The sequence below is a fragment of the Chanodichthys erythropterus genome, chromosome 11 (genome assembly GCF_024489055.1).
Source record: "Chanodichthys erythropterus isolate Z2021 chromosome 11, ASM2448905v1, whole genome shotgun sequence".
NCBI lineage: Eukaryota > Metazoa > Chordata > Actinopteri > Cypriniformes > Xenocyprididae > Chanodichthys > Chanodichthys erythropterus.
The window spans coordinates 2,652,683-2,724,771 of record NC_090231.1 but is presented as its reverse complement, the minus strand read 5'-3'; the positions used below and the strand labels follow the sequence as shown (position 1 = coordinate 2,724,771).

Sequence of the window (72,089 nt, the reverse complement as noted above, 5' to 3'; positions counted from 1 at the left end):
AAATATGGCAGCGATAAAATACAGTGACATCACATGAAACCCATGGATAGAGGGTATGCATCGACGTCACTTTCCTGCCGAAAGCGCACTCCCTCAGCTGGACTGAGTGGCAAAAGAACCTGCTGCGTGACTGGATTTAACAGGGGAAACTGCGAAAACACGAGTAAAACTAACGAATTACACTAAAGGTTGGAATTGAATGTGTTCCTTACAACTTGTCAAATAAAACTAATCCATGGATACTGACATGCAGCCAGGAGTCGTGTTTCCTGACATTTATATGTACCTGATTTCGATGTCATGTCGATGATGTCTTCACAATGGATGATCCAGTCGACTCGATCTCTGCTGATTCAGGGCTGATCCAGATCCGGTTGACTACGATAAACCTCGGGATAAACAGAAAGACTAATATTAGCGCAGATGCCATTCTTCTTCTGATGTAACGAGTACATCTGGTGTTATAGGAAGTGTTCCCGGTTCCGGCTGACCTAATTTATGCAGCCTAATAATCCTTAAAATATAAATATATAATGTGTTGTGTGTATGCCAGGTTAAAGAGATGCGTTTTTAGTCTAGATTTAAACTGACAGAGTGTGTCTGCATCCCGAACAATGTTAGGAAGGTTGTTGCACGGTTTAGGTGCCAAATAGGAGAAGGATCTACCGCCTGCAGTTGATTTTGATATTCTAGGTATTATCAGCTGGCCTGAATTCTGAGATCACAATAAACGTGAAGGACTATAATGCTTTAAGAGCTCGCTCAGGTACTGGGGAGCTAAACCATTTAGTGCTTTGTAAGTAATTAGCAAGATTTTAAAATCTATACTAACTAAAATCTGCCTGTGAATATCTTATATAACTACAATATCGGTAGGTTTAAATATGCGTAATCAATTATATCAATGTTATATCGCACCTTCAGTCTTTTGCCACTCAGTGGGCGTGACCGATACCCTCTATAGGCAGCTGAAGGTTTTTTTTTCAGGGTTGGAGCTATACTCTGCAGGTCAGCGGCTCTCTGGGACCGAACTTGCCTACCCCTGGCCTAACCTCACAAATGCACTTCCAGAATTAAGAATGGGATGTCATGGAAGTTCATGTTCACATGAAGGCAGGTGTCCCAAAACTTTTGGCAATATAGTGTGTGTATATGTCAGCCCAAAAAAAAAAAAAAAAGCTCACATTTTCGTTAAATGCAGGCCTGAGGCTTTGGAGGAAAAAAATCAATAATATTTATTGTCAGAGGAATCTGCATATTATCCCTAATGTGGTGATGTGATCCACCACTTTTCGTTAATTAGAGCAAAATGGTACAGTCCACCTGTATAAAAAGGGATGAGTCTGACATCTAGGGCATGTCATTTTGGGTCTCGGTGCTGACGTCATTTCTGGTGCGCCGTGTTTATGTCCTGAAGTGTGGCTGAGGAGTATGGTAGACGCGTTGAGTGACTTTATTTCTGCAAACTTTGTGGCGTGCACGCCATTGAGTGTGCGGGGTGGTGCGAGTCACTATCTGCAGTGACACGGGGGCCAGGAGGTGTTGCAGCAGGCTTTGTGGGCGCCGTTGCACGTCGTAATTCTTCTTGTTGAGCAACACGATTTATGTCATCTCTTTGCTGCAATGAATGCCTGAACTGGAACGTTTTTCGGACCGATGAATGGTTTCTTTCTCTCTGTGTTGATTTATTCGACCGTTCTTCTGCTGTATACTAGACGATGCCATCGCTGCTGCTTTGCAGGTAACCCTGATTTATGTCATCACCTTGACGACCGGACTAATAGTGCGTTGCCGGTTACCAGCGGCGCATCCAGATTCGAGAGACTTGAACTTCAGTGATCTGCGGATTTTAAGGGGGTAATTACGGTCGAAACGCTCTGTGTTTGTCACTACATTGTGTATTTTCGTATATGTTGTTGTTTTTGTTTTGTTTTATTGTATTTCTGTTTGGAAACAAGTGTTTTGTGTTTGTTTATTTGATGTATATTTAACTTTATGGGACGATCTTGTGCTCTTAATAATCAATGAACATCAGTGTTACGAAGGTTCTTTGTGTAATGGGAAGGAAGAGGACAGGAATCGGCTTTAGGGCTGCTGACAGTCTTTATTCTCACCAGAGAAAAAATATCCAACACATAAACAAAAAGACGGTGCAACGCACACTCAATAATTCCACATCCAAGGACGGGCTTCACTCCACGACACGAGCACAGCTCACTTAGTCCGACTGTCAGCAGTCCCTCTCTCTCTCACACGCTCCTGCTTCTCCTGGCGTTTTATCCTGTCTCCACGCCAGTTACTGGAACGAGAAACAGGTGTTCGTGATTTACATTCAACCCGTTCAATCACCGCACATCCCCAGACACTCCCTCCTGCCGCAGACCCCGCTAAACCACGCCCCCCTCGCCACATACCCCCACCGCCCGACTCAGGCCGGGGAGCCGTCCGGCCTGCAGCCCCCCCCCCCCATTTCTGGAGAGGAAGTCGGCCACAGCCATCTGAACACCCGGCCTGTGGATCACTTTGAATTTAAAAGGCTGTAAAGCAAGATACCAACGAGTGATCCGCGCGTTGGTGTCCTTCATGCGGTGGAGCCACTGCAGAGGGGCATGGTCCGAACAGAGGGTGAATTCCCGCCCCAGGAGGTAATAGCGGAGGGTGAGGACGGCCCACCTGATGGCTAAACACTCTTTCTCCACGGTGCTGTACTTAGCCTCTCTCTTAGAGAGCTTGCGGCTAATGTACAGCACCGGCCGCTCCTCACCCTCTATCTCCTGGGACAGGACCGCACCCAGCCCTCTGTCCGACGCGTCTGTCTGCAACAAAAAGGGGAGAGAGAAATCAGGGGAATGAAGTAACGGCCCGCCACATAAAGCAGCCTTCACCTGGGTGAAGGCCTGCTGGCACAGCTCCGTCCACTGGACCGTATCTGGTGCATCCTTTTTAGTCAGATCAGTCAACGGGCTGGTGAGGTCCGAATAATTAGGAACAAACCTTCTGTAATATCCCGCCAGCCCGAGGAACTGTCTTACCTCCTTTTTGGTCTTGGGACGCGGACAGGTTGCAACCGCTGCTGTCTTATCAATTTGGGGACGCACCTGTCCATATCCCAAGTGGAAGCCCAGATACCTTACTTCCACGCGCCCAATTGCGCACTTCTTCGGGTTGGCCGTGAGCCCAGCCCCTCTCAGCGATCTCAGGACAGCCCTCAAATGCTGCATATGCCGCTGCCAATCATTACTAAAAATAATAATGTCATCCAGATAGGCAGCCGCATACGCAGCATGGGGCCGTAAGATCTTGTCCATGAGTCGCTGAAAGGTAGCCGGTGCCCCGAACAGCCCGAACGGAAGGGTCACGAATTGGTGTAATCCAAACGGCGTCGTGAAAGCGGTCTTTTCTTTGGATAATGGAGACAAGGGGATCTGCCAATACCCTTTTGTTAAGTCCAGTGTCGAATAAAAGCGAGCTGTACCGAGCCGGTCAAGCAATTCGTCCACACGCGGCATTGGATACGCGTCGAATTTCGACACTGCATTCACCTTGCGATAATCCACACAGAACCGTACTGAGCCGTCTGTTTTGGGGACCAAAACTATCGGGCTCGCCCAGTTACTGCTGGATTCCTCTATTACCCCCATTTCAAGCATTGCCTCTAATTCTGCCTGAACCACTTTTTTTTTGTGTTCAGGTAACCTATACGGCCGGCTGCGAATCACCACGCCCGGCTCTGTCTCGATGTGGTGCTGAATGAGGTCAGTACGGCCCGGTAGGGGAGAGAACACGTCGGCAAATTCAGCCTGTAATTTGGAAACATCAGTGAGCTGTGAGGGCGAAAGGTGATCTCCCCCGGGGCCAGAGCGAGGGATTGTTTTTTTACATTCGCCTCTGGCCCGAGATCATCCTCCCCGCTAATCACCGTCGCCAGCATCACTGATTCCGCCTCACTCCACTTTTTCAGGAGGTTGAGGTGATAAATTTGACGTGCCCCTCTCCTATCGGACCGTATTACTTCATAATCGAGATCACCAACTCGCCGTGTGACCTCAAATGGTCCTTGCCACTTCGCCAGTAATTTTGAGCTTGATGTGGGGAGTAATACGAGCACTTTCTCTCCCGGTGCAAATTTACGCAGATTAGTTCCCCTGTTATACAACCGGCACTGTCTGTCCTGGGCTTGCAACAAATTCTCCATAGATAGCCGCCCCAAAGTGTGGAGTTTTGTTCTCAAGTCCAGCACATACTGAATTTCATTTTTTGATTGAGACGGTCCGTCCTTCCCAAGATTCTCTTAGGACATCCAACACCCCGCGGGGGTGGCGCCCAAAGAGAAGCTCGAAGGGGAAAACCCCGTGGAGGCTTGCGGGACCTCTCGCACAGCGAACAACAGGGGTTCCAACCATTTATCCCAATTTTTGGCGTCTTCTTGAACGAACTTACGAATCATGGATTTAAGCGTGCGATTAAAACGTTCGACCAGCCCGTCCGTTTGTGGGTGAAAGACGCTGGTTCGAATCGAGTTAATGCCCAACAATTCGTACAGTTCGCGTAGCGTACGTGACATAAACGCCGTGCCTTGATCAGTGAGGATTTCTTTCGGAATCCCCACTCGGGAGATTAAACTGAAGAGGGCGTCCGCAACACTCTTAGCGGAAATGTTGCGGAGAGCCACTGCTTCTGGATATCGTGTTGCATAATCCACAATGACCAATGCAAAACGATGCCCTCTCGCTGATCGCTCTAATGGCCCGATGAGGTCCATGCCAATTCGTTCGAAGGGGACCTGCATTAATGGAAGGGGGCGCAAAGGCGCTTTTGGAGTGGCCGGAGGATTTACCAGCTGACATTCACGACAAGACGCGCACCACCTGCGCACGTTCTCGTGAATGCCCGGCCAAAAGAATCGGGTCATGAGGCGATTTAGTGTCGCTGTTTGTCCTAAGTGTCCAGCCATTGGGTTAGAGTGAGCCGCATGGAAAAGCATTTCCCTGCGGCTCTTTGGTACTAACAACTGGGTTGTATCTTCCTTTGATTGAGTGTCTTGGGTCACTCGATACAACCTATCTTTAATAATCGCAAAATAGGGATAAGTTAGTGGTCGTCCAGGCTGGAGAGGCTGACCGTCAATCGTACTGACCCTCTCAAACGCATTTTTCAGCGTCTCATCGTGAGACTGCTCCAGGGGAAAATCATCACGGTCCGAGAGAATCAGTCTCCCGATCCCGCTCGGTTCCCCTGAGGCAGTCACCACTGGTCCCCGGTCAGTCTCCCCCGCCTGCACTCGCACTTCCCTTCCCCGCGTACACTTACTCCAAGAGGCACCCGAGCATAAATGCCCCAATAATTTATTAAATGCGGGCCAATTCGTCCCCAAAATTAACGGGTGCCGGAGGTGCGGATTAACTGCCACCTCCACACTATGCTTTTGACCCCTAAATAGAATCCCGACTGACACCAACGGATAACTCGCGATATCCCCGTGCACACACCGTACCTTAACCACGCGGCCTGTATCCAATGCCCCGGATGAAATCAGGCTTTGATGCACGGAGGTTTGGTTACAACCCGAGTCCACCAAAGCCTGATATGTACCCCTTGATACTCACTGGTATCTGGTACTGACCAGCCTGACCGGGGGCGACCTGCAGGTCGTCCGGGACCCGGATCAATGTCCCCACCTCCATCACTGGACACCGGTCTATGAAGTGATCCGGGGTCCCCGCAACGCCAACAGGCCGGCCCAGACCTGCCCGCCGCTCCAGTGGCGGAGAACGGGCCGAATGATTGGCGTGGAGAGAGGGGAGAAGCAGGCACGGGGTCCAGCCCGGCGGTGGCCAGTCCCGCCCCCTGGGCGGGGCTCTTGGCGCCACGAACTGCCGAGAATCCGTTCCACCCCGCCCTCGGGGGCGGAACACGAGGCGGGCCGGGCGGACGGGACCTAGGTAGAGGGACAGGTTTAGAGAGAGAGAGGGGAAGAAGAGAGGGAGAGAGAGAGACAGATGGCAGGGATTCGCCGACCCCTGGGCACGCCACCAAGTGGTCCTCCGCCAATTGGATGGCCGAATCCAGCGACGTGGGCCGGTGGCACTGGACCCACTCGGCGGTCTTCTTTGGGAGCCGAGTGGTGAACTGTTCCAGCACCACGCGATCGATCATTTGCTCCGCGTCGCCTCCGTCGGCCATCAGCCATTTGCGGCACGAGTCCCGGAGCTGTTGGGCCAACACGAAGGGTCGGCCCGCCTCCCCCAGCTCCAGAGACCGGAAGCGCTGACGGTGCTGCTCGGGGAGCGGCCGACCCGCTGCAGGATGGCCCTCTTGAGGTCGTTGAAGACCAGGAGGTTCTGGACGGGCAGCTGCTGTGCTGCCACCTGCGACTCGCCCCGAGAGCAGCGGGACGAGCCGCATGGGCCACTGGTCCCGGGGCCAACCTGAGACCTCAGCAGCCTTTTCGAACAGGTCCAGGAAGGCCTCCGGGTCATCTTGCGGGCCCATCTTCTGCAGTGGCAGCTGGAAGGGGCCAGCAGCTGCCGCGCTGGTCGCCGTGGGAACCTCCCGGTCTATCCAGCTCCGGAACCTCTCACGGTCCTCGTGCTGGCCCTGGATGATCGCCTCGAAGCGGCGTTCCTGGTCACTCCGAAGATCCATCAGGGCCCGATGTTGTTCTTGATGCAGGACCGCGAGGGATGCAATGATGTCCGCAAACGGCTTTCCAGCGGCGGGGGATGCCTGCATGGCGGCGGCTTCCGTCTTCCTTCCCGGGTTTCGGCACCAGTGTAACGAAGGTTCTTTGTGTAATGGGAAGGAAGAGGACAGGAATCGGCTTTAGGGCTGCTGACAGTCTTTATTCTCACCAGAGAAAAAATATCCAACACATAAACAAAAAGACGGTGCAACGCACACTCAATAATTCCACATCCAAGGACGGGCTTCACTCCACGACACGAGCACAGCTCACTTAGTCCGACTGTCAGCAGTCCCTCTCTCTCTCACACGCTCCTGCTTCTCCTGGCGTTTTATCCTGTCTCCACGCCAGTTACTGGAACGAGAAACAGGTGTTCGTGATTTACATTCAACCCGTTCAATCACCGCACATCCCCAGACACTCCCTCCTGCCGCAGACCCCGCTAAACCACGCCCCCCTCGCCACAATCAGCTAGGATGATCACTATTGATTTGTGACCTTGATCCCTCTGACAGTATGAGAAGTGTTTTTGGCCAAATCATAATGTGAAAAGTGTTTGTGTATATGTGTGTGCTTGTGTCTCATCCTGCTTTCTTTTCCCTTCAGAACTGGGGTACCAGGATTAGCCGGTGTCCTTTGTGTGTGGTGGTGGTTCGGCTGTTGGCCTGCAGTGTTCACAACGGGTGTTGTCGGTGCTGTGTTGTGAGAGCACGAGTGGTTGCTGTGTTTATCCGATAGGCAAGACGAATTCCCCAGTTCTGGAGTGGTAACCTCATGTTTGTATGGATGTGCAAGAAGTTTTGAGTGATTGTGCTCTTTTTAACTTTTATACATTAAAGAGACTGGTCTTGTATTTTCTTGATGTTTATTAAATAAAATTGGTGAAATATACATTGTTGTCTGATACCTGTCCAGCCACACTCTGTGAGTGTGTGGTACTTTGTGTACCTATGGGTCCCCGGCCCATTTCCGGGGTGGCGTAGTCGAGTTGTTGCCATATTTGGCTTAATTGTGTAAAGCCTTTAATAGCAGTATGCCACACTAAGAAAGAGAGTTGTGTCATCAGCAAGCTGACTGATTATCACCTCTCCTTCAGCAGTAGCTATTCCTTTCAGACTGGTGGTTTTTATGTGAGTACAGAGGAGCCGAGCTGCAAGAAGGTAACCCAAAAATGGGTCAGCCCTGCCTGATTCCCCTTGCAATTTCAAAACGGTGCACCATGTTTTAAAACAGAACTACTGCCATTCGGGTATAAAGTTTTTATGGCACTGCAGAAGAAATCTATTTACTGTAGTAATATTATAAGCTACTGCCGGTCTTGTATGTTAAATATATTGTTTCTATATATTTGAAACATTTGAATGCCAGTAAATTAGTGAATATTGTTGCCCATCAGCATATTATTTCACTTTTATAAGTGTTGGCAAGTACTGAAAATACAATTGTTTCCTTGTGCACACAGGTCTTCCATTTCAGACTGGATATTTTTGATGCTGTCATGATTATTCTGGTTTATTTTTCCTGATATTTTGTTTTGTTTTTCAAACATTTTTCTCTTATTGCTGCATGTTTTTATAGAACAATAGAGATGTAATGTTGTACTATACTGGAGAGAAACTGATGTTCACCCTCTCTGAAGTCAATTGAAATGTCAGAAAATAATAAAATGAAGAAATACATACATAAATAGGACAAAATTCTTTTTTCACTCTTTGTTATATTGCAGCCATTTGCTAAGATCATTTAAGTTGATTTTTTTTCCCTCAATGTACACACAGCACCCCATATTGACAGAAAAACACAGAATTGTTTTTGCAGATTTATTAAAAAAGAAAAAAAAATGAAATATCACATGGTCCTAAGTATTCAGACCCTTTGCTCAGTATTTAGTAGAAGCACCGTTTTGATCTAATACAGCCATGAGTCTTTTTTTTTTTTTTGTGAAAGATGCAACAAGTTTTTCACACCTGGATTTGGGGATCCTCTGCCGTTCCTCCTTGCAGATCCTCTCCAGTTCTGTCAGGTTGGATGGTAAACGTTGGTGGACAGCCATTTTTAGGTCTCTCCAGAGATGCTCAATTGGGTTTAAGTCAGGGCTCTGGCTGGGCCATTCAAGAACAGTCACAGAGTTGTTGTGAAGCCACTCCTTCGTTATTTTAGCTGTGTGCTTAGGGTCATTGTCTTGTTGGAAGGTAAACCTTTGGGCCAGTCTGAGGTCCTGAGCACTCTGGAGAAGGTTTTCGTCCAGGATATCCCTGTACTTGGCCGCATTCATCTTTCCCTTGATTGTAACCAGTCGTCCTGTCCCTGCAGCTGAAAAACACCCCCACAGCATGATGCTGCCACCACCATGCTTCACTGTTGGGACTGTATTGGACAGGTGATGAGCAGTGCCTGGTTTTCTCCACACATACCGCTTAGAATTAAGGCCAAAAAGTTCTATCTTGGTCTTATCAGACCAGAGAATCTCATTTCTCACCATCTTGAGTCCTTCAGGCGGGCTTACATGTGTCTTGCATCTCCCGACTGCATCTCTGGAGCTCAGCCACAGTGATCTTTGGGTTCTTCTTTACCTCTCTCACCAAGGCTCTTCTCCCCCGATAGCTCAGTTTGGCCGGATGGCCAGCTCTAGGAAGGGTTCTGGTCGTCCCAAATGTCTTCCATTTAAGGATTATGGAGGCCACTGTGCTCTTAGGAACCTTAAGTGCAGCAGAATTTTTTTTGTAACCTTGGCCAGATCTGTGCCTTGCCACAATTCTGTCTCTGAGCTCTTCAGGCAGTTCCTTTGACCTCATGATTCTCATTTGCTCTGACATGCACTGTGAGCTGTAAGGTCTTATATAGACAGGTGTGTGGCTTTCCTAATCAAGTCCAATCAGTATAATCAAACACAGCTGGACTCAAATGAAGGTGTAGAACCATCTCAAGGATGATCAGAAGAAATGGACAGTACCTGAGTTAAATATATGAGTGTCACAGCAAAGGGTCTGAATACTTAGGACCATGTGATATTTCAGTTTTTCTTTTTTAATAAATCTGCAAAAATGTCAACAATTCTGTGTTTTTCTGTCAATATGGGGTGCTGTGTGTACATTAATGAGGAAAAAAAATAACTGAAATGATTTTAGCAAATGGCTGCAATATAACAAAGAGTGAAAAATTTAAGGGGGTCTGAATACTTTCTGTACCCACTGTATATTCATCATCATTAATAACACAGAAACACGTAAATTTCAAACACATAATTCACATAAGATCCCCTTATACACAAGACAATGGTTTCACCGGCTTTCAGCTGTTTATGGCGGTTACGTCATAAACAGGTACCCTTCGTCTTCTCTGTTTTGGCTGATGGAGCGTTTACCTGCCGAAAGACTGGCTAGACAAACAAACAAACAAACAAACAACCTGAACGAAGACATGAGGACGAAACACAAGACATGTACAGTGTGTAGGGCTGAAGGGAAATGTGATGTGGAGGAATGTCTGTGAGCCATCGGTCCAGTGTGTGCACCCACTTTGTCGATGGCTGATACAACAGGTACAGAGGGGGAATGGATAGTGAATGGGGTGTATATGTATGTGCATGCATGCCAGTGCCTCTCCCTCAGCAGTGACAATCAGGCAGATTTGTCACACTATATAATCTAACGAATGTGTGCAGAGAGTACCAATCTGCTGCAGCACAGACATCTTTCAATGGCACTCCCTTGTCTAGCGCCATACCTCTAGTAGAGTGGGCTCTAATGCCAAGTGGCTAGACCATTCTGTACACCTCATAGGCAAATTAAATTGCATCAACAATCCAATAGGATAAATGCTGCATGGAGACAGGGGAACCTCTGACAAATTAACTTCACCACCTTGGGATGGATTCTCCATTTCCCAAGCCCCAGCCTCGACAGGATATCTGCTCTCACGTTTGAATGCCCTGGAATGTAGACTCACATGTAGACTCAGATAGAGCAGTTTGTCTTGAGCAGGATCTGCTGCACCAACCTGATCAGGGGCGTGAACACAGTTCGTCCTGGTAATTTTTGTAAGAGACTACTGATATGTTGTCTGTCCACACCAACACATGGTAGCCTCTCAGGCCTGGGACAAAGTACCTGAGAGTCAGAAATACAGCCTTAATCTCCAGGCAATTTATGTGCCAAAGTAAATGTCGGCCTTCCCAAACCCCTTGTGCTGGGTGACCATCCAGAATGGCACCCCAACCTCTGAGGGAGGCATTTGTAGAAAATGAAAATGTGCCCACAGTGTGGGATCCAAGGTGAGAAACCAGGGTCTTTTCTACACATAAAAGGAACAAAGCATTACCCAAATTACCCTTAACTTCTTAAAGGGGTTATACAATGAGTGGAATCCCCTGCTTTTTAACCAGAACTGAAACAGTCTCATGTACATAAGCCCCAACATCGGCAGCGGCTTCCATAAGCATTTGGTATTGATGGACAGAAATCTCTTGAACTAGCTTGACTTCTTTCATTACGGTCAGAATGGACTCTACTCAAACAGGAGATAGTTATGCCAGCATTGAGATTGAATCCCACACCACCCCCAAAAATTTTTCCCTCTCTGCTTCTGCACTAGAACAGTCTTTTTGTTGTTTAGTCTCAGCCTCAGTTTTTTCAGATGAGCGAGAACGTCATCTCAATTCTGAAATGCTAAATTAACTGGGCAAATATGAGCCAGTCATCAATGTAATTGAGTATGCAGATACCCTCATGTATCAATGGAGACAGCACAGCAGCCATACACTTTGTGAACACTGGGGGTGACACTGCTACAGTAGGCCCAAGGGAAGCATCCAATATTGTAAGTTTCGCCCCCAAAAGAAAACCTGGGGCCAGTTGCATAAACCACTTAGACTAGTCTTAAAAGTTAAGACACTATTTTTTTTTTCTTGAAGAGTGGTCCTAATTTTTTAAAGTCTGTTACATAAAAGGGTAGATTGGTGTAATTGGAACTGGAAAAATAACATTGATTACCCCTGAAGTTTATGCAACTGGCACCTGAGATACTTCCTCTGCTGTGGTAGAATTTGTATATGAATGTATGCGTTCATTATATCTATTGTGACAAACCAAACCTCGGATTGAATTTTAGACACAATATTCTTGAGCACCAGCATCTGAAAAAACTAGATCATCAGATTATGGTTCAGAACATAAAGATCTAAAATTAGACTCAACCCTGTCTTTACAGCTGTAAAAGCCTGACTCTCTTACAGAAAGGGGAACAATGTTCAATGGGCCCTTTCACTAAAAGAGAAAGTAACTCCTAAATTTTTTTTTTGTCATTCTTAGAACCCACTGAGAAACATTTGGAAGAAATTCCTATGTTGCTAAATGTCATGAGAGAGGAATCAGTTTCTTTGAAAGAGGGTTTATTTGTTCATGGTCCTGAAACAACATGCTGTCAGGAAACCCACAAACTTTGTTTAGGGGAATTTGTTGAGAAGGGAGTCCCCAATCTGCTGGAGGGGGCAGACACCCTTGTGTGATAATATCTGAAGGGAAGGCAGGTAAGTTTTCTGACCAGGTTGTGTATATCACATCAGTTTGCACTTGCTTACATGTCTGCTTACAGTTTTCATATTGTAGGTAAATGAGACTAAACAAGTCAATTCAAGGACAACATTATTCACCTTTTAATAATGATATCACACAGTATACAAAAATATAAAAATAATACTGTACATACTGTATAATAATGTAATACAGCTCGGATGACAGTCTTGACATATTTAGCATATATAGTAATTAAAATAGCTTAAAACGAATTACTTACGGTTAAGTCGTTTGTGTATATTATAACATTTCAAATATTTTAATCTATATTTATATTTTTAAATATTTCAGATTCTAAGAAAGTTTGGAATAAGGGTAAAAGAAAAATATGTACACAAAAACTAGCACAAATAAACGAAAAAGGAATGAAAAAAGGATTCCAAAGCATTTTGTGTGTGACCTTCATATTACAAAAAGAACATAGTTGAAATCTGTAAGTTGTAATTAAAGTCAACCCCTGGTATATACAAGTGCTGTTGAAACACCTGTGTACAGAAGTCATTGTTTTCTCATTGTAAGCTGCAGTCTTTTACCAGTTGTTTGTTTCACTTGTACTAAATCTGTTCATTGATGCTCACCAAGGAACAGTTTTGCCAGACCAGCTTTCAGATAACTCAGAGCGTCTTTATTTGCTTCTTCAGCTACAGCTTTTCTCCTCATTTCCTCCAGCTCTCGGGCCCAGTTTACTTTCCCAGCCTCCCTCACTCTGGGGATGAAGAAGTCCAGATGCTGAAGAGTGAAGGCTGAGTCTGGCTTTAATGCGATCTGAGACAGATGCTTGATGTTCTGGTAAGCATCAGACAGAAGAATTGACTTTTGTTCCTCAATCTCCTTCAGATCTTTGTCAATATGTTCCATTAAAACCAAAAATGTCTTGGTTTGTTCTTGAGCTTTTTCATATTCCTTTTTTATAGAGTCAAACTCCATTGTCGTGCTTGAGGTGCTGATGACATATTTCTTGTCTTCTTTGACGTGTTTGCTGTGGTGACACTTCCCTGTGCACACGGTGCAGTATCCATTTTTCATGACTTCACATTTGCTGGGATTAGAAACCCACCAGCAGTCAAACTCATGGCAGTTTTCCTCACAGATGGTGCAGGTCGTCGCCTTCCTGTGCTTCCATGACTTGCTCTCAATGGGCACCTTTGTTTTCACAGTCTTTTTTACTTTAAAGATAAAATTTGTACTCTCCTCAATCTTTTCCCTGTTTACTTTCATTGCCTCCTGGATCTGAAGTTTTTCAGACTTTTTCAGCTCTTTCTCTTGAACTCGCAGCTGTAAGTTGCAGATGGACGCTTCAAATTGAATGCGCTCTGTCAGGACATCTGAAGTCAACTCCAAACTTCTTCTGTTCTTTAGAGTCAGAGATTGAAGGAAATGCTTCATGCCACCCATGCTGTCTTCCCAGGCGTCTCTTTGAGCACGAATATGACGTTCTTTAGTGTGACGGGCGTCAGCCTGCCGGTTGTTGAACAAGAAATAAACAGGTTGGTTATTGTGGTCTCGTCTGCAGGGGATTCTAGCTTTATTAATTGCGCCGATGACATTATTGGGTTCCATACCATCTGAGTGAGTGATTAAAAAAATAATATTTTTCACAATGTCTTTTCCGAACAAAGACAGAATTGAACTGATAATGTAATGCTGTCTGTCTGAGAGACGATTTTTAGATGCTTGAATCACAAAACACACAGCATCGATTTCACAAACTCCATCATTGTTCTGAAACAGCATGGATAAATTCTCAGCAACTTCCAGATCTTTTTCCAGTCCTCTAGTGTCTCCGTATCCTGGAGTATCGATGATGGTGAGAGATATGGGACTTTTAATAGGAAAGACCTCATACATGGTGATTTCAGATGTTTGTGATTCTGATTGGTCTCTGGCTTCTTCTTCTGTGATTTCATACCATATTTCATCCTCAAACTTCACTCCCAGTAAGTAGTTGACCATGGTGTTGATGAGAGTCGTCTTGCCAGCGCCGGTCTCTCCCACCAACAGCACAATTTTGTTTGCTTTTCTGGTGTCTTTTTTCCCAAAAGTCCATTTTCTGACTTTTCCATTATCATCAAGCACTTTTCTCTCTGTGTGTAGAAGGAATCTTTTTGGAGGTCCTCTGTGAATCAAAGCTAGTCTGCGTGGTGGAAGACTTGGCCTTCTGTAAAATGCAGATGGGGGCAAATATTTACAGAATATTTGTGTAGGAAGAATTTAATACTAAATACCCATCAACCATTTTGTGATTATGGAAAAAAATAAACATTTCATTCATATTTTTTTATTCTAATATTCTAATAGAAACAATGTTTTAAACTGAGAATTCCATCATAGTTAGCTTATAAAAGATTAACCTTTCCATCCATCCAGCCAGACCAGACTTAATACAACAATCACATTTTTGTTTAAAACCCAATTCTCATAATAATTAAGAACATGCTCTTACGGCACATTGGAACCTTCATTCATGCTGTTGCTGCGCTGAGAGTGTTTTTGGGATGATTCCATTGTTGCTGAGGTTAAAGGGATAGTCCACCCAAAAATAAAAATTCTGTCTTCATTTACTCTCCCTCGTTCCGTTCCAAACCTGTATGACTTTATTTCCTCTGTGGAACACAAAAGAAGATATTTTAAAGAACATTGGAAACCAAACAACATTGAAAGTCCATTGACTTTCATTGTGTGGATAACAAACAAAATTATTTCTCAATTTTTCTTTTGTGCATAATTCTGAGGTTCTTGACCAAATAATAAAATTAGCTTCCTTTCTTAAGGAATTCCATGAAATGCCTAAATCTTTGAAAGATTACGTTACTAGCAAAATTCAGTTTGTGTTACATGCTTATCAAGGAAGTAAATAAGTCACATAATACAAACTTTTATGCTGTTGCTGATCTTATTGAATCTCCTTAAATGTAAAGAATATTTAATTTAGTAGCATGATTTTGTTTTCACAAATACAACAATAGATATTATGTTTTAAAAATGCATTCTTAAAATTATTTCTGAGAGAATTTATTAATGATACTTACACCATTCAAGACTGTATTGTTGTGGAGTTTTCACAGCAAATCTCATCGTGAGTCAGTCTCAAGGGAAACTTTTTAATAATCAGTATGAGAATGGGACGTCTCCTGCTCATCTTTCCTGTAATACCAGTTTGTCACATGATTACAAGGAACTTGAGTTGTTTGGTTTTATTTATCTAACACATTTTGTGAAATCTGTAAAAGCACAAAGTTCATTTAAAATGTAAATGAAAAAAAAAGTAAACTGAATTGTGGACTAATTCAATTCATGTGAAACCTAGTGTACATGAATGTTTTGCAAGCAAGATACAATAATTTAAACAGGGAATGCCCTCTGAATACTTATCAAATCATGCTGCCATGATGAGTTTCTGCTGCAATTCGCTTGCAGGGCAGTCAATGTAGTGAAGGGTTTAAAACCGCGTGACTAAATTTGAAATAACATCGTAACATAATATCGCTATTTTCTCTCTGGCTTTATATGGCAGTTATTATTCTGAATTATTTTGATTTCATCTGCCACAGTGTGGTTTTGACGTCATTTTTGCTGCTAGTGTCATTACCCATAAAGCAGACTATTTCTTGCTAATGGAATTCTGAGTATGTTTTCCTTGTTCCTTCTTCATGATTCAGACTGCACTGCTTGTTTTAACCCAATTTGCTCTATGATTTTTATTGGGACTGGAAAGAAAATTTTGATTCCCTTTCATGGGAACATCGACGCTGCGTAGTCGCTTTGGGAACGCCTCTGCGTGATTACGTCTTGAAGCACTTGTGTAATCGAACCAATAGTGTAACGGGACGTCAGAGCGGGTGACGTCACGGACCAGGAAACTATAAAGCACCCCTGAGAACAAAGAACGCCAGCTTCTGCGTCTTCAGCAAGCGCTCTGTGTATTGTGTGTCTTATTTGGTGTTGTCTGTCCGTTATACAGTTCGAAAATATCTCTTAGTCCGAGGGCAAGAGTATTTTCAGTCCACCAAGCACTTATATATATATATATATATATATATTGAAAGACACGTTTATAAAAAGTATGGCAGCAGGACAAACAGGCAAGCAGCAGTTCATTCAGTGTGCTTCTCCCTGCCCTCGCTTCATCACGGGCGGGGATACACACGAGTTATGTGTAGCCTGTTTGGGAGTGGAGCATGCCCAGGCAGCTCTTGAGGGAGCTGTCTGTGTGCATTGCGGAAAGTTAACGCTTCGTACACTCCGTTCACGCCGGGCGTTCTTCGAGAAAGATAAAGAGGGCGCCGCGGCGAGTGTTCCCCAGGGATCGGGTCCCGCTGCTGCTGAGGCACAGCGGCGGCTGCATTCCTGGGGTTCACAGATGGATCTGGTGGAGGGGTTAGAGACGGGCCCAGCCCTATCTCGGCCCTCACCCGCCAGACCCAGTGTCTCTCCTTTGGTTGCGGAAGCACGCGCTGCGGTTTCTTCCCCCAGAGGAGAGGCACCAGCGCTTCACCTGTCTAGCTCTGAGGAGTTGGATGTGGTGAGCGTTGAAGCTGGAGAGGAGGACTCGCCATCCTCATCTCCAGCATATGAGGAGCTGCTGGAGGTTGTGACTAGGGCAGTGGCAAAACTTAATATCGAATGGCCAGCAGAAAAAAGCGAAGCGCGTCACAAAAGCAAACTGGATGAGCGCTTTCTCCCTGCCCGGTCACAGCCTCAGCGTCGGGGATTACCATTCTTTCCCGACCTCCACACCGAGGTGACGAGGTCGTGGAAAAAGCCAGCACAATATTGTGTATATAACCCTCAAACATCTATATATTCCAATATATTGGGGCTTAAACAACATGGCTATGGGACGATGCCTCGGGTCGAAGAGACGCTCGCGAGCTATCTCTCGCCCGAGTCTGCGTCGTCCCTAAAATCCCTGACGCTGCCCACCAGACCACTAAGAACAACATCAGCTCTGGTGGGCAAAGCATATGCCTCAGCAGGTCAGGCCGCAGCGTGTTTACACACAATGTCTGTCCTTCAAGCATATCAGGCTGACCTGCTGGGGGAGATCGATGAGAGCGGTGAGGCTAGCTTTGATATGATTCAGGAACTTCGTAAAGCCACTGATCTATCTCTCCGTGCCACCAAGGAGACGGCAAAAACAATCGGTCGCTCTATGGCAGCCCTGGTGGCAACGGAGAGGCATTTATGGCTAAACTTATCAGACATCAGAGAAAGAGATAAGAGCGTCTTATTGGATGCGCCGCTGTCTCCCCTGGGCCTCTTCGGCGACTCTGTCACTTCGGTCGTCGAGAGGTTCCAGGAGGCAAAAAAGCAGTCAGCGGCCTTCCAGAAGTTCCTCCCTCGCCGCTCTCTCCCGTCCGAGGCTGCTGACCGGGAGCAGCCTCGGGCGTCTAGCGGCTCCTCATCTGTGCAGAGAGCGCAACAAAAACAGAGTGTTGCTTCCCGTGCTCCCCCGCAAAGAGCTTGGGGACCGGGACGGGCAACACAGTCGAAGCCTTCCCGGGGTAGAACAGATCTGAGGACTGTTATTATCGCCAGGAAGGCTTCGAAGAAGTCCTGACGCCAGTGGCCCAGGACTTCCGAGGGTAGCCCCCTCCGGAGAGGGTCCTGTATTAAAATCTATAAAATTAACTCCTCTCCGGCACCCTCAAGGGGCCGTTCTGCCAACCCTGCCACCCCGTGTGCTTCAGGGCGCAGCGGTCCCCACCGACCCTCTGAGGGGGGTCGGCCAGCGCTTGTTTCGGCTGCTCCCTGCCGGTACGCCGCTTCAGGGCACCGAGCCAAGTGCTCAAAAAACACCAGAGGCCAGTCTCGAGAGGCTGGTTCCCTTAGTGAAATTTCTGGAGGAATGGAAACGTCTTCCCAACATTTCTCAATGGGTACTGCGTATGATAGAAAAGGGTTACAAAATACAATTCGGGTTTCGCCCGCCCCGGTTCAATGGGGTCCTCCCTACAGTGGTGGGCCCCCAGCAGTCTCTGGTTATGGAACAAGAAGTTACGACACTTTTGCAAAAAGGAGCTATAGAAAGGGTTCCTCCTCCCAGCAAACAGTCAGGGTTTTACAGCCGTTACTTCATCGTTCCGAAGAAGGATGGAGGGTTGCGTCCCATAATAGATTTACGTATGTTAAATCGCTCAGTACAAAAACTCAAGTTCAAGATGCTAACACCCAAACAGATCACCACTCAGATCAGGTCCGAGGACTGGTTTGTGACAATAGATCTGAAAGACGCTTACTTTCATGTGTCAATCCATCCTTCACATTGGAAGTACCTCAGGTTTGCTTTCGGGGGCGAAGCTTACCAATACAAGGTTCTTCCCTTTGGCCTATCCCTTTCACCCCGCACCTTCACGAAGTGCGTGGATGCAGCCCTGGCTCCTCTGAGACTCCAGGGCATCCGCATACTGAATTATATCGACGATTGGTTGATTTTAGCTCAATCAGAGCAACAGGCAGTTCTACATCGAGATGTAGTTCTGTCACACATGAGAAGGTTAGGGTTGAGACTCAATGCCAAGAAGAGTGTGCTTCTACCAGCTCAGACTACCAACTATCTAGGGGTAGTTTGGGATTCTACTACGATGCAGGCACGTCTGTCTCCTGCTCGGGTGAATTCCATTCTCTTAACCGTGAAAGGGGTGAAATTAGGCCAGTCACTCACTGTAAAACAGTTTCAGAGACTGTTGGGTCTGATGGCAGCGGCGTCCAACGTGATACCTTTTGGCCTGCTGCACATGAGACCCTTACAGTGGTGGCTCAGGACCAGGGGGTTTTCTCCGAGGGGAAATCCTCTCCGCATGATCAAAGTCACGCGGCGATGCCTTCGTGCTTTATCCATGTGGAAGAAGCCCTGGTTCCTGTCCCAGGGTCCTGTGTTGGGAGCTCCTTGTCGTCGCGTAATGCTAACGACGGATGCATCTCTCACAGGCTGGGGGGCGATCATGAGTGGTCGCTCAGCTCAGGGTCTTTGGGAGGACCATCATCGTTCTTGGTACATAAATCGGCTGGAAATGATGGCGGTATTTCGAGCACTCAAATACTTCCTCCCAGACCTGAGGGGCCACCATGTGTTGGTCCGTACAGACAACATGTCGGTGGTCTCATATATCAACCATCAGGGGGGTCTGAGGTCTCGTCAGTTGTACAAATTAGTCCTTTGGATCCTCCTGTGGTCCCAGGGGAAGCTCCTCTCCCTGAGAGCGGCTTACATCCCGGGGCATCAAAATGTGGGGGCAGACATCCTGTCGAGGCAGGGGCCGAGGCCCGGGGAATGGAGACTTCACCCCGAGGCGGTGGAGTTGATATGGAAAGAATTCGGTCGCGCAGAAGTCGACTTATTTGCCTCGAAAGAGACGTCTCACTGCCCGCTGTGGTACTCACTAACTCATCCATCCCCCCTGGGGTTGGATGCCATGGTACAGACGTGGCCGAGGCTGCGTCTGTACGCCTTTCCCCCGATTGCTCTGCTCCCCGGAGTTCCGGAGAGGGTTCGGCGGTACGGGGCCCGTCTCATATTGGTAGCCCCGTTCTGGCCAACCCGAGTATGGTTCACGGACCTAGTGTCCCTTCTAGACGGCTCCCCCATGGAGATTCCAATCAGGCAGGACCTTCTGTCTCAAGCGGGCGGCACAATAATTCATCCCCGCCCAGAGTTATGGAAACTGTGGGCTTGGCCTCTGAGGGGGCCGAGCTCATAGAATCTGGTCTTCCAACTGAGGTTGTGGAGACCATACTCCACTCCAGAGCTCCGTCCACGAGAAAACTATATGCATACAAGTGGAAGCTGTTCGCTACTTGGTGTAGCCAGTCTCAAGTGGACCCGTTCCACTCTTCTATCAGTCACATACTGCAATTTCTCCAAGAAAAATTCTCGGATGGCCTAACTCCTTCTACATTAAGGGTCTATATAGCAGCAATCTCCGCTTATCACTCTCCTTTGGAGGGTGTTTCTGTGGGAAGAAACCCACTAGTCATACGTTTTCTCCGTGGCACCCAGAGGCTGAGGCCGGCTGTACGTACAAAAACTCCATCCTGGGACTTAGCTATTGTACTCGAAGGGCTGTCTGCGGCTCCCTTTGAACCTTTGGTGGAAGTACATGAGAGGTTCCTCACGCTAAAAACCGTATTTCTGCTGGCTATTACATCTCTTAAAAGAATTGGAGACCTTCAGGCACTTTCAGTTGCTCCTTCATGCTTAGACTTTGCGCCTGGAATGGTCAAAGCTTTCTTGCATCCTAGACCTGGGTATATACCCAAGGTCCCTACTCATGTCCCAGGGCCTATTGTACTGCAGGCCTTTTATCCTCCACCTTTCATGAATGAGGATCAGGAAAAACTAAATCTGCTCTGCCCAGTGAGGGCTTTAGACACCTATGTCCACAGAGCTGCCCTGTGGCGAAAAACAGAACAGCTGTTTATATGTTACGGGTCCCCTAACAAGGGAGGTCCTGCGTCTAAGCAGAGAATGAGCAAGTGGGTGGTCGAGGCCATCTCTCTTGCTTATAAGCCATCCGGACAGCCCTCGCCTTTGGCCGTCCGGGCACACTCTACCAGGGGTATGGCTGCCTCAAAGGCTCTGATTTCGGGGGTTCCCCTCAATGATATCTGCGATGCTGCTGGGTGGTCATCTCATCATACCTTCGTTAGATTCTACAACCTTGACTTGGGCTCCACTCCAGGGTCCTCAGTACTGTCATCCTAAAAGGTGATTCAGACAGGCATTTGGTCTTATGGCCTAGTTGGGATAGCGTTCCCAAAGCGACTACGCAGCGTCGATGTTCCCATGAAAGGGAACGTCTCGGGTTACGTTTGTAACCCTGGTTCCCTGAATAAGGGAACGAGACGCTGCGTAGCTTAGCCATACTCCCTGCACGCCTGTGAGCGCTTGCTTCATCCGTATCAGAAGCTAGCGTTCTTTGTTCTCAGGGGTGCTTTATAGTTTCCTGGTCCGTGACGTCACCCGCTCTGACGTCCCGTTACACTATTGGTTTGATTACACAAGTGCTTCAAGACGTAATCACGCAGAGGCGTTCCCAAAGCGACTACGCAGCGTCTCGTTCCTTATTCAGGGAACCAGGGTTACAAACGTAACCCGAGACGTTTTCTCAATTTTAATCATCTTCATTTTAACAATTTTGATGTTGATTCTTAAACCTCATGATCAAGCTTTTTAGTTTAAGTGGCAAGTGACATTACTATAGTTCTAGCACAAAATAAATATGAATTAACATCAGAAAGAGCAATTTGCTGAAATGTAAATTAATATGACTGAAAGGCATGTAATAATCCAATCAATGCTTTAACCATAGAACGGTGTCTATAATACAGCTTGAAAATGATGTGAACACTGTCCAAACAGGCAGGGAATGTTGCACTCTTACAGGCAAGCAGGAAGAGCAGCCACTGTAACTAGCTCAAGATTACAGTAAGCTGGAGAGCAGTTATGGCAGTGCAAAGTGAGAACAGAGGATAGCAGCGATGGCCAGGCAGGTACTCTATGCACAACTGACCATACACTCAGATATCTCAGACACTGTACTAGTCTTGCTGCTAGGCAGGGAGAGTAAGTGGAGAGAAGCTCTGTTTGCAGGACAGGACTGGAACTAGATACACAGCAAACAAGACAAGACACTACAAGGCAGATGGCAGTAATGCCCACCAATGTCTGGTTGGTCCAAACAAGATTTAAAAAGGCATGCATCTTTCAATGTCTGTTGTGTTGTAAGCTGTATGTATGGCACGTGGAATTAACTTTGGACGCAATCGACCCGAGTTCGATTCCGCCTCTTGCAGTCACATATCAGATCGGAAAGACATGTATTTTCCATAAAAAAATGAAGAAAATATTTGAAAAGTAGAAATAAAGTGCTTAACTAGTGTTTAATAATAAAGTGTTATAATTCAGCGCTTGCTGAAACAGTCACTCACTTCATCTCATGGCGAGGACACAGCGTTCTGCATTCTTTCGAAACTCCCATTATAATCAATGAAGCTGCCTACAGGGCATAATGAATCTCTTATTTACATCATGTCTACACTTTGTTGGTTATAGTGAAATGATTCACGGGGGTGTGGATGAATGCAGTCAGTGAGCAAGTGCTAAATGATGAAAGATTATGTGTATTTTCATTATCTTTAGTTAGATGCATTTACATTGTGACTGTGCCTCAGATGCAATCAACTCTGTGTTTGTAAAGGTGTGAACCAAATGGCCCATACAGACGTATGGCCCACAGAAATTGATGGGTGTGAATGACAAAGAAACAGCATTGCTCAGAGCAGATCACAGGGTAGATCGATCTCATGTGGGAGGTCCTAACAGTGTTCTATTGTTTGTAACCCTTTTGTCTTCATGTATAAAGTTTTGTCCCACAGACAGAACTTTGGGTTAAGATGTTTTGAAGGCTGACACGCTAACATCGCTGCTGAAGAACTGTGCTACACTACTACCTTCAATAAATTCTTCTCCCCACAAGAACTCTGGTCAAGCTTACTTATTTTATGTATTAGAGAAATCTAATACATTGGCGAGCCACCCAAACGACTGCACGGCCAAATACAGCAAAATCTAACAATTTGGCGAGCCAGCCAGGAGAGACTGACAAGAAGAGAACTCACCAACTGCAACAAGAAGTGAACACAAAAGTCTTGGAGATTCTACAGTTTTTATGTTGAAGATCAACAGACTGCATCTGTGGACACAATTTATTTGAATCAACTGGATTCTGTCTCAAATGTCCTCATTTGGTGTAGTCACATACAGTGTAGCACTGTTGAGAATTTTAGGCTTGGGCCTTTCTTGTGAGTCTGTAGGAACCTTTTAAATGTTTAGTTCATTCTTCTGAGACTGTAGGAGCTATAGAAATAACGTTTATAGCTTGGCCCTTTTCTCTTAAGTCTGTAAGAATAATTTAAGAAAAAGGTTTAGTCCATTCTCATGAGACTGTAGGAGCCATAGATATGTAGTACAAGGCTTGGGCCTTTCTTATGAGTCTGTAGGAACCTTTTAAATGATTTAGTCCATTCTCCTGAGACTGTAGAAGCTATAGATATAAGGTTTATAGCTTGGCCCTGTTCTCTTGAGTATGTAGGAATCAAAAAGAATAGAACAAGTCTTTTCAGTCAGAAGTTTTCAGAAATGAAACAAGGAAATTAGCCTGAAAATGAATGTTTTGTCTTAACAGTAATATTTAAAACTTGTTAGGAGTACAAGTAGAGTCCATAATGCACAATTTTGTATTTTGGAAACATGTTTGATTTGTCTGTGTATCTGAAATGGTCAGTCTAAAAGATTTCTGAGAATTTAAATCTGAATAAGCACCTTAACGGCTCTAACACCTTTTGTTCGGTTTCACACCTCTGAGGGTACATCTCATGTACTTGCCATGGCTGAGTCTGCACGAAACAAGGGTAATGGCCCTGCATTGAGACCAACAACAGAAAGACATGGAACAGAACCTCCAAATGTTACTATTGATCAGATGATGGAAAATCTGAATGAATATTTGGACAAAAGGCTGGGACTAAGGAAGTGCCAGGGTGACATCTGCCAGAAGTACAACATTAGGCACTCAGAGAATGGACAATGGGCCTTGCCGGACATTAAAAGGGCTTATGGAAAGATGCAGCGCTCAAGAGCAAACACAAACAGAGATGGCTTGTCTGTAATTTTGGTCAAACAAATTCAACAGCATCTACAGAAGTGTGAGACTGACAAATTACTACTTGATAACAAAGCAGAGAAAGCAAAGGTTCGAGCACTGGTTGAACAATTGCAGAATGAAAAGAAAGACAAAGAAAGACTACTAAATGAGAAGACCAAGTTGTTAAATTTGCTTTCCAAACGATTGGAATCAAAAGACTGTTCTGGAAAAAAGAGTCATTCCATAAGATCTAGCAGCAAAGCAGAACAAGAGTTTCTCTATCCATTCAGTGATCTCCAGAAGAATGAGGATCATCAAGACCTTTATCTGCTTAGAGAAAGTGACAACAGTTCCACAGTGAACTCTGACAGCGATGTAAACACACATGATGATATCAGAAAGGACAACTTGAAGGTTAGGATTGCTCCTGTAATTGTCAAAAACAGAAGGACTGAAGTTGAAATTGACAATGAGGAGGAGTATGAGGAAAATGGTGAACGACGAAGTTGAACTGTCACAAAAGTGGTAAAGAAATATGTTCCACACAGAACATACCAGCCAGCTACTCCAGAGCAAGTTGACAAATGGTCAAAAGATTTGCCAGATGTGTACAAACAACCACGGAAAGCTTGGCAATTTCTTCAGCGTTTGCAGAAAATCTACAATTTGCACCCACTAGACGGAGTGATGATTGTTAATGTGAACTTAAGGGACAATGACCAAAAGAGATTAACAGAAATTGTTGAAAGAAGGACTGGTGAGTCTCAAGCGAACATTGAGGCTGGATGGGAAGCTGTACAAACATTCTTGTTTGAACTGAAACCTGCAGAAGTTAATTGGGCTAAAATTACCTCATGCATGCACAAGACAGGAGAAAGTGTTGCTGAGTATGAAGAACGCTTCATACAAATTTGGTTGGAATATGCCGGTGTGAACAACAATGATGATCTCAGTAAAGATACCGGAATGCCTCTTAACACCGCATTTGTAAATGGACTGAAACCTGAGATTTCTAAAGCCCTTAAAATCAGGTATGATGACTGGGACAGCATTGGAACAGCATTCATGCAGATTGTTGAATGGTCAGCAAAGATTGAAAGAACACAGGAAGTCAATCTCAGAGCTTTGCAAACCAAAACCTTGTCATTCAACAACAGGACAACGGGGTATGAAGAACATGAATATGTGAGATACCCAAAAGCAAAAAGTCAAGGAAGATGCAGGTACTGCAACGAAGAAGGACACTGGGTTCGTGATTGCAAGTTAATTTTAACACATCAAAGTGATGATGAGGACAACTTGTTGAAGAGGTTTCAGCAGCTGACAGACAAGCAAAAGCAGACTCTGCTGAAGGCTTTTGAGCCGCAGGAAAACTGAAGAACCTCTCTCTGCAGCACCAACTAGTGACATCTCATCCAACAACTGATGTACTCCATGTGTATGCAAATAAGACAAATGAAGACCCCATCCCAAAGGTAAAAGCATACACAGATGTTTCAACAACTGAAGCCAAAGATGATGTCCTAGTAGACGGTACTGCTAAACAAGCCGTAAAGGAGAGAGGTGCACATAGAGCGGCATTAAGACAACTTGAGCAAGACAGACAACCAGACAGTAAAGAGATGCAGAATGAAGTGCACAAAGAAAAAACATCATTGATGACAAATGGAGTTGAACTGCATGAAGACGACCAATGCAGTGAGGATGACCACAGGAAAACAGGACTAAGCGTCTTTGAACATGTCACAGGCCGGCCCATGCCCAATGAAAATCTAACATCTGACAGCCTTGTCCAAACTGATGAAAGACTCAGCCTGGCAGTACACAATGCCAAGGATAAAGTTTTGACAGCTCCAAAGGGGGGCCATGGTAGAGTAACAATTAAAAAAACTCAGAGGTCAATGAAAGAATCCAGGTGGAAAAGCCCACGTCAGGATCTCTTGGTAGCTGATGGAGCAGTTAAGGTGCAAAGAAAAGAAAAGTGGATCGACGTGAGCCAGTGGGATTTGAAACATCTACCTAGAGATGAGGGATAGATGGCAGTAGTGTTTATCAGAGTCCAGAAATGGCGGGACTAGGGTTTTTAGGCTCTAGCTTGTCGCCTGAGGACGAAGACATAAACATACATCCACTGATAAACACAGTAGTGTCCTGCCAATATTAAATAGGGACAGTTTTAGAAGCAGTTAAGTGTTATTTGATTAAAATATTTTCCTTGGCAAGATACGTTTCCCTTTTCTGTTTTGTGTGATTGCAGGTGTTTCAGCACTCCAGATGATGACCAAAGACGTCCAACGCCTAGACCGCACTGCACTGGCCACCTAGCTGAACGTGCCTGAACATCCACAGAAAACAACACTATCCGCCACTTCCTCAAGACCACAATTTCAAAATAAGAAAGGACTCAAGCATTCAGGAGGATGCAGTCTTCATCATAAACACTTATTCTGTCATTACATTAAGTAATGAAACCTGTATGCAGCATGCTGTATACATGATTTATGGAAGTTTGTTTTATGATCAAAAATGATCAGAGGAGGGATTGAAAGATTATGTGTATTTTCATTATCTTTAGTTAGATGCATTTACATTGTGACTGTGCCTCAGATGCAATCAACTCTGTGTTTGTAAAGGTGTGAACCAAATGGCCCATACAGACGTATGGCCCACAGAAATTGATGGGTGTGAATGACAAAGAAACAGCATTGCTCAGAGCAGATCACAGGGTAGATCGATCTCCTGTGGGAGGTCCTAACAGTGTTCTATTGTTTGTAACCCTTTTGTCTTTATGTATAAAGTTTTGTCCCACAGACAGAACTTTGGGTTAAGATGTTTTGAAGGCTGACACGCTAACATCGCTGCTGAAGAACTGTGCTACACTACTACCTTCAATAAATTATTCTCCCCACAAGAACTCTGGTCAAGCTTACTTATTTTATGTATTAGAGAAATTTAATACATTGGCGAGCCACCCAAACGACTGCACGGCCAAATACAGCAAAATCTAACAATGAGAACTGCCATTTTGAGCGGGTTTCTGATCTGACTCCTCTGACTAGTCTCATTGCTCAATGCTGTAAAAACATGATGTAAATAAGAGACTTTACTCTCTTCAAGTATACAAACATGGGACTATTTGAATACAGCCCCTATCAGCTGGTAGCGAGTTGATGCAGGTACAGCTGATATACTGGTATCATCGCATTTTTTAGATTTATTATCGATTTGGCGCCGATGTGCATTACACTGCAGCTGGTGTCGTGAATACTGTACTGAAGCAGTTTTAGCCACCTCATTGTATAAGCAACCTCAAGAGTAGTAGTAGCACAATTTCAATGTCTAGCATTTGAATGATCAAGGATACAGGTTTGTTATACTTATTTGTCACTTGATGGAGTTTGGGTTCCTTGCCGCTGTCGCCTTTGACAACAATGTTTTGGTCTGCCTGCATTGACACCATTGTATGCAAATTGAACTGAGCTGGATGATGACATCACTGTTTCCTCCAGAGCTGCTGTATAAATAAACTAAATTAATAACTAATGATTTTTACAATGGAATGAATCAATACTGAACTTACTTAAGCTGGACAATGACACCATTTTTCTGCAGCTTCTGTACCTGTTATCACTGTAAAGCTGCTTTGAAACAATCTGCATTGTTAAAAGTACTGTATAAATAAAGGTGACTTGACTTGATTAAACAACTCTACAAACAGCATTACCAGCTTTACTTGTTACTAACCAGATTGACTTTATTTCTTTCATATGTCTACAGAAGCTCTTATTGAGAAGATTTAGATGTTTAGATGTTGATGATTTATTGTTTAACCCTCAGGGGTCTGAGGATTTTTGGGGCCCTGGAGAAGTTTTGACATGCCCTGACATTTGTGCTTTTTTCAGATGTTCATAAACATATTAATGGAAAAAGTGTCATTACACTGTATTCAGCACAAAATAGGCTACAAATAATATGTGAGGAACATGTATGTACATGTTTGTATTTTTGAAGGAATAACGTTTATGCATGGTTATTGAAAAAACAAAAAACTTAAGTCACTGAAATAAAGCCAAAAAAATATATATTAAATCTGTGTTCACAAGACTTCTGGGTATTGGAGGTTGTAGACTAGAGTTTTTGCTTCAAAATGAGGTAAAAATTATGCTGCCTACTCCTTCATATAAAACAATAGAGAGATTTAAATTTTTGTAAGACACTTTTTTGTCAAGAAACACAGTATGCGTGGAGGTGTGAATCATCATGAATAATGGGTGATTTACACCTGAGAAGACAAAAGAATCGCATAAAGAGCTCTAATGACCTGCATAAATAATGAGCTCTTTCAGACAGGTAGGCTGTGAAAAAACCCTCTGTTGATCATGTCTCAAAGCTCATCATGGTGTAAAGCAAACATACAGAAAAAACAGCAATACTGTGAAATATGATTACAATTTAAAATAATGGTATTCTATTATATTCTTTAAAATATAATGTATTTCTGTGATGCAAAGTGTCTGAACAGTTATGTTACCTCTATGGCATTTCATATAGACTTTTAGCTTAAAAGCATGCACATTTGGAGAAATATTGATGGATTCTTATATGTTTATGTCAATTTTCTATACAGAGGAGTAATATTTATTCAATATTTATTGTCATCACTATGAGCACTGGATACTGTTTTCAATTCATACTTGCAGCCGGAGGGCGCTCTGTGCACCTTTAGTCCACAAATTCATCTAAAGAAGAACAGGAACCAGGGACTAACGGCATATCTTCTAGAGGTCGCTAACCATGGCTTTAACATCCAGATAAACACTTTTCAAGACAATAAATACAGGATTGCGACGATGTATATATGTATTGCCTCTGAATTTGCGTCTGAATAGCACTCGCTCCGTGGGCGTGGCCGCATTAGCGGATAATGAGCTGAATAACGGACTTCTGACATGGCTCTCTTTATTTTACAAAAAGCACAACATTTTGTTTTTACTCTGAGTGTACACAAATAAAAGAAGATATTCCACAGATTAAAATGGTGCATAGCTCTTAATTGTATGTGCAACATTGACGGAGTATTTTGAGTCTCTTTCACACTGGTTAGAAAAAAACCGCGGTGGTCACGATGATGGAGATTAGCTGTGCGTTTGACCTTTGGCTTCTTAACATTAGTGTTTATTTGACTGCTGGCTGGAAAATGACAAATATTACTGTAGTAAAGTTTGTTGATAGGGGAAGAAGGAGGCGGGAACTGGCGAACATTAAACATAACTTAATATTAATATTCAAAATAAACATACAACAAAAGTAAAACGCTGGCAGTCCCTCACAGACGTCTGCCATCCACACAAACATTATAAAACCATAAAATAAATCCAGGCCTGGTCCTCTGTCATTCTTCACTGTTGTCGCTCCTCCTTTTATGCTTCCGGAGCTCCTTCTTGAGAGATACGAGACCGGTGCAACACGCAGCTGACACTCGTTATCACCGTTCCCTCACAGCTCTTGTCCACCCCTGCTCGTCACAATTACCCAGAATGCATTGTTTTCTATGGTATATTACTGTTTTAATGGAAAACTGTATTTTATTGTCACATTTTGACTTTTTTTACAGTTTGAGTCCCTAATATGGTTAAGTTCACATGCAGTACGGCTATTTACAGGGTACAGTTATTTACGATTATTTTACTTGAGACACGAGTGCAATGGTTTAAGACTCCAGCTGGCACGTTTACATTGATGCTGCTGTCGGTTAATGAAGTTTTGATGGATGAACTCACGGTTCAGTTGGTCTTTTGTCGTGTCAAAAGCGATACGACTTTTCAGTTTGATGGACATCTCCATCTTTATTATTATGATGGTCACTGTTGTTGGTTACCAGTAAGAGAATACTGGCTTAACTCACATTGCACATTCATACAGACAGTGTTTGAGATGCTACTGTAAGTTGCTGTGTGAAAGGGACATTTCTAGACTCACACATGTGAGTAAATGCGGTTGTCAATTCCAAAAACTGACAGTGTGAATGTGGCCTATGTAAAAAGTAATTCATAAAGGCATGACAAAAAATTGTCCAAGACATCTTTAATGTGACGTTCGTATTACAAAAACAATATAGTTGAAGACTGTTAGTTGTAATAAAAGTCAACCCATGGTATATAAAAATGCTGTAAAAATTACTTTGTACAGAAATCATCTGCTTATTGATTGTCACCAAGGAAAAGTTTTGCCAGACCGGCTCTCAGATAACTCAGAGCATCTTTATTGGCTTCTTCAGCTACAGCTTTTCTCCTCATTTCCTCCAGCTCTCTGACCCAGTCTTCTTTCCCAGTCTCCCTCACTCTGGGGATGAAGAAGTCCAGATGCTGAAGAGTGAAGGCCGAGTCTGGCTTTAATGCGATCTGAGACAGATTCTTGATGTTCTTGTAAGCTTCATGCAGAAGAATTGACTTTTGGTCCTCAATCTCCTTCAGATCTTTGTCAAGATGTTTCATTATAACCAAATATGTCTTGGTTTGTTCTTGAGCTTTTTCATATTCCTTTTTTATGGAGTCAAATTCCATCATGAAGCTTGAGGTGCTCATGACATATTTTTTGTTTTCTTTGACGTGTTTGCTGTGGTGGCACTTCCCTGTGCACACGGTGCAGTAGCCTTTTTTCATGACTTCACATTTGCTGGGATCAGAAACCCACCAGCAGTCAAACTCATGGCAGTTTTCCTCACAGACGGTGCAGGTCGTCGCCTTCCTGTGCTTCCATGAAGCACTTTGAATAGGAACCTTCATTTTGACAGTTTTTTTTACGTGAATGTTGAAGTTTTTACACTCCTCAATCTTATCCTTGTTTTGCATTATTGCCTGCTGGATCTGAATTTTTTCAGCCTTTTTCAGCTCTTTCTCTTGAACTCGCAGCTGTAAGTTGCAAATGGACGCTTCAAATTGAATGCGCTCTATCAGGACATTTGAAGTCAACTCTAAACTTCTTCTGTTCTTCTCATCCAGAGACTGAAGGAAGTCCTTCATGCCATCCATGCTGTCTTCCCAGGCGTCTCTTTGAGCACGAATAAGACGTTCTTTAGTGTGACGGGCTTCAGCCTGCCTATTGTTGAATAAGAAATAAACAGGTTGGTTATTGTGGTCTCGTCTGCAGGGGATTTTAGCTTTATTAATGGCACCAATGACGTTTTTGGATGGCAGACCATCAGAGTGTGTGATTAAAAACACAATGTTGTTCACAATGTCTTTTCCAAACAAAGACAGAATTGAACTGATAATGTAATGCTGTCTGTCTGAGAGACGATTCTTAGATGCTTGAATCACAAAACACACAGCGTCAATCTCACAAACTCCATCATTGTTCTGAAACAGCATTGATAAATTCTCAGCAACTTCCAGATCTTTTTCCAGTCCTCTAGTGTCTCCATATCCTGGAGTATCGATGATGGTGAGAGATAAAGGATTCTTTACAGGACAGACCTCATACATGGTGATTTCAGATGTTTGTGATTCTGATTGGTCTCTGGCTTCTTCTTCTGTGATTTCATACCATAGTTCTTCTTCAAACTTCACTCCCAGTAAGTAGTTGACCATGGTGTTGATGAGAGTCGTCTTGCCAGCGCCGGTCTCTCCCACCAGCAGCACAATTTTCTTTCGTTTACTGGTGTCTTTTATCCCATAAGTCCATTTTCTGACTTTTGCATGATCATCAAGCACTTTTCTCTCTGTATGTAGACGATATCGTTTTGGAGGTCCTCCATGAATAAGAGTTGGTCTGCGTGGTGGAAGTCTCGGTTTCCTGTGAGATAAGAAGGTGAATGTTTCTTAACATATTTGCATACAGCAATGATCTATGACTAGAAATGTCTATTAAAAAGCAGACATTCAAGATTAAAGTCAAGTCAATATTTTTGTATAATGCATTTTACGATTCACAGTTTCATGATTTTAATGCCTAATTGTCCATATTTAACATTTTAGAACATTGACAATAGTATAGATATCATTGTGATATTGGTGATATAAACAATCAAGCAGTTGGTTTTGCTCTGTTTTGTGATTTGAGAGTAGGCTACCAAATGAATGCAGATATGAAATTATGAAACATGTAAAAGAATACTTCTCAAATCATGCTGCCATGTCAAGTTTGTATTGTAAGTCGCTTGCAGGGCAGTCAGTGTAGCAAAGGGTTTGAAAAAATGTGTGGCTGAACTTGAAATAACATACTAACATACTATTATTATTTTTCTCCATGGCTTTATAGGGCAAAATTGAGAGTAGCATGCTAATATTATTCTGAAATCAGCCTGTTCTCGTGGTTTCATCAGCCAAGGTGTGGGTTTGACTCTTGACATTATTTGCAGTTCTAGCATTATTAGCATTTAGTATTTCCAGTTGGTCCTACAGTGGAATTCTGAGTATGTTTTCCTTGTTTCTACTTCATCATTTCAGATTGCACTGCTTATGAGTTTTGATTTATACATTTTTATTATTATTATTATTATTATTATTATTATTATGGCTTGGTCAAAAATATTGATTTCCCGAATTTTCATCTTTAACCATCTTGAACTCAATTCTCAAATCTCAAGATCGACCTTTGTATGCCTATTGAACTTCACTAAACATTATTTAACTTCTCCCATCCAATAATCACAAAATATTGTGATTTTCAATAAGAAACTAAATTAGCTTTCAAATTCTGTCAATGTCATCACAAAATACAAATAATAAATGTTGTTTTGGTGCTCTTTAATGTGTCGGGACAGATCGCTGTAGTAGCGGCACGTGAACCGATCATCTTCATTTTTACTACTCAGGAAATCAAAATGAATAATATAATCTTATTTCAAACCAAAAATAAGTATATAAATATATAATCTTGTTTTCAGTTTGGATTAAGATTATTTTGCTTACCCCATTGGCAGGTTATTTTGCTTGTTTTAAGGAAAAACTCACTCAATTTTGACTTATTTTTCCTGAAAATAAGAAAATATTTTTTACTTGTCAAGAAAATGCTTCTTGATCTAAGAATTTTTAGATATTTGGACTGGAAACAAAACAAAAATTCTAAGTAAGAAAAGCATTTTTTGCAGTAGGTTGCATAATAAAACCTGCCTAATCACGACCAAAACTACCCCAACACAGGGGCAACTTACTGAAACTTATCAGCACTCTGGTAAATTTCAAATCAATGCTTTAACCGTGTAACGATTAAAACAACTAAAAAGTTGGAAGTGAACAACATATCACTTAATGTTATAAAATGGAGCTTTTCTTATACATCTTTGCCCAATATTGTATATTCAGTATATATTTACTTAACCTGTTAGTGATGTCTTAATTATTTAATGTTGATTGAATATGTCATAAAGACGTTTTATGAAAACGTCTTGGGTTACGTCTGTAACCCTTGTTCTCTGAATAGGGAACGAGATGCTGTGTTGAGTGCTTTGGGAACGCCTCTGCGTCGTGAAATCGCACTTGTGAAATTGGACCAATAGGGTGACAGGACGTCAGAGCGGGTGACGTCATGGACCAGGAAACTATAAAGCACTCCTGAGAACAAAGAACACCAGCTTCTGGTTGGCTGAAGCAAGACGCTCACAGGTTTGCGGGGAGTATGGCTAGGCGACGCAGCGTCTTGTTCCCTATTCAGGGAACAAGGGTTACAGACGTAACCCGAGACGTTCCCTTTCATGGGAACATTGACGCTGCATTGAGTGCTTTGGGAACACTATCCCAACTACGCCATAATTCCAAGTGCCTGTCTGTTATCATCAAGACGAGAGCACTGAGGACCCCGGAGTGGTGCCCAAGTCAAGGTTGTAAAACCCAATAAAAGGTATGCTGAGAGGGCCACCCAGCCGCATCACATATCTCTTTGAGGGGGACCCCCGAGATCAAAGCTTTTGAGGCAGCCATACCCCTAGTAGAGTGAGCCTGGACAGCCAAGGGTGAAGGCTGTCCGGAGGACTCATAAGCAAGAGAGATGGCCTCGACCACCCACTTGCTCATTCTCCTGATCTGGATTAGTAAAAGGAGGAGGACAAAAGGCCTGCAGTACAATCGGTCCTGGGACGTTGGTGGGAACCTTGGGTATATAACCAGGTCTAAGATGCAGGAAAGCCCTGACCATACCAGGCGCAAATTCCAAACATGAGGGAGCAACGGAAAGTGCTTGAAGTTCTTCAATTCTTTTGAGAGATGAAATTGCCTCCTCTAATGGTTCAAAGGGAGCCTTAGCTAACCCTTCCAACACAATAGCCTAGTCCCAGGCCGGAGTTCTTGTACGCACAGAAAGCCTCAGCCTCTGGGAACCACAGAGAAAGCGTATAAATAGGGGGTCTCTTCCCACAGAAGAGTCCCCCACAGGAGCATGATATGCGGAAATAGCTGCTATATAAACCTTCAAGGTAGAAGGAGATAAACCATCCAAGATTTATTCTTGGAGAAACTGCAGCACAAGACTGATAGAGTGGAACAGGTTCAGCTGACATTATCTACAGCAAGTAGAAAACATCTTCCATTTACATGTGTATAGCTTTCTCGTGGAGGGAGCTCTGGAGTAGAGTATGGTCTCGACAACCTCAGTTGGGAGACCGGATTCTATGAGCGTAGCCCCCTCAGAGGCCAAGCCCGCAGTTTCCACAACTCGAGGCGGAGGTGAATTATCATGCCACCCGCTTGAGACAGAAGGTCCTGTCTGATGGGGATCTCTATGGGGGAGCCATCTAGAAGAGACACTAGGTCTGCAAATCAAACTCGGGTCGGCCAGAACGGGGCTATCGGTATGAGATGTACTCTGTCCCGGCGAACCCTCTCCAGAACTCCTGGGAGAATAGCGATCAGGGAAAATGTGTACAGATGTAACCTCGGCCACGTCTGCACCATGGCATCCAACCCCAGAGGGGCTGGATGAGTCAGAGAGCACCACAGTGGGCAAAGAGATGGTTTTTTTTTTCGAAGCAAATAGGTCAACTTCTGCAGAACTGAAGTTTTTCCAAATGAGCTTCACCACCTCTGGGTGGAATCTCGACAGGATGTCTGCCCCCACATTTTGATGCCCCGGGATATAAGCTGCAGTATATATATATATATATGTCCTCAAACACCAAATAAGCACTTGCTAAAGACACAGAAGCTGGTGTTCTTTGTTCTTCTACGCTGCTGCCTGCTGTCTGACCTACGCTCTGAGCTTCGTGGAGTTTATCCTAAATCCTTCTCTTTATTCCTATTCACATAATATAACTTTCTTGTTTTTCACTAGATTACTTAACCTATTGCATAGTATTACTGAACGGAACGATTTATTACTAGTAATCTACCAGCGTAATCACCTAGTGTCAGCCATAGCCCGCTAGCCTGCTAGCTACCGTCTATTTTTTCCTCTAAACTAACCTTCCGTGTCGATCTAATGGCGGATTTATCCGATGTATGTTATTCTGATCTGTCCTCGCCAGATCGGGAAGCTGTGGAGACTTTGCTGCCCGGCATTCGTAGATCCACCGTGAGGTACAGCGTCCCGCACATCACCCTTGCCCCAGGCACCGGCAAGCGACCGAGACATCCAGCTAGCGAGTCCCGTGTGCGATGCAGTTTTTTGGACGGCGTTAGCGAGCATGTTCATCAAACAACTGTGGGGAGTCAGACTACTCTACAAAAACACGGTCAGTCATGTCCGACGATTATCATGTGCATTAAATGCAACATGTACAGCTTAGCTCTTTCTGTCAGCAGTGAGACTTACACATGTGATAAATGCAGGGATATTGTCAGGCTGACAGAGAGAATCTCAGAATTAGAGACACGCATCCAAACTTTAATTGAGGATAGTGAGAATGAAAGGGCCTTAGATACTGCTTTGGATGCGACTAGCCTAGTAAACACTGCACATTCGGTTCCGGTTGTAGAAGCCACGCAGCAGGCTAACTGGGTGACTGTGAGGCGACATAGTGGCAAGAACAAACACCACTCTTCTGTTCCGATTAGAACATCAAACAGGTTCTCCCCACTCAGTGACGCACCCACTGAGAATCCTGTTGAAAGTGCCCTAGTTATTGCCGATTCTATTACACAGAACGTGAAAATAGAGACACCAGCCAACATAGTCACATGTTTGCCGGGGGCCAGAGCACCTGACATCAAAGCAAATTTAAAAGTGCTGGCTAATGCTAAACGTAAATATTCTAAAATCATTATCCACGTCGGCACAAATGATGTTCAACTTCGGCAGTCGGAGATCACTAAAATTAACATTAAAGAGGTGTGTGAACTCAAAACAAATTCAATGTCAGCAGAAGTAATTTGTTCTGGCCCTCTTCCTGTTCGTCGGAGGGATGAGATAGTTAGCAGGTTATCATCACTCAATGGCTGGCTGTCTAAGTGATGTCCGCAGAATAATATAGGTTTCATAGACAATTGGAAAAGCTTTTGGGGCAGACCTGATCTGTTGAAAAGAGATGGTATTCATACCTCCCGGGATGGTGCTGCTCTTCTATCTAGAAATTTGGCAAATAGTCTTGACACATGACAAACCAGGGCCCAGACCAGGGCGCAGACAAACTGGCTAAACCGACCGTCTGCTAGCCGCCTCACGTCACAGAACTCAGATAATTCACAGCACATAGAAACTCTTTCACCTAGATATTATCACATAGAGACTGTGTCTGTACCTCGAACTAGTAAATGCAAAAGACTTCCGAAACCTTTTAAGGGTAAAAATTTAATTGATGTTCAAAAACTGAAAATCACAGATAAATCAGATAAACAAATGATAAAGCTTGGGTTACTGAATATTAGATCTATTTCTTCAAAAGCACGTATTGTAAATTAAATTATCACAGACAATAAACTAGACTTGCTGTGTTTGACAGAAACCTGGCTAAAATCAGACGATTACATTATTTTAAATGAGTCTAGTCCTCAAGGTTATGACTATCGACACAATCCTCGACAGAAAGGCAAAGGGGGAGGTGTTGCTGTAATTTTTAGTAATATAATCAGAATCATTCAAAAGATCTCTGGAGTAGAGTATGGTCTCGACAACCTCAGTTGAGAGACCGGATTCTATGAGCGTAGCCCCCTCAGAGGCCAAAGCCCGCAGTTTCCACAACTCGAGGCGGGGGTGAATTATCATGCCACCCGCTTGAGACAGAAGGTCCTGTCTGATGGGGATCTCTATGGGGGAGCCATCTAGAAGAGACACTAGGTCTGCAAATCAAACTCGGGTCGGCCAGAACGGGGCTATCGGTATGAGATGGACCCTGTCATGGCGAACCCTCTCCAGAACTCCTGGGAGAATAGCGATCAGGGAAAATGTGTACAGATGTAACCTCGGCCACGTCTGCACCATGGCATCCAACCCCAGAGGGGCTGGATGAGTCAGAGAGCACCACAGTGGGCAAAGAGATGTTTTTTTTTTCGAAGCAAATAGGTCAACTTCTGCAGAACTGAAGTTTTTCCAAATGAGCTTCACCACCTCTGGGTGGAATCTCGACAGGATGTAATCTCCCCGAGCAGTTTCATCGCCTTAGTATACCTGACAGCTTAGAAGAACTCGATGCTGCAACAGAAACTATTGGCTCTCTCTTTTCCAGCACATTAGATGCGGTCGCTCCTTTACGTCTAAAGAAGATTAAGGAAACTAATCCAACGCCGTGGTATGATGAGCACACTCGGGCTCTAAAACGAGCTGTGAGAAAAGCTGAACGTAGTTGGAAGAAAAGAAAACTAGAAGTTTTTCGCCTTTCGTGGAAAGAAAAAATGATTGAGTACAGAACGGCTATAAGAAATGCTAGATCTACTTATTTTTCAAATCTCTTAATAGAAAACAAACATAATCCTAGGTATTTATTTGACACAGTGGCTAAATTAACTAGAAACAGAGATTCAACTGCTGACGTTTCCAAAGAGCACAGCAGTAATGACTTTATGAACTTCTTTACTTGCAAGATTGACAATATTAGAGAGAAAATTATAAACATGCAACCGTCTACAGTTTTGCTTCAGACAGTGCACTGTAGTGTCCCTGAGGTAAAACTAGAATCATTCGCCGCTATAGGAGAGGAAGAATTATCTAAACTTATCAAATCATCAAAATCAACAACATGTATGTTAGACCCAATGCCGACTAAACTACTGAAAGAAATGCTTCCAGAGGTCGTAGGTCCACTTCTTGATATAATTAATTCATCTTTAACACTATGATACGTGCCAAAAACTTTTAAGCAGGCTATTATTAAACCTCTTATTAAAAAACCTCAATTAGATCCGAGAGATTTAGTAAATTACAGGCCAATTTCGAATCTACCTTTTCTGTCAAAGATACTAGAAAAGGCAGTTTCAACACAACTGTGCTCCTTTTTAGAAAGAAATGGAATCTGTGAGGATTTCCAGTCAGGATTTAGACCGTACCATAGTACTGAGACTGCTCTCGTTAGAGTTACAAACGATCTACTCTTATCATCCGATCGTGGCTGTATTTCTCTATTAGTGTTATTAGATCTCAGTGCTGCTTTTGACACTATCGATCACAACATTCTTTTAAAAAGACTTGAAAACTATATTGGCATTAGTGGAATTGCTTTGGCATGGTTCAAATCTTACTTATCTGACCGTTATCAGTCTGTAGTAGTTAATGAAGAGATGTCGTATCGATCACAAGTTCAATATGGAGTACCACAAGACCGTTGCTTTTCACTCTGTACATGCTGCCCTTAGGAGAGATAATTAGGAAGCATGGTGTTAGTTTTCACTGCTACGCTGATGATACTCAGCTCTATATTTCCTGACGAAACCTACAAATTCACAAAACTAACAGAATGCATAGCTGACATTAAAAACTGGATGACAAGAAATTTCTTATTATTAAATTCAGAAAAAACTGATATCCTAATCTTTGGACCAAAAACTTCCTCACGAAAAAACCTTGAATACTCTCTAACACTTGACGGGTGCTCCATTAAATCTTCGTCCTCAGTTAGGAACCTGGGTGTGCTCTTTGATACCAATCTTTCATTTGAAAGTCATGTTTCTAGTATCTGTAAAACCGCCTTCTTCCATCTAAAAAATATATCTAAATTACGACATATGCTCTCAATGACAAATGCGGAACAGTTGGTTCATGCATTCATGACCTCAAGACTAGATTACTGTAACGCTCTACTGGGTGGTTGTTCTGCTCGGCTTTTAAACAGACTACAGTTGGTCCAAAATGCGGCAGCTAGAGTTCTTACTAGAACCAGAAAGCATGAGTTTCATCTCACCTGGAATCCATGGTGCTTGCTGCTAAATGTGTCCACCTGACAGAAGACCTTCACTGACACTCTCCAGTCTGACAATTCAATCCTTTCTTGAAGAATATGACACAGTTTAGCTATTAACCATAAATATAAATGAATCTTCCTACACACCAGCCTCTGCATATGAGCCAATGGCGTAATTGTGTGCAATGACGGAAATACTGGTTTATTAAACAAGTCTAGCTTGCTGAAGTCCCTCCCCAGCCAAATGTGTCTCTTAGTATCTGATTATGAATGAAATGCGAGGAACAACATGCTTATGTGTGCATATGCAGAAATGATTTTTCACACTCGAGTCATTTATTCATACAGTCAATGGATGTAAATGATTGACTGTGCATGTTTTGTATCATGCATACAGAAATGTTCCCACATACGTATTTGATAAAGTAGCTTTCATATAAGTAATTAGGAATGTGAAAAAATACAGGTACTTAAAAAATATTTTTATTCTCGGTTTTCAATAGTTTTCGATATCGAAAGACTGTTTCATATTATTATTTTAGGCTTGTAAACAAAAGTGATAATGGGCTTGGGCTTAGTAACATTAGAAAGCTACTTTAATTTTTATATTAGTGCATCAAACTAATGTGTTTGTGGGTCAAAGTGACTGAAAAGGAAGCCACATTTATTGTCTTCCTCATTCTATGATCAGAATCCAGATGAGATCAGAGATTTGAGCAGATGTAAAGGTGTTAATCTTGTAGATTATCATGTGTTTAGATTAATGCACAGCTAAAAATATAAATGATTGCTGAATATGTAGTTCTGCCTTAATCTTTGTTATCAGATTTGTTTTTCATGTTTTGAAATATGTAAAGCATGAAGATTCTTTAAAACCTGTCTTTGTGTTTCACAGAAAATAATAACAGTAACTGTCATGATCATGTCAGAAGTGTTTAGTTTATTAGTAATTCATTCCTTTATTTGGGAAATTTCCTGCTGCCTTTAGTTTCTGTTTCACTACAGGAATGTCAAAAAGCAGATATAAAAAAATATACAATAATATATACAAAAAGCTTTCAAGACCTTCATATAAAAAAAAAAGATTCTTTAGAAACATTTAACATGTAATGTTAAATAAATAAACTGTAACGAGGTTAGTAGATATGGGAAGAAGGAGGCGGGAACCGGCGAACATTCAACCAAACTTTAATATAAAATAAACAAACAAAACGAAAGTAATGCCGGCAGACCCTCGCGGACGTCTGCCGGCCACACAAACATAACAAAACATAAAATAAAGTCCAGGCCTGGTCCTCTCTCGTCTTTCATTGTAGTCGCTCCTCCTTTTATGCCTCCGGAGCTCCTCCGTGAGAGACTCGAGGCCGGCACGCCTCGCAGGTGACGCTCATTATCACTCGCGTCACCGGCCTCGCGCCGTTCCCTCACGGCTCTCGCCCGCCCTGCTCGTCACATACCCCCAACGCCCCTCGCAGGCCGGGGGGTACCTCCGAGACTGCGCTCTATTCCCCCCCGGGGCCTGTCTCGGCGGCCGCAGCACCTGGGGGTAAGGACAGACGAGACGAGAGAAAGGAGACGGAAGCAAGGGGAGCGACAGGACGAGAGAGGGGAGAGAGGAAAAAGAAAAAAAAATTCTTGGTCCGGTTCCCCGACACACTGCCGCTTGGTCCTCAGCCTGCCGAGAGGCTCTTCTTCGCGGTGCCATGCGGTGGCACTGGACGCTCGGTGGACGGCCCGATCCTCGACCGCCTCCTGGCGGCCGGCGATGGCTCCTCCGACTGAGGGCAGCCGGCAGCGAGTCCCCCGTTCCCTGCTCCTCCCCTTTATGGCGGACGGCAGCAGGCTCCGGCCCACGGCGAACGGCGGCGACTCCTCCGCTCCCTCTTGGACGGCAGCCACCCCACCTCGTCCCAGGGGCACGGCCTCGAGCTCTCCGTCCCACCTTTCACTAGGCTCCAGTACCACCGCTTCGGGCAGGCTCTCGCGGTCTTCACTCCCGCGCTGCCCGAACTCCGCAGCACCGCGATCCCCTTCAGCAGCGAGGGCTCTCCGACAGCATGTCCCTCCTTCCTCCCGGGTTTCGGCACCAATGTAACGAGGTTAGTAGATATGGGAAGAAGGAGGCGGGAACCGGCGAACATTCAACCAAACTTTAATATAAAATAAACAAACAAAACGAAAGTAATGCCGGCAGACCCTCGCGGACGTCTGCCGGCCACACAAACATAACAAAACATAAAATAAAGTCCAGGCCTGGTCCTCTCTCGTCTTTCATTGTAGTCGCTCCTCCTTTTATGCCTCCGGAGCTCCTCCGTGAGAGACTCGAGGCCGGCACGCCTCGCAGGTGACGCTCATTATCACTCGCGTCACCGGCCTCGCGCCGTTCCCTCACGGCTCTCGCCCGCCCTGCTCGTCACATAAACATTGTTTCATCTGTGACTTTCTGACTCTGTGACATTGAAACAACTAATAAAATGTTGTGTAACAGCTTTCAATGTTTTTTACTAGTTGGAACTTAAAAAATGCAACTGAGCGAGTGACATCAAACTAACCTCTGTGAGTTACCGTAAACCCTCTGTGTGCTTATAAGGAAGCAAACTCATCTTTGATAACTAATCTTTGATCTAAAAGAGGTGCACTGTTACACCCCATTTAGGGAAAAGGGTGCAACATGAAAGACTCTGGAATGCAATGAATTTGTAACAGCAATGATGAATTTATTGTCTTAAATTGGGAGTCTAGATTCAGGAGCTGATCAGGCCAAAATAACAAACAAAATGATCTTATTTTGAATCCTCTTTCCAAAACCCTAACCAAACAAACAAAAAAAGAAAATACAATATAAGAACCTAACTCCCACTTGACCTGAAGCCCCAGATGGCTGAGGAGCCTGAGTGCCAGTGCCTCATGAATAGTCGTCGAGCCAGTCGTTGAGATATTTCAGGGCAAGAATAGCCTCTGTGACCTTGGTAAAGATGCAGAGATAAAGGGACAGGTCAAAGGGGAGGACCTTGTACTGATAAGTTCAACCCTTGTTTGAAGGTGAGGTAAAATCCAGACATGGAAGTACGAGTCCTTCACATCAATTGCTGCAAACTAGTCTTGGGGGGGAACGTATGTAAGGATGCGTTTCTGCATGTTAAGTGAATTGCTTAGCCAAGTCTGATTGTATGAATGAGCCAGCAGGATGGGATGGGAAGCACAAGCTAGGCTCCAAGGCTCCGTGTGAGCGGCAACAACCGCGAAGGTGCAGTGAGGAGCGCTGAGGCCTAACCCGGGAAGCATAGTGTCCAAAAGTAGATGCAATGAGTGTGGTGTGACTCTTATCTAGTTCTGTGGTTCTTATGAGGGGCTGTCTGGAGATGCGCAAGGAAGTGAACATTTCCTCGAAGTGCAAACTCCTGGCTTGTGGTGAAAAGAGAGGGGTTTAGGAGCGATGAAGCAGTGTGTTCACTGCCAACGCACACACCGTATGACCTGGAGAGTGAGGAAATTGCTCTTTCTTTGAAAATTTGAGATCAAAACTAAAATAAAACAAAATATTCTCTGCCCGGCCCTCCTCCAGGGGAAGGAGTGGTACATTCACCACCACCTGGGAAAGAGCCCATCTCAGGACTGCTTTGTTGACCATTTGGAGGGTTTAACAGTGGCCTGGGTGTAGGGGCTAAAAGTCACAGCTGAGGAGTTTCTGGCCATGCCAGAGTGCTTCTTTTTGCTGTAGAAGCTGCAGGGGGGTTTCTTTGGCGATGAGGATACTGGGGGACTTGCAGGATGGCCATCGCATGCAAGGCAGAGGTGACCTGTCCAGCTGCACCAGCAGCCAGAGCTTCCGTCATCTCGCAGGCACTGGATGGGAATTGTGGATAAATGCACCACAATTGCACATTCCACTTGTGGAATCCCCACAAACCCCCTGACCGCCTCACCGTCGAGGGTAGTGAGAAAGGAAGAACTCTTGAAGCAGATTTTTTGAAGCAGATGTCTGCCCTACGTACTGCTTTAGCTCTTCATGCACTTCTGGGAAGAAAGGCACTGGGCCGGGACGAGGTGGTCTTCACGCCACGGTCCGAGCCCAGAAACCAATGATCCAGCCAAGCATGATTGTCGACTCTGAATCCGATTCACCATGAGCAAACACCACCAAAGAGGTAAGTTCAGCAACATTTTCCTCTCCAGAAGACAGTAGCCCTCTCTCTGATGCAGCTATCGACATCTGATCCTATCCGGAGCCCGTGAAAGGGCCCCACACTGTCATCGGGCAGCTTGACGGCACAAGACAGACCCATGCAAAGAATTAGATGCTCCATCACGATGCCCTCATCTATTACCATTCAGCTGCTAATTGTGGTCTGTTTCAAAACCGTTTAACTTGAATATTCTGTGATCTTTTCATTTTTATTTTGCCTCTGTCCCAACGTTTTTTGGAGTGTGTTGCAGCCATCAAAATCAAAAATTTGTTTATATTTACAAAGTACAATTAGGTTGGCCAGTGAAGATATCGGAAATATTTTCTTTGTACTATTGTAAGTTAAATAAATGTTAAACAGAATTAACAAATCACAGATTCTTGATTTTAATACATTTTACAAAATGTCCCAACTTTTCTTGACTTGGTGTTGTATTACAACAAAGTTTGTTCAAATCAGACTTAAAATGCATTTTAGTTATGTTGATTTAAACATGATGTCCTCTTTTTTATGACATTAAAGCTATATGCATGTTTTTAGAGAAACACCCTGAAAGACCTTGTGGCCTAAAAATGAGAGTTTTGTTGCTTTGAGGGAAATTATGCAAATGCATTATTTTCATTTTTAGAACATAATCAGATTTAAAATTAACATTTTTTTTTTTTAAATCAAATGTCCTATCTGTTCTTTTTAAGCTGTTACAGTGAATATGTTAATGAATAATTTTTAATCAAATTGTTATTTGAAGCTCCTGACCACGATTTTTGGCCCTCCAGTGGTTAATAAACAGAACTGCACGAGTCTTGCGGAGGAACATTCTAGCCGGAGCTACTTTTCTCCCTGTATGTCTATGGCGAGTCACGCAGTTACTGTGATACTCTGCGGCGAGTCCTACCAGTCTGGTCTGAAATAGTCCGAATATAAACACTTATTATAAGTGTACCATAATGATTCAGGATAAGACAAAAACACGGTTTGGAAAATGGATTCATGTTGTATATTCTCATTATATAATTTTTGTAAATTTTTAACACAAAAAAGTTGCGGACTGCAGCTTTAAGGTTACACTTTATTTCGATAATCCACTTTAGACATTCTACTAATTATAAGTAACTTTATAATTTGCAACAACATGTCAACTAACTTTTATTAGACTTTAATGTTAGGTTTAGGGTAAGTAGAATAAGTTGACATGTAGTTGCAAAGTTACTTATAGTCAGTACAAGAATGTCTGTTGAGGAGCATCAAAATTAAGGGTTTAGCAGATATTCAACAGACAGTTTACTAATACACTAATGACTGTTAGTTGACATGTAGTTGCAAAGTTTCTTATTGTTAGAATATCTAAAGTGGATCATCGAAATAAATTGTAACTTTATATAATTATCTTGTTTGTCTGTTTTTGCTAACCGAGTCTATAATTAACTCAAGACTATTGAAAACTAGTTACACAAGATTCTTTCAGAAGATTCCTAGAAGGAAACTATTTTGCATATATGGATGATGTTTATGTGTGTGTGTGTGTGTGTGTGTGTGTGTGTGTGTGTGTGTGGTGAAATATGTATAACCAATTTAAATGAACCAAATAACCTTTCTTTTAATTAAAAAAAAATCTGATTTTTTTTTTTTTTAAATCAATTACCTTCAAGTAATTTTGTCTTAAAATAAAGCTGACATAACTGAAGCCAGGCTCAAAATCCAGCTGCTTCTTGCTTTATGCAGGAGCTCCATCTACTGAATATGAGGTAGAAATGTTTTCTTAACTGAGATTGTGGATAAGACTTTATAGTCTAAGTTATGTCTCTCACAGTGTTTAATTTCTTAAAAATGCTGTCATTTAAGACAAAACTAATTATAATATTAAAATATTGTCTAAACATTTAGCAGTTGACAAATGTTTGTTACAAACATTAAGAGAAATTTTCCCATATTTCAAAACACAAACTCTTAGAAATAAAGTTTCCATAGAACCATTTTGGCTTCCCAAATAATCTTTCAGTAAACAGTTCTCAAAAGAACCTATTTTTTATGTGAAGAACTTTATTTTTAAGAGTGGATAAGCGGTTTAAAAAAAAATGGATGTAATTTATCAGGGAATTGAGGTAAACAGTCACTTTATTCTGTTTTAAAGTGACTGACAGGATTGCATGAACAAATACCTCCTGAACTTACATTAAAAAAGTTCCTTAATATATATATATATATATATATATATATATATATATATATATATATATATATATATATATATATATATATATATATATATATATATGTTTTTATAGCTGTTATTTTACCAATCATAAACACATAAATAAATATCCATGATTCCTATCTGAGCTGTTAGATTACTTTAAACAAAGTTTGTGAATCGTAAAGATGAATTCTTTATTGTTATAATGTAATTATATGTGTTCCAGTGCAGCTTGTTTGTTTCTTCCACAGATGAAGTGATATATGACCAGTTTATGCAAAACCTTGTGTTGTTTTAAAGATGCAAAATGTTTCAGCCTGGAGTCTGGACACATAAACACTGATTTCCATTTGCACTTTGGTTCTTTATTTAAATGGCATCGCAGAGCATGAAAATAACCAGTAACTGAGCTCATCCAGATGGAGAAATTAACTAAATAGCATTTGTTTAATGTAACATTTCCCTGAAGTGACAGGATACTTGCAAGCAAAAGAAACAAAAAACAATTAAATGTTTAAACTTTTAAAATGTTTAAATAGGAGGAACATCACAGAAATTGTAACATTTAAAAAAAAAAAAAAAACATGTTTTGGTGGCACATTTCATCTTTGTTGATCACAGTTGCATGTTTGAAGTTTGTAGTTTCTTAAATGTAAAGTATTATAAAGCATATATATATATATATATATATATATATATATATATATATATATATATATATATATATATATATATATGTAATACAAAGCAGCACAAAAACACCAAAAGGAGCCAAAGAAAAGAGCAGGAAGATGCTCCATGTAAAAACGCTCCATTTCCATAAGGATAATCTCAGTTACTGGCTATTTTCATGCTCTGCGATGCCATTTGAATAAGGATCATCATGTTGCAGCAAAGTCAGAATGGCAATCATTTTTGGCGTCTCCACACTGAATTTCTGCTCTTCAGGAGGTTTTCCATGACAGGTAATGAATAGATAAACATTAATATTAGGAATAAAGTGAGAATGCTGAAAGAAAAAGCTTTGAAAGAACACAGAGGCTTAAGAAATCAGTCGTGCTTGATCTTCAGTCTGTCTGTTGATGGATCTGCTGTGATATTGATTGTATTGTACGCATTTGTCTCTTGTTTATATCAAGATGCTTTTTTTAAAGATAAATTGTCTTGGACTATATTTTATTACACTATTACAGTATGCTATATTACTCTTATAATTGCTTTCCTGATGTCTTTTTTATTATTTTATGAGTTTCTTGTCTTGAGACTTTTCAGTCTGGCACACTCATAAAAGGACTTCACATTTTCATAATTTTAAAGTGAAATACAGATTAATACACACGATTTTCTGTTCCAGCCAAATTAGTTTAAACCTGCTATTATTTAATCTTAATTTAATTATTTAATTTAATTTTTTTTTTTTTTTAATTTGTATGTATCTCATAACTGTTTTATTTATTTCAGTGAACAAACCTGAGAGCAACAGAGATGATGCAAAAAACGACTTGTCTATTTTTCTTACTAGGTGGGAGTGTTACTGAATGAATGTTAATATAAATAAACTAGTTAGTATTAGTTGTTTCATATTTATCCACTTAATAACAAGTAATATATGTCCTGTATTGGATAATGTGATTTGCAGTGTTATCAGAAACCTGGCCACAGTTCTTTCTTTCTTTTTTTTTAATAAACTCCATTGGTAAAAACATTAGGTAACGCTTTATTCCAATAGTCCACTTAAGTCATTCTGCTAACTATAAGTAACTTTGCAATTACATGTCAACTTATTTTACTAACCCAAAGCCAACAGTCTACTTGTACTCTGAGAGTACATTAATATGAGATAGTTTTTGCAAATTAATGAGCTAACTGACAGAGCTGACTAGTTGCAAAGCTACTTATTTAGTAGAACGTCTAAAGTGGACTATCGAAAAAGTGTTACCAGACTTTACAATAAGGTCTCATTGGTTATGCAATTACAAGAACTAACAATGAACAATATATTTTTAAATAATTTATTATTATTATTATTATTATTATTATTATGCATTTTATTTATAGGTGCCTTACATGACACTCAAGGAAACCATACAATTAAAAATCAACAATAAAAAACATTTAATCATTATTACAACCAAGACAGACATAATACAAACATAAAAGCATAAAAGCCTGCCTAAAAAGATGGGCCTTAAGGCGAGATTTAAAAACAAGGAGACTTTCACTGCTTCAAACATCCTGTGGTAACAAGTTCTATAAATGAGGAGCCGCAAGACTGAAGGCTCTGGACCACATAGAGGTTATGCGAATTCGAGGAAGAACAAGAGTGAGTGCAGAAGATGATCTTAAAGTGCGAGTAGGAGTGTGTATATATGGAGAAGGTCAAATAAATATGAAGGGGCAAGATTAAGTGAGAAGAAGTCATTATGATGTTTGACCGGGAGCCAATGCAAGTGCTGTAATATGGGAGTAATGTGTTCAGTTATAGGAGTTCTGCAAATAATAATTTGTGCAGCTGAATTCTGGAGTTTATAAAGAAGCTTTGAAGGAAAAGAGCATTACAATAATCATCCCGGGAAGTGACTAAAGCATGAACAAGAATCGCTGTGCTCCTTACCGAAAGAGCCGGACGCAGTCGATTAATTTTACATATGTAAAAAGCAGAGCGAGTGACACTGTTTATATGTGTGTCAAATGATAAAGTACTGCCAAAGATGACACCCAAACTTTTAACCTGTTGAGAAATAGACACTGGAAAGTTATCAATATTCACTGAGAGACAATTAGACTTTGCCAGATTAGTTTTTGAGCCTCTTGAGTTTTTGAATCTCTGTTTTGGTGCTATTTAGTTTAAGAAGATTTGAAGTAAACCACTTTTTATTCTCGGCTACATAATCTGAGAGGATAGATGGAGGAAAAGTAGAGGTGTGTTTGGAGGACAGATAAAGTTAGGTGTCATCAGTATAACAATGGAACTGAATACCAATTTTTTTTTTTTTAAAGATATTACCAAGAGGTAAAAGATAAATGATAAATAAGAGAGGACCCAGAACTGAGCCCTGCAGAACCCCAGTATAACAAATGAAGGCTTTGATGTAAACTGCTTCAGCTGCACAAATTGAGTACGGCCCGTAAGATAAGATTGAAACCAAGTCAAGACAGTGCCCATGATTCCAATAGACTCCAATCTGTCCAACAGAATGCTATGAGAGTTTATTAATCTTTGTGAACGTTAGTTAAAATCTAATTGTTCACTGTTTGTTCATGTTATTGCATTAACAAATAGAATTTTGGATGCATTAGTAAATAAATTAGTAAATTACCGTTGACTATAAGACTAAAAAAATGCTGCACAAGTATTGTTCATTGTTAGTTCATGTTAACTAATTAACCTACATTAACAAATTTAAACTTTCCAACCTCACATTATATCTGTGCTGATATAAGAGGTAACACTTTAATAAATTCTGATTCTTCATTAATGAATAACTACACAGAAACAAATGAATAATGCATTATTAACACTCTAGTAACTACTATTAACTAACAAGAATGAATTAAGAGTGCTCAGTTGTAGGTGTTAGTTCACTAATCAGTAACTACTGTTTTTTTATTCTTCCCAGAGAACTACTATATGCAGGTTCATAATTAACATGAATGATGCATAATGTATAATTAATTCTAAAGTAAAGGCCTTGGTAACCCACTAGTAATGACTGAAGTATTACTAAATCCTTCAGAAGGAATTACTAATTATTTGGATCAGTATTCTAAAGTGAGAAACATGATAACTCTCTAGTAACTACTGAAGTCATTGTAAACTTCTGAGGTTTTTGTATGTTTTTGTACAGTAATTCCTTATGATGTATTTGGTAACACTTGAGTAATTACTACTGGGTTATCATGATCTTCACTTTAGAATACTGATCCAAATAAGCAGTAGTTACTATAGAGTTATATAGTAACTCTTGTGTTATTACTATCCAATACTTTACAAAAACCTCAAAAGTTTACAATGATTTCAGTAGTTACTAGACTGTTAATAATGTATTACTCATGTGTTCCTGTGTTCCAGTATTCTAAACTGTTACCATTTAAGATCAGATCCCTTCCTTCCAGAATTGACTGTCAGTGAAATTACAGATCAGAAACTAACTTAAACCTGCTGTTGTTTCTTTAATACTATGCTGTCGACAGGACTCGTCTCCGAGACCTTGTGCTACCTCGTTCTGATCCAGGAACCAAAGAACTGGACCGAAGCCCAGTCATTCTGTAGGAAGTTTCACCTGGACCTGGCCACGGTTCAGAGCGATCAGGACAGAGCTAAGATCAAGGAGATCGCCCGATCAACAAGTTTGATAGCCTGGATGGGACTGAACGACGGATTATGCGTTTGGCGCTGGTCCTTCCAAGATCAGAACGTAGTGTTTACAAACTGGGGGCTCAACGAAATCACGACCTCCAGCACTCAGAGGATGTGTGGCGTGATTAAATATACCGGAACCTGGCATGTTGGCTCTTGCGATGAACAAAAAGCCTTTTTTTGCTACACTGGTAAGTTTTTATTATTATTATTATTATTATTATTATTATTATGGGGTTGTAATGAAATGTAATTTTCAAAAGCCTTGTCTCATTTTTGTACATTTGCAGGTATAAAAATTTGGAATAACAATGATTTTTTTAAATATTTCTGAAATAAGTCTCTTCTGCTCACCAAGGCTGCATTTATTTGATCAAAAATAAAATGAATGCTTTCTATGTATTTTAAAATGTAATTTATTCCTGTGACCAAAGCTGAATTTCAGCATCATTAATTCAGTCTTCCGTATCACAATTGTCAATTAGAGCTAAGTAATTATTAATATCAATGTTGAACACAATTTCTGCTGCTTAATATGTTTGCTTTTTTTCAGGATGAAAAGAAAGTTGAAAAGAACATAAATTATTTCTAAATCTTTTGTCATGTTTCGTGTTTCTAATATTCTGACATTTTTATCAATCTAATGAATTAAAGTGTACTGACCCCAGACTTTTGAAAGGTAGTGTATCACTGTTTCCACAAAAAAAAACAAAAAAAAAAACATATTAAGCAGCAAGAAATAAGCAGCAAATCTTGAGCAGCAAATCTGAAACATCAAAAATAAATGAACAGACAAATAAATACAACAATAATAATCATTTTTGCTATTTTAAGTTTTGGAAGAAATGGTTTTGGAGGGTAAAAATTGACGTTTAATTTCTGTTTAAACTACATCTAGTAAACATGTGAGCTGTGTGGACGGACGCACTCCACCCGGAACAAAAATGATGCTACAATGTACATTTGTTCAGCTGGAACATTGAGAGGCAGCTTGTTGCATAAGAACTTTATGACTGGTTTAATTGATCACCTCTACGTTCCCATTTAATTTAATTTCTTCGGTTCCGGACTTTTTCCTCATCAAATCCTTGTATCGCAGAAGATTATTATTAAGTTATCAGTGCTGAATGTGTGAGCGTTTCTCGTCCTCTCATCATGGTGTTTCTCTGCTCTGACCAAAACTCTAAATCCTACAGGAAATGACACTGGAGAAAAATTTATTTTCATTGAGATCAGACTGACGTGGCGTAATGCTCTGCAATACTGTAGGAGGTACCACAGCGACCTGGCCATTATTAAAGACCTCACTGACAACAGGAAAATAGAAAATCTCATTACTACATACTCTGTGTTTGACGGCTGGATCGGGCTGTCCAAGAACCTGTGGCTGTGGTCGGACCAGAGCAGTGTGAGCTGGCTGTCTTTGAAATGGGGTTCGGGAGAGCCTGATAACGGCAACGGGAATGAAAAATGTGGATTTGTCCGAGAGACTGGATTGATCGGGGATAAAGGATGCTTGGAGCAGTTACCTTTCTTCTGCAGTGAGTGTTATTCCTGCCTGTTTCTATTATAAACTGGATTTACTGGATCAGTTACTGTAAAAAATAAATACATTATGTCATAAGAGACTGTTTGAAAAAACACCAAGATTTACAATTAAGAATATTGTTAACTCACACTGCATTTTACATTAACAGCTTTTGAAGCAGCACAAACAGTTCAAAATTAGTTTTTGCAGTAAATATTGTAGTCATATTTTTATTAGGAGATCAATGCAAGATTTTCTGTCATAACAGCAAATTAATGTAAAAGGACAAGTAATCAAGAACATTGTATGTTCACACTACATTTCTGCAGTTTACACATTAACACTTTTTTCACAGTAAATACTGAATTCATATTTTTTTTACTATGAAATCAATGCAAGATTATTTTCGTGTCACTAATTGCTTTTTAAAAAGACAAAGAATGACAATAATCAAGAATATACTGTAAATTCACTACATTTTTTAAAGGCATAGTTCACCCAAAAGTGAAAATTTGATGTTTATCTGCTTACCCCCAGGGTATCCAAGATGTAGATGACTTTGTTTCTTCAGTAGAACACAAATGATGATTTTTATGTAATGTAATATGTAATGATTTTGTCCGCTAGAGGTCGCTAGAAGCCTATTCAAAACAAAGGCGTAGCTTGATGACGTTTTGATGAAGTTTTAGAGCGGAATCTTGGGACATGTGGTCTCCATCTCAACGGACGGTGCAAAAGAATAGGAATAGGAGTCTGGAAGAAATCATGTTCATGGATGCGATTATTAACGTTACTGTAGTATGAAGCAGAGCAGGAGCGAGTGTTGTGGAGCTGAACGAGGAGCTGGAGCGATTGATCAACACACGCCTCACGAACAGCGGGACTTTTATTATGACACAGTCGCCGGCGCCGCTTCCGCTTTTCCGGTCATGAGTATGAGGTAACACAGCTCTGTTTGTCATATTAGATACATTTGAGAGTGTTGAAAATGATGTTATAACGTTACTCTGTGCGTTCGCTCGGCAGCTGCTGTGAGACACTGTTACACACTGCAGTAAGATCCATTTTACAATATCATATTAAATGCTGGATGGATTGTGTTGATAAATGGCATGCAATTAATTTTAAAATGTAGGCTATTGTATAATGGAGAAAATTATGTATTACTGTTATTAAAACTAAAGCTGCATCTGATTATACTATGTTAGCTACTTGACAAAATAGTGTTTTTCTCTGAGGCATGGTAAAGCATGAGACTCGCAAAAAATCAGGAAAAGACTAAACGTGTTGAGCTATATAACAACAATTCATTTTCTGTCTATAAATATATCAAAACAGTTGTTCCCTTGTCTATTAAAACATGTAAATATTGAAGCGTCTTTGGTGTTTCCATGGTTTCTACAAAATAAACCAGAAACCGAGGGTAACGCGGGTATGACGCCATTGACAGGTGACTCCTCACACGTCCCGGAGCCTTGGTTAAAATTGCAATGTTCTCATGATTTACAAATAGTTGGAAACATTTGGGATATTGCAAGTACTCAAGTGAACAAAATATATAACACTGGCTTAGTGGTTTTTGGATATTTTACTGCAAAAATATTACATATTGCACCTTTAACTTGAACCGTTGCTGTCTGTCAGTTGTTACATAACCACCCATCTAGGGCTGGGGAGCCAGTAACAAAATAAGAAAATAAATAAAGATAACTAAGGAAGAAAGTCTTGGAGAGAGAACCAGGGCAATCCAACCTCCCGTCCCAGAATCAACACAAACACCAGTTCAAATTAGAGTTTCTTTAATTGAAAGGATCTCAAAATGTTAACAAAAGGTATTGGGAACAAAACTTCAGGGGAGGGCTAGGCCAACATAACAAACAAAACCCAAACTCTAACTAACCCAATAATTTTCTAACTTACCTGGACAAAGATAACGCACAAATAAAATACATAAAACTTCCCTCTCTCCCTACCTGGCCAAAACCAAGAGAAGAAGATAGAAGTACAAACAAAAATGGCACCCTCCCCCTACATTCCCTTAAAGCAAAAGAACTTAAGAGGTTAGCAAACATAGGCAACGTAAACAAAATCAAAGAATATTAAACACCATCAATTCTCTCTCTGTTAAAGAGCACACCAGAGTTGTACTACTGAGTCACTCATATACAATATATAAGAACAGCAACAACAAGTGAGTCTGGGCCGCAGGAGGAAGTGTTTGCCCCGGTGAAAGGAAGTCTCTCTCTCTCTCTCCTCCATTCCACCACGTCTTATATTCTCACTCCTTCTCATCAACATCCAATCACCCACGACTGGATTGAACCCATCTGATTGGAACACCTGTCTCATAACGAGAGGGAAAAAGAGAAAAAGCAAACAACCAAATCCAACACACACACCCATTATAAACACATTGAATACGTCTTTAGACGTAACACAGTCGTATAATGCATGTCAATGGTAACACAATCTATAAGAGACAAAAAAACATGCACAGACAAATCCAAATTAAAGCCTGCGGCTCGTGACGACACATTGATGTCCTAAGACACGAAACGATTGGTTTGTGCGAGAAACCAAACAGTGTTTATATAATTTTTTACCTCTAATACACCACTATGTCCAAATGTCTTGAGCATCCGGTGTGTGAGGCGTGTGCGCTCTGGCGTAGTTTAAAGGATTAGTTCACTTTCAAATACAATTTTCCTGATAATTTATTCACCCCCATGTCATCCAAGATGTTCATGTTCATGGACATAGTGGTGTATTAGAGGTAAAAAATGATATAAATACTGTTCAGTTTCTCGCACAAACCGATCGTTTCGTGTCTTAGGACATCAATGTGTCGTCACAAGCCGCAGGGTTTAATATGGATTTGTCTGTGCGTGTTTATTTGACTCTTATAGATGAAGTTCTCATTGACATGCATTAAACGACTTACAGACGGCAACGGTTGGAGTTAAAATCATCATTTGTGTTCTACTGAAGAAACAGTCACCTACATATTGGATGCCCTGGGAGTAATAACATCAAATTTTCATTTTTGGGTGAACTAAGGCTAATTTTTTTATACACTTTAAGTTGAAATAACTTTTTACAGTAAATGCTTGATTCATATTTTTACTATGAAATAAACAAGATCATTTTTAGGTATTTTTCTCTCGTAACAGCAAATTACTCATAAAGTAAGCTTGTGACAATTAATAGTCAGGAATATACTGTGAATTCACACTAACAGGTAACACTAACACTAATATATTTATATTTTTACTATAAAATACATGCAAGATCATTTTCAGGTCATTTTCTACCATAATACAGAAAATTACTGTAAAAAAGCAATGAATTACAGTTAATAATCAAGAACACTCTATATTGTAAATACCTTTTTTATAGTGTCAGTTCGTCTGACATCAAATGCTGTTCTTTTAATTGTTATTTTAAGTATGTGTATGTTTCTGTAAGCTAAAAAGAAGCAAATGCAGCTTGTGCGAGTGGCAGTGAAATCATCCGGACATCTGAATGAATCTGCAGTGATGGCGGCTGTAGAAGAGAAGGTCAGATAAACCATTGATCTGCTGCATGTCAATCATTATTGATCTCGTTCACTAACCACTGATGAAATCCCGTCTCCAGACCAATCAGATCCTTAAGGAGCAGAGTATGGACGCAGGCTTAACATGGAAAGTCCAGCCTAATGGGAAGATCTTCCAGCAGCAGAAAAATGTCACACAAAACACAAGAACAAAGTGTTAAGAAAGATTCGCTGCTGCACTTTTGCCATAATCAAAATCCCTGAAAACTGTAATGAATGTTCTGACAGATGTTTTAGTTGCACTTTATTTTACAGTGTCCTTGTAAATTGCAAGTAATTATTATAGTATATTAGTTGCATAATTACATGCAACCGAACCCTATAGTTAACATGTTAATTTATATTACTCAGTACTTCATTAATTTCAATCTAACAAGGACACCTTAGTAAGTGTAAACAAAGTTTTCATTAGCTTAAAGGGTCTTAGGCATGGGCATTTCAAGTAATTTTATAAGACTCATATTACATTATTAATATTAAATTATTGTTAATTTTGATTATGTTTATTCACAAAAACTGTCACTCTTGTTTTCAAAAGCTAATTTCAACCAGTGCTGTTCTTTTGAAGTGAACACACAGATGATCCACAGTAACACACCTAAATCTTAAACATAAGATACAGAGAAGTTGAATGCTGTCATTAGCGTACTGTCCATAGTCTGCAGAAAACCTGTTTTTATTTTAAATATGTCTATACATTTTCTTTTTATCAAATATTTAGAAAAAGAGGTTATGAAAGTGAAGTTGAAAAATTACTGTTGAACATCCGTAGTAAAGACACTGAACAAACACAGTAATACTGCAGGAACTTCCTGTGATAATTATAAAATTACTTCTTACATTCTCATTATGTAATAGACACTTCAGATCATAAACTGTTGTAGCCGATTTCAAATTTAGAATAATAATACAGAATAATATTAATAGCATTATAAGCCTGTTTAGTTTAACCCTGTGACATGTAGGTTTTATGCATGTTCTAACATATTTCATATTTCATTTATTTCTCCTTTTTTGTTCATGTCATACAGTGTAAACTTGACAACATGGACATTAAGAAATACTTAATTCACATTAAACTAAAATAAAAAAATAAATAAATTGCATGATTTCCTTTGACTTTACATGCCAGGTAAGTACCTTGTGTTACCACTCTTTTACCTTATGTGCAGTACAGGTACTTACCTGACATGTATGTACATGGAAACTAATAAGAATCACTGCTGTACTTTCCAATGGTACATAGATGGTAACTACTTTGTACCTATAGACAAGTGTTGGGTAATAACAGGCATTTACATATAGTGTCCGTATATGGAAACTAACAGACACATTACTGTAGTTACTAATGGTATATACACTGTAACTATGTTTTACTTATGGTGTGGTTAATAACAGGCACTTATTTATGGTAACTTGTAAGACACAATACTGTACTTACTACCACAACCCCCCTGTTGCGATCCCAATCTGATTTATGACCTGTAATGCTGCCTGAATCATAATCAAGCACTGTTCACTATTGGCCAGAGGAGAACTGGACTGGGCCTGGTTTATCCCAAGGATTTTTTTCTCTATTTTTGTCACCTGTTGGAGTTTGGGTTCCTTACCGCTGTCGCTATTTTTCTACAGCTTCTGTACAGACAAAATTATATTCATGTTATCACTGTAACACTGCTTTGAAACAATCTGCATTGTAAAAGAGCTGTATAAATAAAGGTGACTTGACTAAACAACTCTACAAACAGCATTGCCAGCTTTACTTATTACTAACCAGATTGACTTTATTTCTCTCTCACGTCTACAGAAGCTCTTATTGAGAATTCACAGAGGTTTAGATGTTGATGATTTGTTTAATTAGACATTACCATGATGGAGATTAGTTGTGTGTTTGACCTTTGGCTTCTTAACATTAATGTTTGTTTGACTGCTGGCTGGAAAATAACAAATAACACTGTAGTCAAGTTTGTTGATAGGGGAAGAAGGAGGCGGGAACCGGTGAACATTAAACATAACTTAATATTAACATTCAAAATAAACAACAAATCAAAAGTAAAATGCTGGCAGTCCCTCATGGACATCTGCCGGCCACACAAACATAATAAAACCATAAAATAAATCCAGGCCTGGTCCTCTCTCATTCTTCACTGTTGAAGACTCCTTTTATGCCTCCGGAGTTTCTCCGTGAAAGATACGAGACCGGTGCAGCACGCAGCTGACGCTCGTTATCACTCACGCCGTTCCCTTACAGCTCTCGTCCGCCCTGCTCATCAAAGTTTCCCAGAATGCATTGTTTTCTATGGTATATTACTGTTTTAATGGAAAACTGTATGCTATTGTCAAATTTTTACTGTTTTTTACAGCAATTTTTATGGCCACGTTCACACAGCAGTAGAATACGGTCCTGTATTTGAGTCCCTAATGCGGTTAAGTTCACATGCAGTACGGCTATTTACAGGGTACAGTTATTTTACTTGAGACACGAGTGCAATGGTTTAAGACTCCAGCTGGCACGTTTACATTGATGCTGCTGTCGGTTAATGAAGTTTTGATGGATGAACTCACGGTTCAGTTGGTCTTTTGTCGTGTCAAAAGCGATAAGACTTTTCAGTTTGATGGACATCTCCATCTTTATTATTATGATGGTCGCTGTTGTTGGTTACCAGTAAGAGAATACTGGCTTAACTCACATTGCACATTCATACAGACAGTGTTTGAGATGCTACTGTAAGTTGCTGTGTGAAAGGGACATTTCTAGACTCACACATGTGAGTAAATGCGGTTGTCAATCCCAAAAACAGACAGTGTGAATGTGGCCTATGTAAAAAGTAATTCATAAAGGCATGACAAAAAATTGTCCAAGACATCTTTAATGTGACATTCGTATTACAAAAACAACATAGTGTGTGAAAAACACAATATTTTTCACAATGTCTTTTCCAAACAAAGACAGAATTGAACTGATAATGTAATGCTGTCTGTCTGAGAGACGATTCTCACAAAACACACAGCATCAATCTCATGAACTCCATCACTGCTCTGAAACAGCATGGATAAATTCTCAGCAACTTCCAGATCTTTTTCCAGTCCTCTAGTGTCTCCGTATCCTGGAGTATCGATGATGGTGAGAGATAAAGGATTCTTTACAGGACAGACCTCATACATGGTGATTTCAGATGTTTGTGATTCTGATTGGTCTCTGGCTGCTTCTTCTGTGATTTCATACCATAGTTCATCCTCAAACTTCACTCCCAGTAAGTAGTTGACCATGGTGTTGATGAGAGTCGTCTTTCCAGCAACAGACACAATTTTCTTTCGTTTACTGGTGTCTTTTATCCCATAAGTCCATTTTCTGACTTTTCCATGATCATCAAGCACTTTTCTCTCTGTATGTAGACGATATCGTTTTGGAGGTCCTCCATGAATAAGAGTTGGTCTGCGTGGTGGAAGTCTCGGTTTCCTGTAAGATAAGAAGGTGAATGTTTCTTAACATATTTGCATACAGCAAGAATCTATGACTAGAAATGTCTATTAAAAAGCAGACATTCAAGATTAAACTCAATATTTTTGTATAGAGCATTTTACAATTCACAGTTTCATGATTTTAATGCCTAATTGTCCATATTTAACATTTTAGAACATTGACAATAGTATAGATATCATTGTGATATTGGTGATATAAACAATCAAGCAGTTGGTTTTGTTCTGTTTTGTGATTTGAGAGTAGGCTACCAAATGAATGCAGATATGAAATTATGAAACATGTAAAAGAATACTTCTCAAATCATGCTGCCATGTCAAGTTTGTATTGTAAGTCGCTTGCAGGGCAGTCAGTGTAGCAAAGGGTTTGAAAAACTGTGGCTGAACTTGAAACAACATACTAATATACTATTGTTATTTTTCTCCATGGCTTTATAGGGCAAAATTGAGAGTAGCATGCTAATATTATTCTGAAATCAGCCTGTTCTCGTGGTTTCATCAGCCAAGGTGTGGGTTTGACTCTTGACATTATTTGCAGTTCTAGCATTATTAGCATTTAGTATTTCCAGTTGGTCTTAAAGTGGAATTCTGAGTATGTTTTCCTTGTTTCTACTTTCATTTCAGATTGCACTGCTTATGAGTTTTGATTTATAACTTTTTTGTTTTTTTATTATTATGGCTTGGTCAAAAATATTGATTTCCCGAATTTTCATCTTTTACCATATTGACCTCAATTCACAAATCTCAAAATCAACCTTTGTATGCCTATTGAACTTCACTAAACGTTATTTAGCTTCTCCCATCCAATAATCACAAAATATTGTGATTTTCAATAAGAAACTAAATTAGCTTTCAAATTCTGTCAATGTCATCACAAAATACAAATAATAAATGTTGTTTTGGCGCTCTTTAATGTGTCGGGACAGATCGCTGTAGTTTTTTGTAGTTTCATCTTTGTTTTTACTACTCAGGAAATCAAAATGAATAAACCTAGGGTTGCATAATAAAACCTGCCCAATCACAGCCAAAACTACCCCAACACAGGGGCAACTTACTGAAACTTATCAGTGCTCTGGTAAATGTCAAATCAATGCTTTAACCGTGTAACGATTACAATAAAACAACTAAAAAGTTGGAAGTGAACAACATGTCACTTAATGTTATAAAATGGAGCTTTTCTTATATATTTGCCCTATATTGATTATATATTTACTTAACCTGTTAGTGATGTCTTAATTATTTAATGTTGATTTAATCTGTCATAAAGACGTTTTATGAAAAATACCGTTGTGTGCAATTTAAATGTTTGTATACATAAATGTTATACAATGTTATATAAATGTATACAAAAATGATTGTATAACTAGTTTAAAGCAGTATTTGGGAGGGTATTAAGGACCAAACTAATTTTTAGTTGTTAAAACAGCAACAGCTTTGTTTTGAACCATAGATGATCATTATTTTCAGCAGCTATATTAATCACAGCTTCCGAAATCGTAGCAGTGACTTGTTTGCTGTTTTTAATCAATTATCCAAGTTCATTAGTAGCATAAGAAAGGGCAAAGATCATTTCATCCATCAGATGGCGCCATAAATCACATTACAGCCAATGAATCCTTCAGTTGATTCATTCAATCCTTTCTTGAAGAATATGACACAGTTTAGCTATTAATAGGAATATGTATTTATAAATATGTGTAGGATTATTCATTTATAAATATAAATGAATATTCCTACACACCAGCCTCTGCATATGAGCGTCTGGCGTAATTGTGTGCAATGACGGAAATACTGGTTTATTAAACAAGTCTAGCTTGCTGAAGTCCCTCCCCAGCCAAATGTGTCTCTTAGTATCTGATTATGAATGAAATGCCAGGAACAACATGCTTATGTGTGCATATGCAGAAATGATTTTTCACCCTCAAGTCATTTATTCATACAGTTGATGGATGTAAATTATTGACTGTGCATGTTTTGTATCATGCATACTAATGATTTGCTCTTATCATCAGATCGTGGTTGTATCTCTCTATTAGTGTTACTGTATCTTAGAGCTGCATTTGACACTATCAATCACAATATTCTTCTAAATAGACTCGAAAACTATGTTGGCATTAGTGGAATTGCATTGGCATGGTTTAAATCATACTTATCTGACCGTTATCAGTTTGTAGTAGTAAACAAAGAAATATCATATCGATCACAAGTTAAATATGAAGTACCGCAAGGCTCAGTACTAGGACCGTTGCTTTTCACTCTGTACATGCTACCCTTGGGAGATATCATTAGGATGCATGGCATTAGTTTTCATTGTAAATTAACAGAATGTATAGCTGATATAAAAAAAAAATTTGATGACCAGTAATTTCCTACTACTAAATTCAGAAAAAACAGAGATTCTAATTTTTGGACCGAAAACTTCATGTAACAACCTAGAATACTGTCTAACACTTGATGGCTGCTCTGTTAAGTCTTCTTCGTCAGCTAGGAACCTGGGTGTGCTCTTTGATACCAATCTTTCATTTGAAGGCCATGTTACTAGCATCTGCAAAACCGCATTCTTCCATCTTAAAAATATATCTAAACTACGACATATGCTCTCAATGAAGAATGCAGAACAGTTAGTTCATGCGTTCATGACCTCAAGGCTAGATTACTGTAACGCTTTACTGTGTGGTTGTTCCTCCCGCTTGATAAATAAACTACAGCTCGTACAAAATGCAGCAGCTAGAGTTCTTACTAGAACTAGGAAGTATGGCCATATTAGCCCAGTTCTGTCATCACTGCATTGGCTTCCTGTTAAACATCGTATAGATGTTAAAATCTTGTTAATTACTTACAAAGCACTATATGGTTTAGCCCCCCTGTATCTGAGCGAGCTCTTAAAGCATTATAGTCCTTCACATTTATTGTGATCTCAGAATTCAGGCCAGCTGATAATACCTAGAATATCAAAATCAACTGCAGGCGGTAGATCCTTCTCCTATTTGGCACCTAAACTCTGGAACAATCTTCCTAGCATTGTTCAGGAACAAGACACACTCTGTCAGTTTAAATCTAGACTAAAAACGCATCTCTTTAACCTGGCATACACATAACACATTATATATTTATATTTTAAGGATTATTAGGCTGCATAAATTAGTTCAGCCGGAACCGGGAACACTTCCTATAACACCAGATGTACTCGTTACATCAGAAGAAGAATGGCATCTACGCTAATATTAGTCTTTCTGTTTATCCCGAGGTTTATCGTAGTCAATCGGATCTGGGCCGTATCCAGCTGAGACTGAGGACCTGCGCCTTGACATGACCACAACGCAGCCCTGAAGTATCAGCAGAGATCGAGTCGACTAGATCATCCATTGTGAAGACATCATCAACACGACAGCCAGTAGCACAGTTCCTCAACAGACCGTCCATACCAGCGTGATGAATACGATCCTCAGCTGGATGGGACTGAAATAAATACTTTGAATGTTGTGATCGTATCAGATTTATGATAGCAACCTGATTGTAACAAAGCACTGTTCGCCAGAGGAGAACTGGCCCCCCGACTAAGCCTGGTTTCTCCAAAGGTTTTTTTGGTAACACTTTAGAATATGATGCTTCATTAATGAATAACTACACAGGAACAAATGAATAATGCATTATTAAAGCACAACTAAGTAACTTTTTTTACCTTCATAAAAAGTTTTCTAAGTCCTTACGATGGTTAATTGACTTGTAGTGGTGTGTTTGAGGTGTGTACTAACCCCTTCTGGCACATCTACGGCAGAATACAGCACTTGCAAGTTGAGCTGCATCGACCCGACACAATCTCGCCTCATGTTCACTTTCATTTGAGAGTGACAAAATGCTTTACGATAATTCAAAAACAATGTATATATTATGACTTTATAAGATGATTTTGAAAAATTACCCACCTCCATCGAGTGTACTGTATTTGCAAATGACCCACCTCCTCTTTCTTGTACTGTATTTGCAAAACTACTGCGCTGGTGAGCAATGTAGTCGTTGTAGTCCAGAGCTGCGCTTGGAGTATTTACGACAGTGTGATTCACTGAAGGAAACTGTAGGGGGAACTTCGCAAATCTAACTGAGTTCCGCTTTAATACTCTAGTAACTACTATTAACTAACAATAAACTCTGATTAATGACTTGGTAAGTAATAGTGCTCAGCTGTAAGTGGTAGTTCACTATTAACTAATCAGTAACTACTGTTTTTTCATTCCTCCTGTGTAGTTATTCATTAATGAAGGATCAGTATTCAAAAAAGTGTTACCATTTTTTTTCTCCATTTTAACACCTATTTGCCACTTGTTTCCCACCTGATGTCATCTGTTGGAGTTTGGGTTCCTTGCCGCGGTCGCCTTTGGCTTGCTTAGTTGGGGACACTTGACATTTGATATTCAACAGTGCTTTGATCTGCCTGCATTGACGCTATTCTTTAAGAGCTGCTGTGCAGCCAAAATAATGTACCAATTATCAATGTAAAGCTGCTTTGACACAATCTACATTGTAAAAAGCGCTATATAAATAAAGGTGACTTGACTTGACATACAGAAATGTTCCCACATACATATTTGATAAAGTAGCTTTCACATACAGTAAGTAATTAGGAATGTGAAAAAATACAGGTACTTAAAAAATATTTTTGTTCTCAGTTTTCAATAGTTTTCGATATCGAAAGACTGTTTTGTATTATCATTTTAGGCTTGTAAACAAAAGTGATCATTTTCTGGCCTTTTCACAAACATGTTTATTAGCAGCAGCATTTGAACAGCAACAGTTTCATTAATGACATCCTTGGGCTTAGTAACATTAAAAAGCATCTTTAATTTTTATATTAGTGCATCAAACTAATGTGTTTGTGGGTCAAAGTGACTGAAAAGAAAGCCACATTTATTGTCTTACTCATTCTATGATCAGAATCCAGATGAGATCAGTTTTGAGCAGATGTAAAGGTGTTAATCTTGTAGATTATCATATGTTTAGATTAATGCACAGCTAAAACTATAAAGATTGCTGAATATGTAGTTCTGCCTTAATCTTTGTTATCAGATTTGTTTTTCATCTTTTGAAATATGTAAAGCATAAAGATTCTTTAAAACCTGTCTTTGTGTTTCACAGAAAATAATAACAGTAACTGTTATGATAATGTCAGAAGTGTTTAGTTTATTATCAGTACTTAAATTCTTTAGTTGGGAAATTTCCTGCTGTGTTTAGTTTCTGTTTCACTACAGGAATGTCAAAAATCAGATCAAGGGCAAATGATTATTTTTCAAAAAGCTCTCAAAACCATCATATAAAAAGAAGCTTCTTGAGAAACATGCAGCAAGGTTTATTATACTAACATATATGTAACATGTAATGTTAAATAAATAAACATTGTTTTGTAGGTTCATCCGTGACTTTCTGACTATGTGTTATTGAAAAAACTAATAAAATGTTGTGTAACAACTTTCAATGGTTTTTTTTTACTAGTTGGAACTTAAAAAATGCAACTGGGCGAGTGACATCAAACTAACCTCTGTGAGTTACCGTAAACCCTCTGTGTGCTTATAAGGAAGCAAACTCATCTTTGATAACTAATCATTAATCTAAAAGATGTGTACTGTTACGCCTCATTTAGGGAAAGGGGTGCAACATGAAAGACTCTGGAATGCAGTGAACAACAATGTAACACCAACCGTAACAACTGAAACAACAATGATGAATTTATTGTCTTAACCCTCTGGAGTCTGAGGCTGATTTGGGGCCTGGAGAAGTTTTAACATGCCCTGACATTTGTGCTTTTTTCAGTTGTTCATAAACATATTAATGGAAAAAGTGTCATTACACTGTATTCAGCACAAACTAAGCTACAATAATATGTGAGGAACATGTATGTACATGTTTGTATTTTTGAAGGAATAATGTTTATGCGTGGTTATTGAAAAAACAAAAAAACTTAAGTCACTGAAATAAAGCCAAAAAAAGTATATTAAATCTGTGTTCACAAGATTTCTGGTTATTGGAGGTTTTATACTAGAGTTTTTGCTTCAGAATTATGTAAAAAATTATGCTGACTACTCTTTCATATAAAACAATAGAGAGATTTAAATTTTGTAAGACACTTTTTGTCAAGGAACACAGTATGTGTAGAGGTATGAATCTGCATGAATTTACACCTGAGAAGACAAAAGAATCACATAATAATGACCTGAAATGACAAACTAAGGCTGTGAAATATCTTCTTTTATTTCTGTACACTCAGAGTAACAACAAAATGTTGTGCTTTTTGTAAAATAAAGAAAACTAACATGATGCGTGATCTCTCGTCTCCCTCTGAACGAAATCCAATCTGATAGTTCTCCGAAAATAAACTGTAACTTAGTGAATACTAATGACAAAAAAATTACACTTATGTCTAAAAAAAACATTGAAATGTCAGGTTTTAAATCGTATAAGTCAAATCGATAACAAATATTCTGTGTTTATGTAATCTGTATGAAAATAATTATCCGCTAATGCGGCCACGCCCACGGAGCCAGCGCTATTCAGACGCAGATTCTGAGTCAATACAGTCATACATCGTCTCAATCGTGTATTTATTGTCTTGAAAAATGTTTTGAATAGCCATAGTTAGCGATCTCTGGCCTCTGGCCTTGGTTATTTCCTGGATTGCCTATTCTTCTTTAGCAGACCTAGCCTGACTACGTCAGACTTCCTACTTCCGCTCAATTTCATTTCGCTTCTGTACTCAGTCTGAGACAGCGTCAGAGCTTTCTGTTTACCACCGGTGTGGAAACAGCCGGGCCAATCAACGAACAGAGGGCGGGCTGAGAGCCGTGACGTAGATGTTAAGCGCTGAGTCTTACATTGTAGGTTAGAGAAATCGAAAACCGAACGCGGAAATGGCTGAGACACGGGATGCAGTTCGCTCGGTTGTGGAGAACATTCAACTCAAACTGAAGCCAGCTGTGTTTAAAAGATCTAATCCTAAGTTTGAGAGTTGGCTACAAATATTTTCTTGTTTCACTCTGTCAAAAATAAGTTTAGAGCCCGTGATTGTACCGTGTATGCGTAGATTAACTTCGCATAATCTGCAAAAGTCGTTTACAGCCATGTTCACTCCGGTATTTCACTCGCATCATCATGTGTTTACAACAGGTTTACAATGGAAGTTCAATCATAGATTTGAGCTCGATGCATGATGCCTATGCTTCGATGAGGCTGTAAAGGCACATACCATACGTCATAACTAAACGTATCTGATTGGCTTACGGGTAACCAATGATTTTAAACTTCAGACAATCGCCCACTAGCGAGAGAGTAAACACTTCTCTATTATGCCATTCCAGACTCTGTCTACGAAGCAAAGTGAAGTAGCAGAGTCTGGTATTACCAGGCTATAGCAGACCTGCCAACCTTGGAAATTTTTTCCGAGTACCAGTGTGACGGGACGGGGCACGGGTTTTTTTTTTTTTTGGGGGGGGGGGGGGGGGGGTTTTTTTACAATACACAATACAATACATAAAGCACACACACCCATCTTCGTTAATCTAATTTTAATTGTTAAAGTTTTTTTTTTTTTTATTGATTAGTCTTGCATTGCATAATGTGTTCTTATACAAACTGACAACCACAAGTGAATCGCATTCATATATTTAATATGGACTACAAATTTTTGTTTGCAATTTCAAGAAGGGTATATTTACATACAACTAACCTGACAGTTGAGTCGTTTATACAGGTTGTGTAATGAAAACTAGTCTACAATTAAGAAACCCTTACAAAATAGTAAACATTGTATTTACATGTGATTCATTTAAAATACTTAATTTATTATTCCAGTATCCAAATATGTTACTAAATCCGAAAGAAAAAAAGGCTTTCTATTTGTAGCATGTTATCTTTGAATTATAAACAAGACAAACATTCGCTGATTAAAGGTTAGCCAATACAAACATATTTATAGAAAACTGTTGATAACGAACAGAAAGGACCAATAAGAGCAAACGCATCGAGTAACGTTATTCAAGAATATCAAGAAGTAACTTAGTCCGACATATAACGAGGGGTTGTGTTATCTAAAGCGTCCGTCAATCAACAAATCTTAAATACACGGGTGGATAATTAAAAATCTTTTCTGACAAAAAAAAAAATAACACAAGCAAGAACAAATTTTAAAACAAACATGGCAATTTTCATTTTACCTCTGTGTGCGCGCACGCACACGTTTGTGTTTATGAGAGAGGGCTCGCGCAGCATTGAGACAACGGTCTATGTTTTAAATGCATAAGTAACTAATGTGCTAGTTTTCATACAAAATAAGTAGGCTATGTAACATAATTAGTTAATTTAGTTAGTATTAACACAATAACACAACACATGTAGGCTATACGTTTCTGAACACTGAGAATAAATAAATAAACGCCTGTTTCTCCAGACTCGCGCTTGTCAGTCAGTCACACATCACAACATTTTCATAATCAGCGATTTCAATTTTATTTAGATTTGTTGTTCAACATTACTTGAGCATTTTATACCCGTTTACCTCAAGGAGTCAGAAGTACCGTGACTGCTGTACTGTCCTCGCTTGAGAATTCAGTCACTGAGACGGCGGGAGTGGAAGAAGGGATTGGGCGGGATTTTGTGTTGCTGTCGATTTGCAGTGTCTTTTTATTGATAGGCCGTATGCATTTGTCAATCATCCCCGCTTGCTATTTGGGGAAATGAACCCAGCGATGATTGGTCGAACTATTTTGCTGGATTTGAGTACTAGGCGTGCACAGAGGAGTCACCGGGTTTTTGCATAGAATAGAGTGACAAATCGTACCAGCGTACTTTGAGGTCAAAATGCGTACCTGGTACGCAAAATGCGTACATGTTGGCAGGTCTGCTTTAGTGCTCAGGCATTTGTGGACTACATGTGTACAGAGCACCCTCCGGCTGCGAGTATGAATTCAAAACACAGTATCCAGCACTCATAGTAATGACAATAAATCCTGAATAAATATTACTCTTCTGTATAGAAAATTGACAAACATATGAGAATCCATCAGTATTTCTCCAAATATGTATGCCTTTAAGCTAAAAGCCTATATGAAATGCCATAGAGGTAATATAATTGTTCAGACACTTTGCATCACAGAAATACATTATATTTAAAAAAAAATATAATAGAATACCATTATTTTAAATTGTAATAATATTTCACAGTATTGCTATTTTTTCTGTATGTTTGATTTACATTATGATGAGATTTGATACATGATCAACAGGGTTTTTTCACAGCCTACCTGACTGAAAGAGCTCATTATTTATGCAGCTCATTAGAGCTCTTTATGCAATTCTTTTGTCTTCTCAGGTGAGAATCACCCATTATTCATGATTATTCACACCTCTACGCATACTGTGTTTCTTGACCAAAGATGTTTTAGAAAATTTAAATCTCTCTATTTCTTTATATGAACAAGCAGGCACCATAATTTGTACCTCATTTTGAAGCAAAAACTCTAGTCTACAACCTCAAATACCCAGAAGTCTTGTGAACAAAGATTTAATATATATATTTTTTGGCCTTATTTCAGTGACTTAAGTTTTTTGTTTTTTCAATAATCACGCATAAACGTTATTCCTTCAAAAACACAAACATGTAAATACATGTTCCTTACATATTATTGTAGCCTAGTTTGTGATGAATACAGTGTAATGAAACTTTTTCCATTAATATTTTTTTATGAACAATTGAAAAAAGCACAAATGTCAGGGCATGTCAAAACTTCTCCAAGGCCCCAAAAATCCTCAGACCCCTGAGGGTTAAAATATAATTTATTTCTGTGATGCAAAGTGTCTGAAAAATTGTTACCTCTGTGGCATTTCATATAGGCTTTTAGCTTAAAAGCATGCACATTTGGAGAAATATTGATGGATTCTTATATATTTATGTCAATTTTCTATACTGATAAGTAATATTTATTTTCATCAATATGAGTGCTGGATACTGTGTTTTCAATTCATACTTGCAGCCGGAGGGCGCTCTCTGTGCACATTTAGTCCACAAATTATTCTAAAGAAGAAGAAGACATTTCAGGAATGGTGTTTTTAATTCATACTTGCAGCCGGAGGGCGCTCTCTGTACACCTTTAGGCCACAAATTAATATAAAGAAGAAAAGGAACTAGGAACTAACGGCATGTCTTCTAGAGATCGCTAACCATGGCTTTACCATCCAAATAAACACTTTTCAAGACAATAAATACACGATTGAGATGATGAATGCATGTATTGCCTCTGAATTTGTGTCTGAATAGTGCTGGCTCCGTGGGCGTGGCCGCATTAGCGGGTAATGAGCTGAATCACGGACTTCTGACATGGCTCTCTTTTCATACAGATTACATAAACACAGAATGTTTGTTTTTGATTTGACTGACACAATTTAAAACCTGACATTTCAACGTTTCTTTGAACATAAGTGTCATTTTTTTTGTCATTAGTATTCATAAGTTACAGTTCATTTTCTGAGAACTATCAGATTGGAGTTTGTTCAGAGGGAGACGAGAGATCACGCATCATGTTAGTTTTCTTTATTTTACAAAAAGCACAACATTGTGTTTTTACTCTGAGTGTACACAAATAAAAGAAGACATTCTGTAGTTTCAATTGATATATTACTTATGACTCTATGACAAGAAATGACAGAGTATTTTAAGTCTGTTTTGCTGCAATGTGAAAAAAATCCTGCAAAACACGCTGGCACGTTTTCAGACCTCAGGGAGTTAAATTGGCAGTCTAGATTCAGGAGCTGACCAGGCCAAAATAACAAACAAAACGTTCTTATTTTAAACCTCTTTCCTAAACCCTAGCCAAAAAAAAAATAAAATAAAAAATATAAGAACCTAACTTCTACTTGACCTGAAGCCCCAGATGGCTGAGGAGCCTGAGTACCAGGTCCCTGTGTTTGCATAAGAGATCTTAGGAGTGAGCTCATGAATAGTCGTCGAGCCAGTTGTTGAGATATTTCAGGGCAAGAATAGCTTCTGTGACCTTGGTAAAGATGCAGAGATAAAGGGACAGGTCAAAGGGGAGGACCTTGTACTGATAAGTTCGACCCTTGTTTCCAGACATGGAAGTACGAGTCCTTCATGTCAATTGCTGCAAACTAGTCTTGGGGGGGGAGAACGTATGTAAGGATGCATTTCTGCATGTTAAGTAAATAGCTTAGCCAAGTCTGATTGTATGAATGAGCCAGCAGGATGGGATGGGAAGCACTAGCCAGGCTCCAAGGCTCTGTGTGAGCGGCACCAACCGCGAAGGTGCAGTGAGGAGCACTGGGGCCTAACCCGGGAAGCATAGTGTCCCAAAGTAGATGCAGTGAGTTTGGTGTGACTCTTATCTAGTTCTGTGGTTTTTATGAGGGACTGTCTGGAGATGCGCGAGGAAGCAGCATGTCCTCGAAGTGCAAACTCCTGGCTTGTGGTGAAAAGAGAGGGGTTTAGGAGTGAGGAAGCAGTGTGTTCACTGCCAACGCACACACCGTATGACCTGGAGAGTGAGGAAATTGCTCTTTCTTTGAAAAAAATTGCTCTTTCTTTGAAAATTAGAGATCAAAACTAAAATAAAACAAAATATTCTCCACCCGGCCCTCCTCCAGGGGAAGGAGTGGTACATTCACCACCTCCTGGGAAAGAGTGGTCTCCTCCATCTCCAGGTCGCCCATCTCAGGACTGCTTTGTTGACCATTTGGAGGGTTTAATGGTGGCCTGGGTGTAGGGGCTTACAGTCAAGGCTGAGGAGTTTCTGGCCATGCCAGAGTGCTTCTTTTTGCTGTAGAAGCTGCAGGGGGGTGCCTTTGGCGATGAGGATACTGGGGGGTGCATTATGTTTGTTTGTTTTTTTTGCTATGATGGACATGCAGGATGGCCAGCGCATACAAGGCAGAGGTGGCCTGTCCAGCTGCACCAGCAGCCAGAGCTTCCGTCATCTCGCAGGCTCTGGATGGGAATTGCGGATGACTCCACCAGGTGGCGGCACATTGCGGGCATAAATGCACCACAATTGCACATTCCACTTGTGGAATCCCCACAAACCCCCTGACCGCCCCACCATCAAAAGTAGTGAGAGAGGAAGTACTCCTGAAGCAGATTTTTTGAAGTAGATGTCTGCCCTACATACTGCTTTAGCTCTTCATGCACTTCTGGGAAGAAAGGCACTGGGCCGGGACGAGGTGGTCTTCATGCCACGGTCCGAGCCCAGAAACCAATGATGAAGCCAAGCATGATTGTCGACTCTGAGTTTGGTTATATTTATAGTTAAGTTGGCCAGTGAAGATATCAGAAATATTTTCTTTGTACTTTTGTCAGTTTAATAAATGTTAAACAGAATTAACAAATCATATATTCTTGATTTTAATATATTTTACAAAATGTCCCAACTTTTCTTGACTTGGGGTTGTATTACAACAAAGTTAGTCAAATCTATGGTGACCGGGAGGGGACATGTTCAGTTCACTTAGTTTTGTCGTGGCCACGACATATTATCACATTTCCATGAGTTTATATGTCGTGGCCACAAGATATTAATTCATGGGAACGTGATAATAAGTCGTTCCCTCACCATATGATCTCGAGGCCACGACTTCATTATATTGAGGGAACGACATCTATTTCTCATGGCCACGAGTTACACGTGTAAACAATCTGCGCTACCATAGCAACCTGGAACTATCAGAAATGGATAAAATTATAATAATATTTATTTTTAATTAAGAAAAAGTGCGGAATTAAGAAGTGATTATTAACATGTTGCCTATTGTGTTGTGTGCTATGCCTACAGCAGCATTCGAATGAAGTTTATCAATAAATATTAGAATATGCCGTGCAATTTTATCACATCCAACAGTCTTTTAAATCCATTCACTTATTGTTAATTTTTTTATTTCATATTTTTACATTATTTATTATTATTATTAGGCTATCATTATTGGTTAAATGTTTTTTAATTCATTGTTATGTAGCCCTATTTGCTTTATTTTCCCCTTCATTTCGTGTATCCTTTCTGTAGGCATATTATGTTGTTAGCTGTATTTTGTAAATACTTTAAATGCCAGGTCATGCCAATAAAATGTGACTTTATGACTGTATTGTAGCCGTGAAGATAGGAAAAATGAGCGTCTGTTATCATTTGTAGACCCTCGTGCCCGTGACAGCACTTGAAAGAAGTTCGAATAATTTATAATTATTAATTGGTTGTTAAAAGAATATTTAGGCTAAGCTAAAAAAAAAAAAAAAAACTTTACATCGCGTGGCCACGACATAAGGATGTCGTTACCTCGACAAAAGGATCTCGTGGCCACAACATAGTATCACGTTCCCACGAGTTTATATGTCGTGGCCACGACAAAACTAAGTGAACCGAACATGTCCCCTCCCGGTCACCGTACAAATCAGACTTAAAATGCATTTTAGTTATGTTGATTTAAACATGATGTCCTTTTTTTATGACATTAAAGTTATATGCATGTCTTTAGAGAAACACCCTGAAAGACCTTATGGCCTAAAAATTAGAGTTTTGTTGCTTTGAGGGAAATTATGCAAA

The 72,089-nt window shown here is 40.6% G+C and overlaps 2 protein-coding genes and 2 pseudogenes across 2 annotated transcripts; 1 reads left to right on the top strand and 3 right to left on the bottom strand.

The window, feature by feature from the left end:
• Positions 1–12,819: 12,819 nt before the first annotated feature.
• LOC137030201 (uncharacterized) lies at positions 12,820–14,760 on the bottom strand. The gene is made up of 2 exons (XM_067400384.1): positions 14,699–14,760; positions 12,820–14,413 (listed from the first exon to the last, which is right to left on the bottom strand). The coding sequence occupies exons 1-2, from the start codon at positions 14,758–14,760 to the stop codon at positions 12,820–12,822; spliced, it is 1,656 nt and encodes a 551-aa protein (XP_067256485.1).
• Positions 14,761–23,642: 8,882 nt separating this feature from the next.
• Positions 23,643–25,277, top strand: LOC137030380 (uncharacterized; annotated as a pseudogene).
• A 4,823-nt stretch (positions 25,278–30,100) lies between these two features.
• On the bottom strand, positions 30,101–33,913 carry LOC137030200 (uncharacterized). Its single transcript, XM_067400383.1, has 2 exons — positions 33,823–33,913; positions 30,101–31,719 (listed from the first exon to the last, which is right to left on the bottom strand). Exons 1-2 carry the CDS (start codon positions 33,911–33,913, stop codon positions 30,101–30,103), a joined length of 1,710 nt encoding a protein of 569 aa, XP_067256484.1.
• A 23,982-nt stretch (positions 33,914–57,895) lies between these two features.
• On the bottom strand, positions 57,896–70,372 carry LOC137030199 (uncharacterized; annotated as a pseudogene).
• Positions 70,373–72,089: the final 1,717 nt, after the last annotated feature.

Bases quoted from the DNA above. Each gene is read 5' to 3' on its own strand.
- LOC137030201 (XM_067400384.1), bottom strand. From the start codon at position 14,760: ATGGAATCATCCCAAAAACACTCTCAGCGCAGCAACAGCATGAATGAA. The intron at 14,414-14,698 runs GTAAGAGCATGT...TGCATTTTACAG, and splicing joins AATGAAGGTTCCAATGTGCC to AAGGCCAAGTCTTCCACCAC.
- LOC137030200 (XM_067400383.1), bottom strand. From the start codon at position 33,913: ATGAGCAAGTGGGTGGTCGAGGCCATCTCTCTTGCTTATGAGTCCTCC. The intron at 31,720-33,822 runs GTATGGCTGCCT...AAATATGTTAAG, and splicing joins CCAGGCTCACTCTACTAGGG to AAACATTCACCTTCTTATCT.